Source organism: Lethenteron reissneri, chromosome 13, assembly GCF_015708825.2.
Source record: "Lethenteron reissneri isolate LAM-NWPU_2019-01 chromosome 13, ASM1570882v1, whole genome shotgun sequence".
Lineage (NCBI taxonomy): Eukaryota > Metazoa > Chordata > Hyperoartia > Petromyzontiformes > Petromyzontidae > Lethenteron > Lethenteron reissneri.
Window position 1 is genome coordinate 7,274,798 of NC_083791.1, and position 72,089 is coordinate 7,346,886.

General features: G+C 42.1%; 1 protein-coding gene across 4 annotated transcripts; it reads right to left on the bottom strand.

Moving 5' to 3' along the window:
• Nucleotides 1-13,974: 13,974 nt before the first annotated feature.
• Nucleotides 13,975-57,463, bottom strand: DRD2 (dopamine receptor D2). 4 transcript variants are annotated; one of them, XM_061550968.1, is made up of 8 exons: nucleotides 56,955-57,463; nucleotides 45,351-45,663; nucleotides 39,964-40,073; nucleotides 37,350-37,486; nucleotides 31,813-32,021; nucleotides 22,871-22,957; nucleotides 19,968-20,478; nucleotides 13,975-14,745 (listed from the first exon to the last, which is right to left on the bottom strand). In XM_061550968.1, the coding sequence occupies exons 1-8, from the start codon at nucleotides 56,984-56,986 to the stop codon at nucleotides 14,549-14,551; spliced, it is 1,596 nt and encodes a 531-aa protein (XP_061406952.1). In that variant the 5' UTR covers nucleotides 56,987-57,463; the 3' UTR covers nucleotides 13,975-14,548. The 4 variants fall into 4 exon arrangements, with proteins under 4 accessions (XP_061406952.1, XP_061406953.1, XP_061406954.1 ...); XM_061550969.1 differs by having other exon boundaries at nucleotides 45,351-45,668; XM_061550970.1 differs by lacking the exon at nucleotides 56,955-57,463 and adding an exon at nucleotides 54,836-54,958 and having other exon boundaries at nucleotides 45,351-45,668.
• Nucleotides 57,464-72,089: the final 14,626 nt, after the last annotated feature.

A 72,089-nucleotide genomic window follows, 5' to 3' on the forward strand; every position in this document is an offset into this window, starting at 1 on the left:
TGAGTTCGATCCCGACTCTGACGCCTGTATATGTGGAGTTTGCATATTCTCCCCGTGGTCGCGTGGATTTTTCTCCGGGCGCTTCGGTTTTTCGCTCCACATTTAGTAACATGCGTTGAGAGTCTTTGACTGCTATACGTTTCCACCATGATAGGCCACTTTGTTGAGCTATCATTTGTGGCCAGGTCACTTCTTAAAAAATGCTGTTTAGCCTTACCTGGTAAAATAAAACATATTTTAGTTCAATAAAAAAACACGTGACATTTTATTCCCTCTTTAAATTATGCACATACGAAATGCTGGCTCCTTTAATTCGATGATACGAAATAAGAATTGCATGCATTTGCCTTTTTTTACAATGCACTATTTATGTTTTGTATAATATAAAACGGTTTGGTGTATAGCAACATGAATGAATGAGGAATTGTGGCATGTAAGGATTGTGATGGCATTTCATTGTACAACCTACAACAAACTGACTTTGTTTTGTTCTATGGAAGTCAACCAATATAATGAATTGTTCACGTGAATTATGTATTCTGCAGTAGTGCTCCGTACTTTGCAAGTGGTTTATGTAAATCAGTCAGTAGGTGTTCCAATTACTGCTTTTTATTTTTAAATCCTTTATATTAAGTTCGCTTGCTTGCTTGCTTGCGTGCTTGCTTGCTTGCTTACGACCGTGCAAATCTTTCGGTCGTTTTTTAACCCACTTCCCGTGATCCAATCGAGCTGACATTTTACACACAGACTCGTTGTGCGAGACAATTAATGTTCGTGAAAAAGAATTTCCAAAATTCTACACTGTTTAGGGAAAACAAATTAAATATTTAATTACCAATTGCTTAATACTGGCAGACAATCATCTGACCCATAGGTGGCAGCCATCTCAAGCCAGAGGACGAGAGGACTCTAGCCACCACGCATATAAAGGATTTATAGTGAAAACTTTGTTTTTACGGGTTATACTTATTATTTTCCCCAGCCGTACCCGATTGTGCTGCTATCGGTGTCACGACATCACGAGGCAAAGAAACAAGTGCATTGTAACCACTCTCGTGTTTGATAATGGCCCACGGAAATGGATATTGCGGAATTACTTCTGAGAGTCCTTCAAGGGACATCAGCTCCTACACAGCAGCAGGGAGATGCATTGCCCACCTACCCAGCGACAGACTAATATTCATCTTCTTGGTTCTTTCGGTAAACTCACGTAGAAGGGAAGTAATAAAATAAAAAAAAACATAATAAAATAATTCTCACGACGTTTCGGCCACAACGCAAGCAGCCGTCCTCAGGTGAAGACCAGGTCTGTCGGGGAGACAGCGTCTGAATGAAACACCACCACGCTTGGAACATATATTTAAGCTAGGTTGGAAGGGGGGAAGGGCGCCTTGACAAAAGAATTTGCATATTCAGAAGAATTTAGCATATTTATGGGAAAGGCAGGTATGTGATTAGTACTACTTGTGAAATGCGTAGGAGGTGGGCGGGGGGTTTTCAAAGTCATATTATGCCCGTGCATTATGCAGGATTAGCAGCATCAAAGGGAGGGGATAGAGGTAGCATTAATAAAGACTAATATTCATCACATACTCTTTGGATGGGGGGGGGGGGGGCAGAGTAAGATCTGTGGCCGCCACAGATCTTACTCTGCCCTCCCCCATCTCTAGCCCTGCCCATGTACCCTACCGATAGAGTCAATATAACCTCATGCCACGGCAGCTCTCTCGCCTACTTCAGCAGTTCTTTCTTGCTGTAGTTGTCCCACCTGATGACGATTGCTTGTGTTGCAATCGAAACGTCGTGATCTATTGTATTTCTACCTACGTGACTTTACCGAAAGAACCAAAGAGTATGGATTCCTGCAGTCACGAAAGCTTCAAATCAATATTCATCACCTGACAGTCAAATGGACGTGTTTAATTCTCAGAGAGAGATATTATCGCCAAAAATGAATGACATTTTTACGTTGTGGCTTTTTTTTCGTGCTGTCGTTGGCGACTGGGCTGAGACCAATCGACTCAAGGCGCTTTTTAAATCCTTTATATTAAGTTCACTTGCTTGCTTGCTTGCGCGCTTACGACCGTGAAAATCTTTAGGTCGTTTTTAACCCACTTCCAGTGATCCAATCGAGCTGACATTTTGCACACAGACTCGTTGTGCGTGACAATTTATTTTCGTGAAAATTTTTTTCCATAACTTTACACTTTTTAGGAAAAAAACAATTATATTTAATTACCAATTGCTTAATGGTGGCAGGCAATCATCTGACCCATAGGTGGCAGCCATCTCAAGCCAGAGGACGAGAGGACTCTAGCCGCCACACATATAAAGGATTTATAGTGAAAAACTTTGTTTTTACGGGTTAATTTGTATTCGTCGTCTGTCCAGATTCAAACCCGGGATTGAAGCCGAGCTGCCTCAGTGCTCTAACCTCTGAGCCGTGCAGCTATTTCCGAATGATCGCTGTAATATTTCACCCAGCGCCTTGTGTCATTAAGTAGTGCCATCGTCCGTGCTGTTAGCATTGGCCCTACTGTATAATATGTCCGTAGAGATTCATCATTATGCTTGTTTACCCAGTAAAGCCTCAAGACCCTTTTATTTTATCAAGAAGGCCCTGCTAACTTTTTGTTGTTGTGAGTACACATCGTTAATCTGCATACTCCCAATTGAATCATTAGCGTTACATCTGTCAGCATCGGGATGTTTCACTAATGCCGGTCGCATTGTTTATTTACAAATCATTGAACCTTATGGCGGGACCCCGGGGTCCCGAATAAACGGAAGTCAAAATCGCAATTTATTTATTTATTTTTGGCGACTCCGTTCCACCGCGCACAAAAACGCCGCGACCCACCTGGCGCGGATCGTTCTGTTGACGTGTCGTCCAAGCCACAGCGGCGAGGACGAATCCGCAGAAGAAACAAAACTTTAAAACTTTGATTAGCGCATCGTGCAGAGCTCGTCGAGAGGAATCGATTGCCGTGTCGTTCGCCTTGAACAGACATAAAACGACGTCGCAACGCAGTTTATGCGAGAGCCGGGGGCTTATGGGACCCCGGGGTCCCACCACGAGGTTCGTTTGTAGCCGCCAGGGAGGAAACTCCAGAAGCTGGAAGGGAATTCATGCGGAAGAGGTGGGGGGGGGGGGGGAGATAAACCACGCACACTCTTCACAGAAAAAGGCACCTGAGCGGGGGAATCCACCCCGGACTCTTCTTGCTGCGAGGCGAAAAGTGTCACCACTCCTCCACCCTGCCTCCAAGAGTCGCAATCCAGCTGTGGTGTTGTCCGTCAGGGTCTCGCGATGTCATTACCCATCTTTGAATTCTCTTGCTCTGTCTGTCCACTCTCGCGAGGTCCTCCATCTCCCCCCCCCCCCCCAGGTTAGGTCCGTGCTCAAGGATTTCCTGTTCTCACTTGTCTGTCTCTCCTATTCATTTTTGTTTCATTCCCACTTTGATGGGAGCATCGTCTCAATACCCCTGACCTGCAGCATTCTATCCCACAACCCCAAGCTCTGGAAAGAACCCTCTCAAAACTCCATTCTCAATTTCCCCAACACATACAGCGTCTTAAGCTTTTGGTTACAGTCAGACAATTGATCCATTCAAATTGTTTTTTATTTGTGTTGTATGCTAATTATCCTTGCAGGTGGCTCAACGGTAGAGCGGACGGCTCACAATCGGACGGTCGATAGTTACAATCCTCGTTGGGTGTTCATTCAGCCCCATCACCCTTCCAGGATTAGCCTCGCACCTCTGATTAGCACGTACGGTGCGAAAGAAGTTCAACACGTATACATGCATAGGATCAGTAAAAGTGAGTGTGGCACATCAGGAATGGATCACTCTTAAGTGTGACCTTGTGCAGCAGGGGAAGTAAAGTGTGGTTCTGTGAAAGTCCTGATGTGCTGTGCAATGCATCAACAACACGTGTGTACAGCAGCATGTAATGTCTGAGTCAGACCTGTAGGTGGCTGGCAGGGTTAATGAATAACCGCACGTGTAAACCAGCCCCATGGTTAATGGCGTCTCGGAAGATTTGCTGCGTGTAACACGCGTTGTTGCCTTTTACAGAGTGACGGTGCTGTTCTTCCCAAGATTCATATGAACCACAATAAATAAATGTGCTTGCCCTCGATTTGGAGCACCTGCCCACGTTCCTTCATCTCGAGTGTGCAACATGAGTACCACTTTGTCGGGAAGTCGACAGTAACGAGCAGTTGTTCTGTGGCTAGACTTTCCCCTGCAGGGAATCACTTTGCGAATGCAAATAGCCCGCGCTTGAACGCAATCTCGCATTGTCGCATCCAGCGGTGCAAGAAATAATTTGTGCGTGAGCAGAGAAGCAACTTTTTTCGTGAAAAGGATACTTTACTGACAACACGCGTATCACCGCCACCTGAAATTCGTGCAACGTCACGCCATTGCTCTGCATGTGAACAGCTCACAGATACAAGGAGTTGGGCTGCAAAATTCGCTCCTGTACCGGCCGCTGCTCTTGGCTTTGTCGGCAAGACACGTACCCATAGGGCTTGACACAAACACGCGTTTAAGCTTCCAAGCAAAGCAACGGAATGATTGAGAGCTTGAGGGCAACAGACCTTGCCGTGAAGAGTGCATGTCACCCACTTGTCTGCGTCAGCGCTCAATGAAAAGTGGCGGAAACGGTTGGGTTCCGTTTAAACCTTCCCCCCCCCCCCCCACTCAATTCTGCCACACTTCTGGTTGATTTTTGTTGTGAAGAAGCAAACCGGTAGCATGCATGCCCGGTTGGTACCGTTGCTGCTTCATGTTTCGTTTAATATTCAGCATCTTATGGATTTTGGGTTGGGGTGGGGGGGAGGTTCCTGTACTTTCCTTTTGACTGTTCTCGCCACCTCCGGCAGTGGCACATTGTTAGAGGAATCTGCTGTGGGTGTTCGTGGCTCAGCACACTGAAATTGCACCGCGAGAGCTTCGTCAGATTGCTTCAGTCCTCCAACTAGTCCGTTCTGGTTTCTTAAAATCCCATCTTCTCTCTCTTCTCTCTTTCTCTCTCGAGACTCCACCCGGATTTACAATAAATAGGTCGGGTTTCATGCGGTGGGGCAAAGTGTCTGGGTAATCAATCTTTGGAATTTTCACACTTAAATTCTAACTTAGCAATCTTTGAAATACGTAATCAACCGGGCTATGCGTTAATTGTGTGTTGACCGACTCTCTGTGTTGCATTACATTACATTTCGATATTTTACTACTAGGTTATTTAATTTTAGTGTGTCTTTCTCCTAATTTCCAAGCTTGCGTACCGTACCACGTTGTTGTCCACTCATTGACATGCTAATTTTTTCTCTGCCCCCTCCCTCTCTCCGCCCCCGCCCCCTCTCTATATTTAAGGCCTCGTCACAGAGACGATCCCTCTCTCTTTGTGCCGATACGTGATATCTGTCTGCTTATATGTCTGTCTATAGTTTTCTGGTTAGATTTTTGTTGCTATTTCTTTTATACCTGATGATGATTGCTTGTGTTGCAATCGAAACGTCGTAGTATGCTATTATTTAATTTATTATTTTATCTTTATACGTGACTTTACCGAAAGAACCAAAGAATAATGTCTGGGTAATCCCACCTCTTCCAACATTTCTGACCAGGGTGAAAGAGTAGACCAACATTTGTCGCGAGCAAGAAATTATAGGGGCTGAGCTTTTGCGACGCGACGCATCTTTGCGTGCCTATCAATATACAGAGAAACTGCGTTTATTCGTTGTATGCATTACGAAGGCATTCACAAAAAAAGCTATTTTGACGAATGAACGTATGACTAAAACCTCATGATCATTCATAATCAACGTGTTTGGGTTAGATCGCGTTATTTATAAATGTGTCGTAACCCTCTACCACCCGACACGGCCAATCAGCAAAAAAGTGTCACGTTGACAAAAGACAAATAGTTCACTGCTTTAGCCCACCGGTGTGTTGAAGCGTGAAACCACAACATTTACAATTTTTGAGTACGACGTTTCGCTGGTAATTGCATCCAGCATCTATGAGAACTGGAATATCTGTCTCCCACGTGAGCTCCCGTTGTAGTGAATAGTAAATCAATTGTGTTGCTAACCAACTGCACAGTATTAATTTTTGGCAACTGTCTGCACTTTCAGCCTTCAACGAATGACCTTTCCCCAGGCCTTGTTACTTCATGCAATTTTATCGTAAAGGATTTGTTTTTTTGCCATGATCAGTAGGTGGATTGAGTGAATAATCTTTGAGTCAAAAACTGAAGTCATAAATTGTGTTAAAATCTGTGCAAAAAAGCTTCGCAGCTCATCAGATTCCTCCAGTCTAAATAAAGATAAAGATTCTCGATATTCACGTTGTTACAAGCAACATATGGTGTAGCTGGTAGTTGAGATGACATTTATAATCATTAATAAATTTCATGATTAATGGCATTCATTGTAAATGATTCGTGTTTTTTTCTTTGGCGAGTTGACTGCACGTGAGTAATTAAGATGAAATGCTATTCATAATTTTACAAATCTCTTTTGATAAAAAGTCAAAAGCACTCGACGCACCGAGTGTATTTGCGGCCGTAATTGGAATCAACGTACGTCTACAACAACAAAAGTTATCCATCACGTTTACACTGTGAAGTGAGCTTTAATGCACATGAGAATCTTCAAGATTTGCCAGTTATAAGTCCGCTCAATCTCAATTAGCAACAGTGGTTCTATGCTGCGCTGTGCTAATTAAGAGTTGCAATGTGCCAAATTTGTGAATCCATTGTTTTTATAGTTAGTTGGTGCATAGTTTTTCAAAGTTTTTGGTAAGCAAAGGGTGTCTTGAAATGGAGTGTCATAGAAGCAAGAGAATGGAGACCATACATTGCGAATGGGAAAGTAGATTTGTATGCAGCACAAGTAAACGTTTGTTTTAATACAAATACAATCATAACAATACGTACGCCGAAACAAGTTCTTTACGTAGAAGAAAACAAATCCAAATAGCCGACAATCATTTTTAAATGCAATTTTTTTAGCTGTGTGCAAAGCATTACACAATACAGCCTTATCGCAAGTTGTATTGCAGAAATCACAGCACATAACGAGACGCAAGGTGGATACACGTTTGCACAATGCAATAGGAAAATATTCCCCTCTTAGATTAATTAAGATTGTATCTGAAATAAATTACATCGACAAATCCTGCACTCCATTTGTTTAAATAATATACCGTGAGTGCAAACCAAAAAATATAATAAAGGCGTGTGTTAAATATAACTGTGCTCACAACGTTTTTTTGCAGATGGGGCAGCCGTAAGTTTTTACATTAAACGTTTGTTTTATGATATTTTATAATGATATCAGAATGTGTGATCTACTGTTGTCATGACATCGATACGATTCTGCTTGCCTTGCATGACCTATCCGTCTATATTTTAGTCGGTGGTAAATACTGTCATTCACGTATTAAGTATTAAAAGCGAACCACATCCACATTTTATGAATCATTATAACACAGGCCTGTGAAGCGTGTTATTTTTTTGTATTAAAATTTAAACAATACGATCAAATGTAATGAATAGGTCTCGTTTCAGTAAATTATTTGTGCAAATATATCATTTTCATGAGCATTTGAAAATTCATATTTTCACACAGTTAAAAAAAAAAGATTAAATAATCATAGCAAGCCTTTTTTATATATATAGAACTCCAACAATAACATACTTAATTCCATCCAGATCTGTCCATATTATGCAATGGATATAAAATCCCCGTAGGATTTCGCATTACTCCTAGATGATTACTAAAACGATTTGTCTCAGATTTTCATTAAACACTGTAATAGCTGCGCAAACCTAAAAAGGCAGCGGGTTCATAATCCCATCCTCTTTGCAACATGATCCAGTGCTCCACAGCTGCTGGCTTTATTCTCTCTCTCTCTGTCTCCAAATAAATGGAGACGTATGAACACAATGACCAACTCGCACGATATAAACCATCACTTTTCGTCTCTGAGTGAACGGAGACAAATGGTGAGTGAAAGAGTGGCGGGGGGGGGGGGGGCTGTGTTTTCACGTTTCCGCGATTCACAATCACTGCCTGTTAACATTTTAAAGAATATAACTTTGCGACGATTGTGTTAAATCGCTGTGCATGACAGAGGAAGAGGCTTACTTTATTGTTGAAGATCACGTCATAAATTAGTGGTCAAACTTTTTTTCTGTTTTACATTTCATAAACCATCTGATGTGACATTGCAGTCTGTACACATATTGTTTAATGTTGGTATTGACATGTACAATATCTTGTGGATTGTGGCATAGATAGTAAAGTACTTTCCTGCTTTAATGAACATTTGTCACAAAACATTAACTTTTAAGTGCCTACTATATGACACATTTTGTTCTTTATAGCACATTTCTTGAGGCATCACTCATCTTCTGATGTCATGCGTACAAGCAGCAGAACACACAAATGACTTTAACGTATTATAACAGGCTTGATATGTATACGTTCAATAATATTTTATTATGGCGTTTCATCGCTTAGCCAACAGAATGTGCATATTAAAGTGCTCCTTTTGTATTGGAGAAGTCTGAAAACAAATCCCATATATATTCGTTTTACTGTGTGTGTCTTGGATATCAATGAAATATTTAAAAAAATTAGAACGATGATGATAGGAATCCAATTGTTTACCGAACAAAGCCTCAGTGAATCTCAAGAAACATTTTCAAGAGGGTTCATGCATTTGGGATGTTTGACCAATTCCGTGAATGGGTGTTGGCATGTGGGAGAAAACTCGGGCTAATGGAGTAAACCCACACACGTGTGAGGGTAACACTCAAAATCTTTGCACAGATACATTCAAAAATCCCAACGGTGTACTTGCCATCGCTTAACAGCACAGCATTCGATTCGCAAACCTATGTCTACAAAACACCTGCTATACCCAGGCAACCTATCCAACCAAGTACGAACCAGGATCAGCTCTGCTCAGCTGCAGAGATCCGATGAGACCAACACATATTGAGAGTGATTTGGTCATAGGCAAAACATTTACTGAAACAAAACGATATTTATTTTTAAGGTCTCATGACATTTTGTGAGAAAGTACAAGTATTGAAATTGAGATGCAGCAAAAGTGGACCCTGAGGGTTTGTGTTAACATGATTCCAAAAGAAACAATGTTCCCTTAAAAAAAATCTGATTTACTTTTTTAATATAGATGTGACCCTATGACATTTTTTTTTATAAAGTGCAAACATCAAGACTCTTTATAAACACTCATGGCAATCATGTACAATGATGTACATATAAATGTATACACTAACGTTTCGACAGTTGTTACCAATAAAGTGTTTCGCTAACATGGAGTTTATATGGCAATCTACTATCTGAAATAGACCAAAATAATCAAATCGCTGCTGTATATATTACGCGTTGAGAACAACTGCGTGTAAATCACATCTGTCGCTTCAGTGTATTGGTCTTGTAGACTTAACCAGAAGCGTGTGTTTAAAGCGAGCAGAATCTGGATCGGTTCTGAGCCAGGCATATTTAACAAATGCTACTGTTACTGGCGAGCATGGCTGATGGAGGGCACCTCCTCCGTCTCGACGGATCCATGTTTAGAGACAAACAACACGAAACAACTTTGTTGTGTGCCGTTGTGTATCCCTTCGGAATGCTGCACAGAATCACCACATTATACGTTCTTTTCTTTACACACTATTTTGAGCTGTCATTCATCTTCAGGTGTATATTTTTTATAAATTCTCTGAGAATTTATGATGAAAATTGAAGTTGTACATTTACAATAAACAATACAGTATTTGTTTTTAGTATTCAACAGGGCAATTTAATAGGATGTTATCAAATTTGTTTGTAAGGATATACATACTTTCACACATTAGAATATATATATATCTGTGATATGACTTTTGACAGTTTCAGACTGAATCAAAACAATTATATACTTCCATATGATTTGATTTTGCATACTCGCTGAGTTTTTTTAAATCAATGTATTATTAATAGGACGAGAAGTAAAAACGAAATCATAGTTTGTAACATTAGATCCTCAACACACCGGTGTTGAGGATCTAGGTCACACATTTTATTTATGCGATCTGACCCAAAAAATATATATTTGGAATCGTAATTGAGTTGGAATATGCCTAACACTTAATATGGGTGCCGTGGTGATGTTAACTATCTCGCCTGGTATGTAGGAGGTTGTGGGTTCGATCCCGACTCTGACGGTGCCTCTATATTTGGTCACGTGGATTTTTCTCCGGGTCCTCCAGTTGTCCCTCCACGTTTAGAAACAACGTGCGTTTAGAGTATATCGCTGCTATAAATGTCCGCATGATAAGCCACTTCATTTAGCTATCATTTGTGGCCAGGTCGCTTCTGAAAAAGAGCTATATAGCTTAGTTGGGCCTTACTTGGTAAAACAAATGTTGCTTAAATCATTTATTTTCTCCGTCAAAAAAGATAAAAATGGAAATGTGAAATAATTAATCCTTTCCCCTATTCAAAAACACATCTCTGCTTGTTTAATTTCTACGTAGGCTTTCACGACCAATATAACGTCCTACCCATTTAAATTGTTGTGAGATTATTTCCAACGCAACTGCGGTGCTGTGGCAGTCATACATTCGACTCTTTTGTTCACGTGACACTTATTACTTGGCCGTGTTGGGTGGAGTAGGAGGGGTTTTTTTTACGCCACATTTGTAACACGACCTAACCCAAAAGAAACTTCAAAGACTACAAAATAACCTAGCACGTGTTGTCATTGCCCACACTCATCCCCGTCTCGACTCACTAGCTTGTCTCCGTGCTCTCAACTGGATACCCATCGCCAGTAGGGTCACATACAAGACCGCCTGCCTCTTCCACAATGCCTTCACAGCTGCCTGCCCGCCGTACCTCTCTTCATTATTGACAACTTGCAGCTCAGCACACGGCAGATGCCTGCGCAGCGCGACTCACGACCTCCTCTTGATACCAAGATCCAGGATGGTCGTGTCTATGCGCCGCTTCTCGGTGGCAGCCCCAACAGTCTGGAACGATATCCCTCTGCACATTCGCAGCATCACCTCAATCGCCTCCTTCAAGAGACACTTAAACACCCACCTCTACAACCACGTGCTTTCGAGCGACTCTGAGCTTGGCTCCACGCCTCTGAGTTGCGGCCACTACGTCTGCAAATTTGCGCGCGTTACAAATTTAACTATTATTTTTAAAAGCCCAATAATGGTACTCTCTTGTTCCTCGGACGCCATTTCCGTGTTTGTTGCGTGGGTTTCTCTTGTCCATGTATCGCAGTGGTATAGTCTGAAATGTACGCTGGCGACCTTGACACTTTTTCACCTGCCATTTTCATCAATTTTTTTTGTCTTACGAAATACAAATGTAAGCGATATTTCTGTCAACGTTAAAGAGGGTCACTTGGAAACAACGGTGAAAGTAATGCAAGCTAATTTGAAATGCACGTTACCCTGCAAATATGTTCTGGCCAGATTCATCATGAGCCACCCACGTGCTTTGAAATTGTCCATATCGCGACAGTTTTTTTTCAGTGCCGGCAATACTTTCCTCGAAGGTAACCCGATTACTTATTGTCTCATTGCAATGAATGTTGGTAAAGATTCTGTACTTTAACACTGGCTTGCGACCGAAACGTCGTGATATTTTATTTTTTATTTTATTATTTTTCTTCTACCAACGTGACTTTACCGCAAGAACCAAAGAGTATGGATTCCTGCAGTCACGAAAGCTTCAAATCAAGATTACTACCCACCTATTTCACACATTTCTGGCAACTGCATGTTGATGCTGGCTGTGACTGACAGCAACAAGTCGGGCCCAATTGTGAAATGCGTGCGGTTGTGCTGAAGCGGTAATACATCACCACGTTTGTCCACGTGACAATTCTATTAATTGGCCGTGTCGGGTGGAGGAGGGTTTACGACACGCGATTTTACTTACGCAATGGATCAGCGTTCACGTCGACCCACCTGTCAGTACCCACGGTGGAGAGAGAGTGAGCCACGGTGGCTAGGAGATGTTAACTACCTCGCCTGGGATACAAGAGGTCGTGGGTTCGATCCCGACCCTGACGATGTCTGTATATATATTCTTGGTTCTTTCGGTAAAGTCATCAGGTGTGATGATGATTGCTTGTATTGCAGTCGAAACGTCGTGAGAATTTTTATTGTTTTATATTTATATTATTTTATTATTTCCCTTCTACGTGACTTTACCGAAAGAACCAAGAATATGAATCCCTGCAGTCACGAAAGCTTTAAATCAAAAGATGTCTGTATATTTGGAGTTTGCATGTTCACCCGTGGTTACGTCGATTTTTCTCCGGGTCCTCCGGTTTTTCCAGATTTCGAAACGTACGTTTGAAGTATTTGGCCGCTATAAATTTCCACGTGATAAGCCGCTTCGTCGAGTAATCATTTGTGGCCAGGTCACTTCTAAAAAAAGAGCTGTATAGCTTAGTGGGTGATACTTGGTAAAAAATTAAAATATTCTTGGTTCTTTCGGTAAAGTCACGTAGAAGGGAAACGTCGTGAGAATTTTTATTGTTTTATATTTATATTATTTTATTATTTCCCTTCTACGTGACTTTACCGAAAGAACCAAGAATATGAATCCCTGCAGTCACGAAAGCTTTAAATAAAAAAAAAACTTGTTTAGTTTAGTACCCAGTTCACACCGTGGAAAACAAGTGATCCTCTCAGCGAATCGATTCTTCAAACTTTTATCCGAGGAATCCGCTCCTGACCACCCACCTAAAAATCAATTATGAATCGTACGTAATCCCCTCGGTTCTTTGGAACTGTACTGCGCTGCTAATAAATAAAATGCATTTCTCCAAAGGGAGACGACATGTGGTCTCGAAGGGTTTTCACCCGGTTGAATAAAGCATTTGATCGCGATAGCGTCGTTCATTACAGTCGGCAACACAGGCAAAAGTTGCGATGTTGTGAATTTCTTATACAATGCTCAGCATCAGTTACACCCCACAACGCGGACACGTATAGCAACATCATAAGTGTCTCGAGCAGCGGTCAGAATGGCCCGTGTTTATTTATGATTGAGCGCAGTTCAGAACTATGGTGTTTTTGAAGTGAGAGACTACGGCAAAATACAATTGTGCACATTTTATCGGTAACTATAATCAATTAGAACGCTACGCAGATACAAAGCTTGTTGGTGACACGTGACCATTTCACCAATCTGTTTTCGGTCAGAGACTTTGCGCACGGAAAAATATCTTCCGATCCTATGACTCGCGCTCACACATCTTCTTCATACACGAGCGTCCAGGCAGTGATGCGGTGTTCTGTATGACATTTCTACCTTGAGTATGAAGTCTTACTCGCTTTTAGAGGCTTTGCTGGCCGAAAATATACGAGTATGTGTGTTTCCATCTTACATTTTTTATGACTGGCAAATATCCATCCCTGGGATGTTTGTAGACTATTACAATGAGAAATTGATCAACACCTTATAAACAACCAGAATTCTGCCGTTTCTTGTTGAATAACCAGTAAGATCAGTGGTCTATACATGTACAGCATATGTCACATTTTATATACTTTCTCAATGGCATGAGTATATGGACTCTGTCAGTAGAATGTGTTATACAGTAAGAATTTCCATTCATTGACAGATATAAACATTGTCATGAGTATGGCTCTGTAAGTCTAATGGCATGCTGTTCTTCATTGTAGCAATTCTGCTAAAATCATCTGACAGCTGCTGTCTTCTCTGAGTTCCAATCCCACACAATATGAAATTCAAATTGATTGTCTGAGCATTATCCAAAATAATGAGGGGCGATGAGCTGATTGCTGAAGGCATTTCTTTTAAATCCACACGTTTTGTTTCATTTTCCAGTCGTTTTGACGTCTTATAGGGGGGAAAAAGAGTAGCGACAAAGTTTTTCACCAGATATTGAATGAATTTGACTTTTTTTTAATATCGACACCAAAAATCATTTGTCAAATAAAGTAAAAATACGTCTATAACCATTCTTTTGAAACTCCACGCGGTACACTTTTCTCTGTGCCATGAGCAAAGCTGATGAATGTGTGCACAAATGATCAAAGTGTTTCCTTTATATATTTCCTTTAAACTGTTTCGGAGAGTAGACCAGCGCAAATACTATGGGGTTTGCACATTCAATCCGAAGAAATATTTACAATCCACTCGGTGTGCAAAACGTCAGTATAATCTGATAGCCTGCATTTCTGCTGTTTATTTATTTATTTAATCCAGTCAGTGTCAAGTCAAAACCGGGTGTACAAAAATAATCACGTGACTTCTAGTCTATATCGAGAGAGTGAATTTGAACGCAGCACGGCCGTTACATTTGCCGAATAATATTTTCCTTCATTGTTTTTCTTACACTCTTTTGTAATGTTTCCACTCTAAGCCACTTTCTTGCACGCGTTATTGTCTCTCCATTCGTTAACTTTGCGGGTTGATCGTTGCGCCAGAGGACCAAGGGGACAGCCCTGGCTGGGAATAACATCAGCAGTGCAGGATCTTAATGAAGGCCTTGCGGAACTCTATGTTAAAGGTGGTGTAGATGATGGGGTTGACCGCGCTGTTCACGTATCCCAGCCAGGTGGTCGCGCTGTACAGGGCTGGCGGAATGTAACAAGTCTTGCAGTGGACATTGAGGATGTGGGTGATGAAGAAGGGCATCCAGCAGACGATAAAGACCCCTGAAAGGAAACACGGCAAAGCAACGTTTAGGGCAGAGAACCATTACGGTTCAAGGGGGCACTCTTTCGCAATCTTCCGCGGGAGATGTCTGGGCATATATTAGGGGACGTGCGAACGACTTTTTGAGAATAATGTAATCAAGTCACGTTTTTTTGTTCGTTCAAAAACGGCGGTCACGGTGTGTTCCGCACAGGTGTCACGAAGCAATGGTGAAGTTACCGCAGCGCTTGTGCCAGGCTAAGTGTACTCTGGAGCCAGGTGAAGTGTCGAAGGCCAGCTACTCAGGTGTACGTATGTATGTTGCACTTATTTCTCACCGCACGTGGCCAACCCTGCTAATCGGAGGTGTAGTTTAGATGCGGTTCACTGGTAAGAGTGATGCTTTCATGCTTGGGCACTTTTTTAAGACAAGTTGCATGTTGGCATGTATATTTATATTTAACCCATGACCAAATCACCTGGAATGTGCCTGGTGTCATCATATCTTCAGAATCGTGCATCCAAAAATGGGAGGGGTGGGGCTGGGTGGAGAGGGGAGGGTGGGGAGGGGCTGGGTGGGGAGGGTGGGGAGGGGCTGGGTGGGGAGGGTGGGGCTGGGTGGGGGGTGGGAGGGGTGGAGCTGGGTGGGGAGGGGCTGGTCACCCCGTGGTGCCCTTATAAAACTCAACGTTTAACCTACTCACGCCGGCTTGTGCCCGCCCTCACAGTCGGGCATATTTGCGGAATACACCACGCCGCCGTTGACCCTGGCCATTGACTGAGCAACCCAACGTTCCTACCAGCTCCCTCCGCAGGAATGTGTTTTATCTTACCAGGTAAAGCCCACTGAGCTATTAGGTTATTTTTCAAAAGCGACGTGGCCACAAACGATAGCTCAACAAAGTGACTTATCACGTAGAAATTTAAAGCAGCAAAATAATCTAAATCTAAATGCATGTTTCTTTTGAAGTTAAGTAGAGATGAGCCTGGATAGTGCTTGGATGGGCGGTCACCAAACATAATAATTGTTTTAGGCTTCGGGACTATAACGCGAGCAGTAATAGACCGTGCAGCAAATGCATTGTTATACTGTACTTCTATGCTTCCACATCTATGCTCCCGGCCTTTACTAACCCACACTGACCAGCGTGAAATGCGGTTAACATAACTCCCCATGGGCTGTAAATATAAATTGCAATGTTGAAAGAGTTTTTCTACGTCCTAGATATCTATCAAACCACGAGGCACTTTGGTTAGTTTACACGCATATCCTACAGCCTTGCTATTTTTTTCAGCAAGCTATGACAAGTCCGCTATCCGGCTCCGAAATATTTTCGACCATTTCCAAACACCGGGGTGCAGCGGTTGTGCCACAGATGGTGACGTTGATGAGTGATGTGCGAACTAGTCCCGGGCTCCCACCCTACTTCACCAACCAGTCTTGACCAGTGTGGTGAAAATCAGGTCAACAATCCCTCATGACCGACAAGGCATGGGGAGGGCATCAACATCCAGCAGGTGGGCTGTAGATTAATAACATGCGGTTCACACTTGTATTATCATATTATCATCACGCAGCATCTGAAGCATTGCATAGATTTAATTAAGATAAAATCCCCCCCCCCCCCTAATGTTAATATTAAAATAAATTCTTCAGAAAAGCTTTTGCGGATATATATAAGAGTCCACCAAAACATTTGGCCACAAATGACAGCTCGACGAAGCGACTTATCACGTGGAAATATATAGCGGCTAAATATTCTAAACGCACGTTTCTAAATCTGTAAAAACCGGAGAACCCGGAGAAAAATCGTCGTGAACACGGGGAGAACATGCAAACTCCAAATATACGGACATCGTCAGGGTCGGGATCGAGCCCACGACCTCCTGTATACCAGGCGAGGTAGTTAACATTTACTATATCCAAACATTTACGGTTTGCTGGCTTGCATTTTTGACATGTGTTTGCAGAGGAAATCATATAAACACTCAACTAAGCGGTTAAATGCGTAATGGGGTGGGTTCCACCCGGGTGCAGTATATTCGCGTTGTAACCTGCGTACAAATTCGCCCAAGTTGCTGCCCTGATTTCGTCTTCAAGATTGCAGTGGGTGCCACGGTGGCGAGATGTCAACTACCTCGTCTGGTTTACAGGAGGTTGTGGGTTCGATCTCGACCCTCACGCCTCTATATTTGGAGTTTGCATGTTCTCCCCGTGGTTGTGTGGATTTTTTTCCGGGTCCTCCGGTTTTTCCCTCCACATTTAGAAAAATGCGTTTAGAGTATCTGGATGCTCTCGACTTGCACGTAATAAGCCACCTCGTTTAGCTATCATTTGTGGCCTGGTCACTTCTGAAAAGAGCTACATAGCTCAGTGGGCCTTACCTGGTAAAATAAAAATAGCTTTATTTTTCTTCTTGCAATAACGAATCGCACTGCGGACCAGTCATCCCGCCCAAGAGTGGCAGGTGTTACCTTTTCTTGCGTTAACAGCTCACGTTATGGAACATAATATTGAAATTAATAACCACGACGACTTTAAATTTCGATTTTAAGCTTTCGTGACTGCAGGGATTCATCTTCTCGGTTCTTTCGGTAAAGTCTTCTACGTGACTTTACCGAAAGAACCAAGAACACGACGACTTTGTTGCCTTTCCGCTGTGTTGATCTGCTCCAGCAAAGTGCCCCACTTGTCGCTCGCCGGACAGCGTTCACCCTTCGGCAGAAATTGTTTGGAAAAGGTCCCGTGCCACAAAAGTGGAAGCCACGATTTTTTAATTGATGTCTAAATTAATGGATACGAATGAAGGAAATGTGAATTAAGTGCATACACTAGCCCATGATATGTATACACAATATATATGAGTGGGAGTGGTGGTGCAGTGGTAGGCGAGGCACAATATGAACCCGGCGACCTGAGATTGATTCCTTACGTCAGTGTCGATTGCTATCTGCGCTGATCCTGGTTTCCCTCCTGCACTGTCCATCAACCAACATGGACATTATGTCGTGAGGAGGTTTTCATCCAGCGGTGGATTGACATTTACACCTACACTATACTTTATTGTAAAATATCTGCTTGTGCATTTAACTCATTTCACATAATTGAACGCCTGACAATTGGAAATACCCGTCTAAGGTGAATACGAGGTTTGCTTTATCATATGAAGTATGTTTGCCGAAGGGCATTAACCTTGGTGTACGCAAGGCACCTATGAATATACTCAGTTTAACGAGTAGGATTTCGCGACCAATATTATTCTTAATAAATATTTTTTTTGGGGGTTAGATCACGCAAGTATAAATGTGTCGAAACCCTCCACCAACCGACATGGCCTATCAGTAAGGGGTTTGTCACGTAAACAAAACGCCAAATAGTTACTATTCTGGCAAATCGCCAGATGATGCTGGATGATGTCACGGTACTCAGATTGTAAATGTTGTGGATTCACTCTTCAACACACCGGTGGGCTGAAGTAGTAACTATTTGGCGTTTTGTTAACGTGACAAATCCCTTACTAATTGGCCATGTCGGGTGGTGAAGGGTTTCGACACATTTATACCTATGCGATCTAACCCAAAAAGACCTTAATTATGAATATTAATATGCTTAATTGGGGGTCTCAGGCTTTAGGTGGATGATGGGACACAAAAGTTGCATTTATCCCACAACGTTTAGAGAAACGTCGCGCATTATGTTGCGTACCGTGATGATGGGTACAAACTTAGTAATCATTGGAAAGATGTTATCAACCACGCAAAAAAGACTTAATTACACTTTTTTGGACCATCTTATCTGACAGGCACTATTTGACTTTACTTTACCGAGTGTTAACATCCCCAGTTGTTTTTTAACAGTACCCTCTTCATTGTTCAGCCAGCATTGGTATAAACATGGGCAATTTCGTTCTTTTGTCTATCATGTGTATGAGACCTCCCCTCCCCCTCTCTGTCCATTGTGTTGGCGTGTGCAGCAGCAACCGCGTCCAAGCCGTCGTTCAATTTTTTGGCCCCCCCCCCTCCCCCTCCCGATGAGTTGTACTAACATTCTGATGAGCTCCCCCCCCCCTCTCCTCCCCCCTTCAACTTGCTTATAAGGGATTACATCTTGAATCATTGCCTCACTTGATGCAGCTAATTCGGCTGTGACGGTCCCACCTGATGACGGAGACTTGTGTTGCCTCCGAAACGTCGTGATTTTTTGTTTTATTTTATTTTATTTTCATTAATTTTGATGTTTTACCTACGTGACTTTACCGAAAAAACCTAAGAATAAGAGTGCATGTGACATTTCGCCACGGAACTGTGCAATTTTGAGAAGCCCTGAAGCCATGCACGTACAGGTGGTGCAAACCATATTGAAACCACCCCTCCCCCACAACGCATCTGTACAGATTGTGCAAGTCTGGTTATGCCAAAGGCGATCCAGGACTTCCTTCCCATGCTTATGTAATTAACTTTAATGAAGCTTGTATATGCATATCCAGAAAGAGCCCCTGTAAATGTGAAATGTTCCTGTGCTTTGTTTGTGTTAAAGGAGATCAAATAAGGATGTTTTTTTATTATTATTAAGTTATAGATTTCAACTTGGTCTGCTTATAAGTGCTTTAGGGGCAAAGTCAGTGAGCTTACAATGAGCTGAATTAATTCCTGAAAATACCTAATGAGGATATAAATAAATAAACGCCACGAGAACAGAATGTGCACAGATGTTTTTTGGAAGCAAATAATTGGAGCGGTATGATTAAATTTATGAACAGGTTCAAAACAATTTACCAAAAGCAATTCATCTTATTATACTTCTCAAAATCTCATATCGGTAAAAAAAAAGTAAAACATTTAGTTATTAAATTGCTAGCCCATGCCACTTGCTGGAAGAAGAGCCTCCAAACTGGAGAAGGTATTTGGTCTGCTCTTCCACATGGCCCAGATGCGATGGCATATGTGGGAGCAACCCACGCCTTTTCCTCACCGCTTGTGACCCGCCGATTGACTCACTGTGGTGTACTCGTTCATACTGTTTGGGTGGACAAGGATCGGGGGGGTGGGTGGGTGGGAAGGCGGTTTCATAAACTTGCACCACGGCTTTTGACCGACGTTCTGCGAGATCCATTCGAACCGGCGACCTCTGGAGATGCGAGTCCCATTGTGCCCACCATTACACCAATGCAGCATGCCATACAAATCCCCCCCAAAAAAATCCAAATCACACGAGACAGACGTCCGTGCGGTCGTAACTCACCCAGCACGATGGCCAGCATCTGAGTCGCTTTCTTCTCTCTCTGTTGCGAAAAATTCCGATTGGCCGCCACCACCTTGAGGGAAGTGCGCATCTGACCGTTGGGCAGCTGCTGCGTTTCGAACGCCACCTTGAGGACGTTGCGGCAAGCTTGGCCGCCGTCGGGCCTCTCCCCGTCGGGCCGATCGCCGCCGTGGGGGCGGCCGCCGTTGAGCTGGTCGCCCTTCGGCTGGGCGCCGTTGACTCGCTCGCCGTCGGCCTCCAGCGAGGCTCCGTCCGCGGGGGCGACGTCGGTTTCCTCGGCCAGCGTGTCGTGGCGGTACGAGGGCGGAGCGGGGGCCACAAGGCGCTGCTGCTGGTGGTGGCCGAGCGAGTGTTGCTGGCTCGCCGGTTGCTGCTGCTGCTGGTGCAGCTGTTTGATGCTCTTGCCCACAAGGGATTTTTTTGCTTTTCGAGAGAGTGGTGGGGACATGTATGACTCGAGCTCCATCTCTTCAGGTTGAGCAAGTTCTTCCTGCAAGGGAGGGCAATGCACAGCGCCTCTTTATATATTTATAAAACAATTACATTGGAAATACAAATAAAATAGTAGATTAAGCCGTTATGAAATTGTATTTCATAGGTTCGGGCAGTGCAGTCTATCTAAATCAGTGTCATTACAATCACGTGTTAAATGCCTCTGGATTCACTTTAATAGATTCCATCTTGCAGTCCTTACAGTGTCCCTTCAACAATTATAGACAATTATTTCCACGGGCACATTCGTAGGTATTTAAAAGATACTCAAGAATAACAATTCCCAATTGGATTTTGAAAAATCACCAGCTTTTAATGTAGGCTGCAGTTATGTAGTCAAATACTTATAAATACCTTCTTTGGATGAAACAATTAGATTGGTAAATCCGTAATTTTTTAAAAAGACTTTAGTTAATCCTGCATAATTTAAGTTTTAATCCATGTAAAAAAATATTCATCACAATGGGGTCAGGTTATGGATGTTGCTTCTCATAACTGCTGGCCCATTCAGAGGAATTATCCTTCATAATAGAGCCGGGAGGTTATGCTCTTTTTTGAGAAATAAAGACTTTCCCACGAATGTAATTGGATTTTTTAAATAACTAATCTCAATTTATTTACCAATTGCACAGTAGAAATGAGTTAACGTGGTGTGCATTTTACTCTACATGTGATTATTTTAAAGGGGCCAAGGAAATGAGCGCGATCATAAAGACTCGCAATTATATTTATAAATCGCTTTTATGAAATGTCCCAATATGCCTAAAATTAAATCGATAAAATTCCAAACTATGTTAAGGACAATGCATCACAGTAGTCACGTGCGAATTGATTGTTGAAATAGTAAACTCGACGTAAGAGTAAACTATTAAAACAATTGTAATTTAGAATTGTCAAGAATGCATTACATTAATATTTGATGTAACAATATAAGATTAAACGATTTCAATTGCAATGGTGTGCTATTTTACAACTTATTATTTCACCATTGGTACCTCATTTGCCAGTAAAAAATATGATAATTGTTTTTTTACCCTTTTATCTGCCAACAAAACTGACACCTTTTTTACGAGGAGTCATGTTTGCATAGACCACAATACCTGCAGTCATAATGCAAACAAAAAACAGTGCGCCTTTTGGCGTCATCTGGTCCAACCCATGTGAGACTAGGCTCTAAGGAAAGCTGTCTCAGGTGTGGACCAATCAACTTCAAGGACAGTGCATACATTATCAGAGTTATGTTTTTTGTTTGCATTATGACTGCAGGTATTGTGGTCTATGCAAACATGACTCCTCGTAAAAAAGGTGTCAGTTTTGTTGGCAGATAAAAGGGTAAAAAAACAATTATCAACTTATTATTTGCCAGGAAATGAGGTCATTTATTAAATCCTTTATATTAAGTTCACTTGCTTGCGTGCTTGCTTGCTTGCTTACGACCGTGCAAATCTTTCGGTCGTTTTTTAACCCACTTCCCGTGATCCAATCGAGCTGACATTTTGCACACAGACTCGTTGTGCGTGACAATTAATTTTCGTGAAAAAGAAATTCCCAAATTTTACAGTTTATGGAAAAATAATTAAATATTTAATTACCAATCGCTTAATGGTGGCAGACAATCATCTGATCCCATAGGTGGTAGCCATCTCAAGCCAGAGGACGAGAGGACTCTAGCCGCCCCGATGCCACGCATATAAAGGATTTATAGTGAAAAACTTAGTTTTTACGGGTTAATTTTACACATTCTCGATCCCCCTGCCACATCAGCCTGCTGAAGATGAGGAAACCTTAATTCAGCAGTGGATTGATGATGGGCTGTAAACAATTGTATCTATTTATTGTGTCACTAAATGTAATATCCGACAGTCATTTATGAAACTAAGACCTACAGGTAATAATTTGAATGTACTGAAAGTACATATCCAGTATAGCACGTATAAACTAAACTAAAACTCAACTTTTTTTTTTATTTTACCAGGTAAGGCCCCACTGAGGTATATATCTTTTTTTCAGAAGTGACCTCGCCACCACGAATCACAGCTCAACGAAGTGGCTCATTTTTCGATTTAAAGCTTTCGTGACTGCAAGGATTCATCTTCTTGGTTCTTTCGGTAAAGTCACGTAGAAGGGAAATAATAAAATAATAAAAATAAAACATAATAAAATACAATTCTCACGACGTTTCGGCCACAACGCAAGCAGCCGTCCTCAGGTGAAGAACAGGTCTGTCGGAAAGACAGCGTCTTATTTTATTATTTCCCTTTTACGTGACTTTACCGAAAGAACCAAGAAGAAGTGGCTCATCATGTGGACATTGATAGGAGCCAAATGCTCGAGAATCTAAACGCATGATTCTAAATGTGATGTACGAAGAAGGAGCAAGCAAAACTTACGACATTTTTCTTTGAGGAGGCAAAGTTGCCGTTGTTAGCACAGACGATTGTGCAAAGCTTGACATCTTCAGGATGAGTGCATTTTACCTGGATTAAAAAAAACAACAACCCACAAATGAGTTATCACACAGACTTTCATGAGACATTCACGGGTGTAAAAAATAGTAGACATTTTAAATTGTTAAGTATCCCTCATTACACATTACATTTCTCGAGTGAAACTCTTTATAATACTGCAGTGATGCATCATGGGCGATGCAAGGGTCTATCTGAAAAGTATAATTATATACAGCATTTCAGTAATGAATGTGTCACTGCATCAATGTTCTAATTCAAAGCTATATATAAGTGAGATAAACAGCTCCCATTTTTATACTGTACAGTCTGTTGGGGCAAAAGCTGTTAGCAGGCACTAATTAAGACCAGCATGTTACAGGAGTGGGTGATGTGCTTAGCGCTATGCCAACCACTTTTCGTCTCCTCAGTACTGATCCTGGCATGCCACATCAGGTTTATTTCTTTAGGATATGTCCACCTTAGGGAGACCTTATACAGATTTAGATACAAATGGGCCATAGTGCACAAGGCAGTAATTTAAAACAAGTCCCTGAAGTCATTGTATAGTACAAAACAAAATATGTTGTAAAATATACATTTGACTAATGGATTAATATTGTATTTTATTTATGGATAGCATTAGCTTAGATAACGGCAAATGTGCACTTTGGTTCACTACAGCTACAGTACAATCGACTGATGACCACTGCCAAAGCATGTCACATTTAAATATAGTATCAATGTTAACGCAGTATATTAACTGGCAATCTGTATAAGAACATCTCCAAATATGTAATTGGGGTTTTTAAATACACTTTGTTACTGAAGTCTCGTTCACTGATCAGAGAATGATAATTTGATTCTTAATCTGTAGTTTCCAGAATATAAGTCAAAGCAATTTGGACGAAAATGTTGACTCGTGAACTGCTGCTTGAATTTTTTTACATTGCAGACTTTTTGATATAATTTAAGCTGTTTCATGAATGTCTGGAATTTTATTTTGCAAGACTTATAAATAATTGTAACAAAGTTTGTCCCAGCACAAATAAATGAAGCTGTACCTTTACTGTAAAGTGTGTTGCATTTACTTTCATATGTATTGCTCTACTCTTACAAAATGTTGGCTTAAAGATGCCATTTGACAAGTGAAAGCCTTCCAAAAACGAATAAATCATATGTTTATAATTCAGTCTGCCATACTAAGTCCACCTTATTAATTTTGTCATAATTTTACATGTTCTAGGCGCGTGTTTTATCCCCCTTCCGCCAAAGTATGCATGTATGTTGGACTTCTTTCGCACCGTACGTTGCCAACTATGCTAATCGGCGATGCAGGGAAAGGGCAACAAACTAAACACAAAACGCAGGTCTGAATAAATTAGTTTTTTGTTTAGTCTACTTGACCATGCAGTCCTTATGCATCTTAACATCCTTATATGAGCCCAAGTAAATTATATACGTGCACAAGGAGATATTTAACAGAATAGTAACATTAGAGAACTTGCAAGAAAAATCTGAAAAAGTTGACAATGTCAACATCCAACGTTTGAAGAATATCATTGTTACTGTTAGTTTCAAATGGTGAAATCCTGTGATGGATCAGACGGCTTGCCACAATACAGGTGTTCCTCCCTACGTACGGGTATAGTTTTGTCCAATTCCGCATATATGCAGCGAGCCTGTTTGTACCCAAAATGTGCCAAATGTGGTTTGTATTCACACATGATACGGAGCTTTACAGCCGGATATGAGGCAACATCGTGCTTACTGTGTGCGCTACTCGGCAGGGCAGCTGTCTCATGCAATTTTGGTTTGCCTGCTCTTTGTTTAGGAACGCACGTTCCCACGTGAAGCAAAGGAAACGTGCCTTTCAATAGTTTCACGAAGGATTGTGTGATTTGACCAAGAATCATGTATGCCGACTGCCTTAGTAAAATTAGTTTACAAACCAGACAAAAAAAAACCGTTCTAAACTGCGAAGAGTTTTAAAGTGAATGTATATCTTCTAAAATAAATTGAATATTCTAGATTTGAAGTTTTCGTGACTGCAAGGATCCATACTTTTAGTTTTTTTCGGTAAAGTCATGTAGGTAAAATTTTTATTAAAATGAAAACAACTAAATTAAATCACGACGTTTCGGAAGCAACACAAGCTTCCGTCTTCAGGTGGAACTGCCACCGCAAAATTACTGTAGTGAAAGTAAGACAGAGGCTTGTGTTGCTTCCGAAACGTCGTGATTTAATTTAGTTGTTTTCATTTTAATTTCTTTTATTTTTTGCCTACGTGACTTTACCGAAAAAAACTAAAAGTAGAAATTGAATACATTTCTGCATGCATGAGGTGTGATAATGTGAAGAAGATGCGTAATAAATACACGCGTGGCAGTAGAGTTTAGACTCACCCTTAAGAAGCAATGTTTAACATTGACAAGGTGAAGAAACTTTCAAGGGAGAAAACTTTAAATTATCGGAATAACATGTTTTCTCGAGATACTGATTGATTTCCCAAAGCCAAGGACAAGCTATTGGTTGCCGTGATTGTGTGTGTGCCAGTCCTCCTTGTTGGGGCTATTAAAGTTCTCAATGCTGAAGTGAGGCTCATATCAAGAAAGGATATCTTCCCTGTAGAAATGGCATAAAAAAAAGTACATTTACAGAATACATAGGATCCTGCAGAATGCAAGGTTGTTGTACCTTCTGGGAGAACAGATGTTTTTTTTATCATCAAAGTGTGTCTTTGAAAAGGGAATCTTGCTTTATTATGGCTTTATGGTGTGCATGCACAAATGAAGCTATAATCTGTGTTGGGTGCGATTTCACATCTCGTCTGGTTTGGGGAGTATAATTATGGCCGTTTTTTGAGGACATCAGCAACTAATGACCAACAATCAACAACAAAAACAAGCTCTCTAATTCGTATCTCGTTGGTAATTATATCAGCCGAAGCTGTGAGTGAAAATGCCGCCCAAGTGGGTGTTGGTTAAGGTGATCGGATAGAATGGCTAAAGCGATCTCTGGTTGAGCCGAGGAAAGGTGTTAAACATTGGCTCGCAGTAGGCCCAGCCTCTACAGCTGTGGAGCCAGGGTTGGGTGGCCATGTGGCGCGATGTTAACTACCTCACCTGATATACAGGAGGTTGTGGGTTCCATCCTGACCCTGACGCGTATATATTTGGAGTTTGCATGTCTCTCTCTCTCCCTGTGGTCACGTGGCATTTTCCTCCGGGTCCTCTGGTTTTTTACCTCCACATTGAGAATCAATGTGCGTTTACAATATTTGGCTGATATAAATGTCCACACGATAAGCCACTTTGTTGCTTTGTTACGCTATCATTTGCGATGGCCAGGTCGCTTCTGAAAAAGAGCTACGTAGCTCAGTGGGGCCTTACCTAGGGGGAAAAATAAACCTGACACAGAAAGGAAGTTAGATGACCCGAGAGGTAGGCCGGAGATGAATGGCAAGACGAAAACCAAGATGGGACATTTTGAATGTCTGGACACTCTACTAACCAGGGAAGGGAGGGGATGCTTCCTGGTATGCTGAAATGGCACAACGTCACAATTTCTAGGGCAAGTTAAACTGGGTGGATTGACTCAGGTACGGCCCAGCTTGAGGATTATACACAGCCTGTGGTATAAGTATCGGCAGCGTCAGGAAAGAGTAAAGATTTCCACTCATAACAGGACAGCGAAGTCCACGACCAAATAAACATCAGAGGTGGGTGTTTGCAATTCTTGTGAACTTTACAGAAGATCAGTTACTCAGAACAAGACACTGAGACGCTTTGGGAAGGCTTTGATAATTGTAGTTGAGAGAGCATAAACAACAGCCGAATTTCTAGATGGTAATAGGTTAGGAATAAGGATGAGTAGATAAGAACTTAAATTGAAGAAGCCATGCATAGGGCTTGAGAAGGGAAGCAGCAATTGCTTCATGAGAACAAACGAGAGAGCTGGGGAGGATGCAGGCTAAGCTGAAGGAAAGCAGGAATTACATGAGAGAGAGAAAACTATCGCAGGATTAAATTATTTTTTTACTATTGTGTTTTTTTTAACCATGTAAGAACCACTGAGCTATATATGTAGCTCTTTTTTTTCAGAAGCGATCTGGCCACATTTAATAGCTCCAACGCAGTGGCTAATCCTGGAGACATTTACAGCAGCCAAATACTCTAAAAGGCATGTCTTGAGTGTTGGCACCGCAAGTGGAGGAGGTTGAAGATGCTTCGAGTAAGAAGGGCAGCAAGCAAAAGTTGCTTTCATGTGGTCAAACAATTGTGTTGTGAGAAAATGTCCAAATAATACAGGGTTAGAGCCAGGTATGGTAGGGATGGCAGTAAGGCTTAAAACGGAGTGGACAGTGCTCGACAGCTAGATCTATGGCGAAACATTATTTTTCACCAGATTTTAAACGAGGAGTCCATCGACTCGTTAGGCCCATAGAGGGACATCGGGCAGCAGCAGCAGCAGAAGGAAGTTTCTCCGCAGAATTGAGAGGTTATGGAAGAAATGAAGAAAAGAGGTAACCCCCCCCTGTCAGAGGTCAAAACAGCAGTGAAGCAGAACAAATCGGGTAAGGCATCAACAAACATGTGGCGTTACCGTTGAGATGCTGAAAGAAGGAAAGGTGTTCGTCAAGGTTGTATTTTGTCTCTCATGTTTTTTTAATGTTGTGCTTGACTGTGCATTCACTAAAACCACACAGGAAAAAACCACAGGAATCAATAGAGGTGGGATAAATGTGTGGGACTTGGGAGTATGCCGATGATGCAGATTTGATGGCTCGGACTATCAACAGCCATGAACCTCATTGGACCTCCTTTGCCAGTACCAAAATACAATAACAGTGTTTTTCCCCTTTTTTCTGGCAACAAAACTGAAACCTTGTTACAAGGATTCATGTCTGCATTAACCACAATACTTGCAGTCAAATGCAAACAAAAACACACTATGATAATATATGCATTGTCCTTGAAACTGATTGGTCCACACCAAGGGATGGCTTTCTTTTGAGCCTCGACCCAATCGGTGCTCGACCAGAGGACGTCAAAAGGCGTACTCTGGTCGTCTGGTCGAGCACCAATCGGATCGAGGCTCAAACTAAAGCCGTCCCTTGGGGAAAAACCCCATTATTAGCCATGAACCTGTTAATGGTCTTAGGCACTGAGTCTGCATACTCGGGTCTTAAGATAAGCCTCCCTAACAGAAAGTTAAAGGTGGTGGTGGTGGTGTAGTCAGCCACAAGGCTTCTGTAGTTGGATCGCAAGAAATGTCCTTTATGCAGGTAGCTGTGAGGAGGTCAAGAGGTGTAGTAGCAGGCAAGGTTATTGACGTGCTATGGAAGTCACTTGGAAAGCGAGCAGATATACGTCTGAGTGTAAAGGAAAGGTTACTGGAGACAAGAATGCAAACTCAATTAATGTTATGGGTCAGATGCCTGGACTCTTAACGGAGCAGTTCCAAAAGAAGCTTTGGACAACTTCTTGGTTCTTTCGGTAAAGTCACGTGGAGAACAGGTCTGTCGAGGAGACAGACTCTGTCTCCTCGACAGACCTGTTCTCCATCTGAAGACGACTGCTTGCGTTGTGGCCGAAACGTCGTGAGAATTATTTTATTATGTTTTATTTTTATTATTGTATTATTTTCTTTCTACGTGACTTTACCGAAAGAACCAAGAAGATGAATCCCTGCAGTCACGAAAGCTTTGAATCGAAATGCTTTGGACATTTGAGCGCAGCCTGTCTGAGATGGTCGCTTGTAATTTCATGGCAAGATAGGGTACGTAATGTAGGGCTCTGGAAGAGGACATGGCAGGTAAAGTTGCGGGTATGATTAGGCAAATTATGGCTGCATGAAGGATGTGCCAGCGAGGTGTGGTAAAATAAACAACATTGATTTTTTGTTTTGTTCTCGATCACAGTGACATAGAGGCACATGTTGTTTCTTATTTCTCGGTATTATGGATCCACACAGATTTGTGAAACTTTCAAACCCGCTGCGCTGCAAGCTGGCTAGGAAATGGCAGTGCAGCAAGTGGATATGGATAAATATTCTGATTCTAGATTCTGGAATTCATCCGTGGATACCTTTGAGTGCTAACCCTTTGGCATGTGTGTGGGCTTTCTCTGGTTTCCTGCCACAGCCAAGAGCATCGGGATGCGGTACTCTACTGAAAAAAATCATCCCTGACACTCATTGAGGCTTTTGTGAATAACCACTAGGCAATTCATGAGAGATTTCGCGATATGATGTTTTTCGGGTTAGATCGCGTAAAAATGTCAATGCGTCGTGCATCCACCCTCCGTCTGACGCAGAGCCAATCATTGGCATGTTTTGCTAATGTCCTGACAAACCTTACCAATCAGCTGTGTCGGGTGGAGGTGGGTGTGCGACACATTTACATTTTTACACGATCTAACTGAACAAAACTTTATCGTGAAAAACATTGGCCGTGAAAGCCTGCGTGTTAAATCATCGGCGTTTGTACGTGAAATATGTAATCTCTCATGAGATGTTTATCTAAAATATACGATATAAATTTGTTGTCTCCGTTTATCTAACATCTCATACGCAACCAAATGAATACAAAAATAGAATGAATCAAAAGGACAGGCAATATAAATATTTCAATGCTGGGTCATCTAATTAGTTGTAAGCATATTGCACCTCTTGGTTAGGGGCTAGGTTGAGCTGTTTGGGGAACAGGGCATCTGTGTTTCGTAGCAAAGCAGGTACCAGCACACTGCTCGCTGTGCCTGCTGTCACATTCGACATCAATTTGTCGTATATGCCAACGGTTTGCAGTGGCTGACCTATACTCATGGGTCTATTTTGCCTCACCGGTTTACCCTACAGTATGATGCGGTTGCGCTGGGCTTCCTATTTAAAAACATTCAAAGTGATTGTTTCCCCCTTCCACACAATTTTGCAGATTGGATCTAAACAAATACGTGAAATAAACAACAAGAAACTTCCGTTTAGGCTATAGAAACACGATGGCAGTCGTAACAAAATATACTGATGCGTGTTCCATTCGTTCATAAACAGCATGGGGAATTTAAAATTAAAAAAATGTAACAGCAGACCAACGAAATAGCTGTATCGTTGCTGGGGAAAGAGGGAAAAGAATGATCAAAATAACATACAGGACAAATATGCCACGTGACTCCTGTCCTGTGGCTCACTGGAAATGTCAACCCTTGACGACAAGACAACCAGTGGCGCATTATTCTCATCGCCGAAAAACCGGTCGCAGAAACGCCGTCTGGGCCAATCTCATACCCGCCGCCTGTAGACATTCGCCAATTACGGCTGCATAACAGTCACGGCTTTCCAGAGCTCGTTCTGATATATTATTAATATTTTTTTTATTTTGCTTGTTCCGAGGAGTAGCTACAACTGGCCTGTAAAGCCAACTGGGGGGGGGGGGGTGTAACGGGGCATCGATTCGTCGATTCGATTCTACGGTATCTTTGTGTTTTTTTATTCGTGCAAAAACGTATTTTTTGTATAATGATATGCTGAGGGTAAATGAGGGTAAATGAGGGTAAATGGAGCAAACACACCCGTATGGACGAGATGGAATAAATGAGAATACAAATGAGATGGTAAAAATGGGAATGCACAAATGATCACTCTGGGGTGGAGGAGGGGTGATTCATTTCACTTCAACTAATCCGCTTTTAGCAGCAAAGGTATGTCACAAAACATGGGTATAAGACAGAGGAAGGCATCATTGTAACTTGAATTAAATCATCACCTGAATTTGTCTGACATGGTGGATATTTTTTTGGATAACATTATCTGTGGATGGGCTCACAAATGGATTATCAAATCGCTCTGCACGGGGATCTCATCAGTGACTCAAACATATATCTTATTGCCATTTATAAAGCATTCCACACATCACCAGGACATGTGTAATAACTAATGGCCATGGCTAGAACACTTAATTACAGTGGCATTTTGTTCTTCGTCATTCCAAAAAACTATTTTGATAAAGAGTGTCACGTTCAATTCATAAGCTGCCCTTAAAATTGAGAAATGCCTTAGTGATGCATTATAGAATATTTACCGAGGTTGAATCTGAGTTGATTGATAACATTTGCTAACGTTATTTATCAACATATATTATCAAGACATCAGATTTGTGTTTGCAGGTGGAGTGATTATTTAGTGGTTATCACACCCGTGATGAATCCTGCTACCTGCGTTTGATTCTTGGCCACAGCTAACATCAGTGGCGAGTAATATCTGGACTAGTCTGGGCCCCTGTTCCACAACATTCATCATGAAGTATCATCAAAAAATCTCCATATCTAACACGGCTTGGGGAAGCCTTCACCCAACATTACATTGAAGAAAGGGCTGCAAATCTTTATACGTGTATTTGAGGGGATATATTCGTGTCATTTTACCATCTTCTTACTGCACAACTTGTGAATGTGGATATTGAGGTTCGAATATACAAAGGTAGAACAATTTAAAGTACATGTACAAGACTATTTGTCATAACAGAACTGTGTAATAATTGATGTTGCGTTGGGTGGTGGAGGGTGTACGACACACATTTTACTTGTGTTTTAGTTGAATAACCGTATACGATAAGAATAGCGCAAATACTAAATGTACGAACAATCTGATTTGAAGGGGCATACATATGCAGAGGCCACAGCATGTTACGTCAGAATCAAAACCATACCAAGGATTGGTCCAGGCGTGGCTTTGGCCGAAGCTTCTAAATGTCACGGGAACGCAGTGTGCACGGATGCTGAGAGGGCAGGGTCCATCAGTGGGCCATACAGGACTTAAATAAAACATATCTTAGAGTTTTTAAGATCGCGTGCCGTCAGGGGGACCCTTCCCCTGTGCCGAAAGGGCCTCACCTGGCCCTGGCGGCGCACGTGGTGTTCGCCAGTGGGCTTGATGCAGCCGCCGCGCTTGGCGTTGACCCTTTTGCGCCGCTTGCGCAGGACCACGTAGATCTGCACGTAGACGAGCAGCGTGACGATGAAGGGCACGTAGAAGGACACGATGGACGAGTAGAGCACGAAGGCGGGGTTGGCAATCACGCAGGCGTCGTCATCGCGCGTGGCTGAGGAGGGGGGGGGAAAGAGGGCTGAGTTCCCCCACGGCGAGACCCGGCAACAGAACAAAGATCGGGGACATGGGCGGCACGTACGAGCGCTACTTGCGGAATTCCCGTAAAGCGACCGACCGTGCGACGTGCTCGCGTAACAGACATTGTGTTGCGTCGAGGGTTAAACCGTTGCACGCCCGTCACCCCCCGCCACCCATCTCTCTCTCTCTTCCAGCGCTGACGTCCATGAGGAATGACCAGACGAGCGTCAATCACCACTGATTGTTAGGTTCGTCCGGCCCATTTACATGCATTATTAGTCTTAGGTACGACACAAAGGCTTTTCTAACTCACTCGTAACTACATAATTTTTGGGATGTGAAAGCAGGCTGTCTTGCATCGCATAATGAGGTCAAATGAGATGCAGAGTTTATGCACGAAGAAAGGGGGAGCAGGAGGGGGAGATATTTAAGGGAATAAAGGGCTGACCTCCAAATCATCGGCTTGGACCAATACCGTATAATGACAATTTAGAAACAGACCACGCCACTCCATAGGCAGTCTCCACTGCACTGAGGACTGAAGAAGTTGGCCATTTGTAGAATGCAAATTTCGAATTAGGATGTAAAAATGGGAATTATCATGTCTTCTTCCTCTTCATGACGGCTGAGCAGAATGATCTGAGAGACTGCAAAGGTAAAAAAACAAGTAAAACTAGAAGGGAAATCGTGAGAAAGAGGTTTAAAAAATAGAATAACTGCAGTCAAAATGACAGAAGGAAAAAAAGCGCCACGGAGATTTTGACAGATTCTGTGCCGGTGGGGAAATATTGTCCATGTTTTATTGGAATGCTTTAAAACATCATTCTTTTGAATGGTTCATTTTAAGATTTCCCTAGTGCTCCCTTGAGTGATTTTGAGCCAACCCTCCATCAAAAAAGGGAGAAAACTTGTCAAAGAAATGTAATCAACATCAGGCAAGCTCAGGACTACACGCTTGGTTTGAGTGTCCAAAGCCTTACCAATAATTCCTCCACGGTTTTACCTGTCTAGAGTTGGGCATCATAGTAATTGTGTTTTATACGTTTAAAACACAGGACTATGTGTGCGCTGTAGGACTCGAAACCGACGAGTTTGCTCACAAAATGTGTTTACTCAATTTGTTTCAAACAAAAAACACCCAATTTGCAAGATGTGAAAAAAACGGTAGTGTGTCTAGATTTGAAGCTTTCGTGACTGCAAGGATTCATACTCTTAGTTCTTTCGGTAAAGTCACGTAGGTAAAAAATGAAATTAAAATTAATGATTTATATTTTTATTATTATTGTTATTTTATTTTTTATTAATTTTAAATTCATTTTTTACCTACGTGACTTTACCGAAATAACTAAGAGTATAGGTAGTGTGTCTCTCTTTTCTAATTGTCTACCTTTTGTGTTCAATCGCTCTTTAAGGTGTACTCTCATCCTGCGGACTCCTTTGCAACGGTGGTGTCCACAGTCACACCGTTAAATGAAATAGGCTCCAGCATCGCATTGAGGACAAGAACAATATGTCATCCATCTTCTGGGTTCTTTCGGTAAAGTCACGTAGAAGGGAAATAATAAAATAAAATTATAAAAATTATATTATGTTATTTTATTATATAAGTTTATTATGTTTAATTTGTATTATTTTATTATTTCCCTTCTACGTGACTTTACCGAAAGAACCAAGAAGATGAATCCCTGCAGTCACGAAAGCTTCAAATCGAAATTGTCATCCACTTCTTTAGCCGTGGCCACTTCAGCCAGACACAGTACGCATTTGCTTAAGTGTGCTCTCTCCTCTTTGGTAGACCAGCTCCAATCTACGTTGGCAAAACGGCGAAATAGTTGTACTTCTGTTTCACTCACCGTGCTCTGCAATGAATTAAATAACTGGATACTGTTGCCCCAAAACATCCCGCTGTTCTCTGTACTAAAACAAAAACGTATTTACGTGAAATGCGTGTTGGCAATGTGGTGCAGCGTTGGCACCGTGGTTATTACACTGTGCTATGAAAGCCGGCCACCCGAGTTTGATTCCTGACCCCTGCTATCAGGGACGAGGGGTTTCTAAACCGGTCCTGCGCTTACCCCCCCCCCACCCACCCCCGCCAAACCACACTAACTAGTGTGGGGTAGTACGGTCAAATATCCTCATGACCCACATTGCATGGGGAGGCCTTCATCCAGCAGAGGATTGCTAAAGGCCTATGGAGTTTGAATATTGTTAAAGCCAAAAAACTAAGGAAATAAACAGCACTGTTGCAATGCAGGGTGTTGATTTACATCAATCATTTACTCTTTTTGTCTTATTTTTAACCTCTCTTTTGCATTTTTTGAGTTTGTTTCCACTGTCATTTGTACAGTGTATGTCATTCGCGAAATGTAACAATGTAAAATAATGATTTTCATATTGTCTACGTAAACGTTAAGAATAAAATCTCTCACTCATCGTTCGACGCATTTTTTATGAGCATAGTGATTTATTCCAATTATGCATAACAGATATTAATTGATAGTTTGGTGTTTATTATTATTATGCAACATTTGTAAACAGTATTACATTTCAACTGTGGAATTCTTTGCCCGATTGCCTCAGGAGATTTTGCGCACAGTGGATAATTATTTTAAATCAAGGTATGAGACCTATTTCTATAACTTGGCCTTGTGATTTAATTCTACAATCTTTTGATTATTTTACTGTAATATAATTGTTTCCTTTTCTTTATGTATATATTGTTTTACGAGTTAATTTGTTTTGTCCCACGCTCGCTGTTGTTTTTAGAACATTTTGACATCGTTAATGTTTTATCTTAACTTTTTATGAAGTGGCCGTGAACCTTGTGGGGTATGCAAGGCAATCGACAAATAAAGATCATTCTGATTGTTCTCTTAATGCGAAAAGTACAACCGACAAGATTTGACATGTTCAAGGGAAATAAGCCATCCTTAGTGGTATACTTATAGTGGCCACTAAAACTGTGATCTATATCACAATCGCCATGACCAATATTCAACCAAATGTAACCAGCATAGCTAGAGTGAATTCCTTAAAAAACATTTTTAATTAATTTTCTGTCGGCCACACACCGAATAGTGGTACAGTGGGAAAAATAAGACTTGTTGACTTTGATAATCAAAGTGCGCTATCGATCATCATCCCTTACGGAATATTATATACACTTCATACATGGTAGCGGGACTACATTATATCCAGTGAACCCTCTTTCAGGCTCCAGGATTATGAAAAAGATAAGGAACATCTGCATTTTTTTTATCAAACAAGCTACTTAAAAATGTATTTATTCATGAATGGGGGAGATGCATAATTGGAATGGCACTTGACCCATTCCCTTTTTGAGATCTTGGTGGCAATTTCTATTTTTTTTTAAGAATGGAGATTGAACAACTGACTAAGTCACGGAGATGGGGGCTAATGCCTCTATCACATTGTGTGGGGTGAGTATGTGAAAACATCGGCATTTATATGGTGAACCCGATGAAGTGTCAAAGGTCGATTCTATCCCAACTGTCACATATTGTCTCGTCTGTCTTGACTGCCATGACCGCCATGAGAGATGGGATAACGTCTTTGCAATAAGGCTTAGCATGGGCGCAAAAAAAAAACCCCAATCTATTTAAGCTCCGCACACTTACTGTGGAAAATATAAAATAACCAAAGTGTCTAATGCATCATTAGACCTCTGATGCCAGTACCAAAATATAATAATGTGTTTTTTCCCCTTTTTTCTGACAAACAAAACTGAAACCTTTTTACAAGGAATCATGTCTGCATTAACCACAATACTTGTGGTCAAACTGCAAACTAAAAACACACTCTGATAATATATGCATTGTCCTTGAAACTGATTGGTCCACACCAGAGATAGCTTTCTTTTGAGTCTCGTCTCAATCGGTGCTAGACCAGAGGACGTCAAAAGGTGTACAGCTCAAAGACAATGCCCTATAAAAGTAATGAGGGCTCGGGGTAAGCATCTACATAATTAGACCTCCTTTGCCAGAAAAAGGAGGAAAACCCTATTATATTTTGGTACTGGCAAAGGAGGTCTAACGATGTAGATGCTTACCCCGAAAAAAGGGGAAAACCCCTATTATTAATACGTCTAATGCATGTTTATCATTATTGGAAATTATAATTTGGGTCTCTAAGGATTTTTTTAGATATATATTATCCACTCCAGCTAAGAAACTGGGAAATATAATGTGTGTTTTTTCTGAAATGGTTTGTGAACTTTGTGTATCAGATGTGCTCATTACAGCCAGCAGAGTTCTTCATGTTGTATATTTTAAAATTGTATATGCGATAAACCAATTTAAACACAATTTTGTAACCACACTCATAAAGTATAAGGCTGTTCTTGGCTTGACGTAAAGAATATCAGTTAAAATATGTTATAAGTGATATTGCAGGTTGGTTTTAATGGGTACAAAGCATGACTTCTGCTAAGGGTCATGTAGCTTCATGTCACACAAATCGCAGCATTATGAAGGCTGCACATATAGGTCCATCTCTTGAAATGCAATGGTGAGACCCATAAATATAAATTAAAATCGCATCCATGCAGCTAAATGAGCCAACTTGAAATGCCTCTGAGCCTCAGTGCACGGGAGTTATGTTTTTACCTTATCTCTCCGACACACTGCGACATGTATAGACTTCACTTGCGGTGTAATGCACGTGGCAGTCACGAGAGCATAATGTTGAAACCATTTAAGATTATTTTTTTAAACAACACAGTTTATTTCTCCACTGTGTTATCGCCCAGTGACATTTTTCAATTAAATGCCTTTTTTTGCAAAAATGCTGACATTTAAGACTTAGGCATGAAACATATGAGGAATCACACTTCCTCTGTAATTTAAAACATGTCTCAAAAAAATATTTTTTTTTTCATTCTAGGATTTTTTGTTTGTTTAAATGGTTCTCATTTTTAACGAGCACATCCATTGATGTGTTTTAGTATAATAAGAAACAGGATACTGTTTTATATTCCATACCTGTCTGAATTAGAATTGTATAGGTTGAGTGGCTCACAGGAAAGAGCATGCATACTAATTATTATTATGCAGTATTGAAGCTCCTTTTTGTAGAAACCCGGTTAATGCGATGGATAAAACAGTCGTGTGTACAGATCTGCTTTATTTACCTTACAAGGAACAGTGTACAAGCCAGAACAACAGACTTCAATCGAATGCTACCCAAATTAATCTACAATATATTATCCGTGATAAAACACACACACACGCGCGCACGCGCACACAAAATTAAAGTGCCACGTGCAAAAGGCTTCTCTTACCAGTGTTGTTCAAGCCAAAGAGAAGAGGGCACGACACAGCAAAGGACAGGACCCAAACCACAGAGATCATCACACCCACTCTCCGTCGAGACCGGTAGCGGGTGTTGTAGAGCACGGGCATCGCGACAGCTGTGTATCTGTAACGCGCGTCGCAAGACAACGGGCAAACGTGGGAGAACGAAAAGCGATGTCGATGCTTTATTTGTTCCGCGGAAAAATCCCCGTTCAGCCAGTTAACCCAGCTCGCTTTGCGAGGTGAGAGCCGTGCCGCGCAAGCGCTGAATGAGAACAGCAATCACACCTGAAGTGATCCGTTCAGGAGGAACAGGCAACGTCGGGAAACGGGAAGGCAACGGAGGTAAGGATTAGAATAATGTGCTAAAATGTAAACAGGAGTATTGCACCAAAAATAAGGACGAGGTAAGTGATGGTTGGAGAGGAGACGAATGTACTGTGAAACGCACTGCTGGAAATAAGTGAAGCACACAGCTTCTTGCCAAATAACTTTTTGTTTCAGGATGCACTTTCTTCTTCTTGGTTCTTTCGGTAAAGTCACGTAGAATGGAAATAATACAAATAAAACATAATAAAATAATTCTCACGACGTTTCGGCCACAACGCAAGCAGCCGTCCTCAGGTGAAGAACAGGTCTGTCGAGAAGACAGAGCATTCAGACTCAGAGCATTCAGACTGTCTTCTCGACAGACCTGTTCTTCACCTGAGGACGGCTGCTTGCGTTGTGGCCGAAACGTCGTGAGAATTATTTTATTATGTTTTATTTTTATTCTTTTATTATTTCCATTCTACGTGACTTTACCGAATGAACCAAGAAGATGAATCCCTGCTGTCACGAAAGCTTTAAATCGAAATTTAAGATGCACTTCCTGTACAGGCCTATTACTTCAGACAAGGCATGTAAATGGTGACACTTTGCTATGTAATAAAAAAAAACTGGTTTAGTTTTATGTCGCATTACGGTTCATACAAATTGCATCTCACAATCGCTGAAGGTCCGCGAACAAAGCTGGAAGCCAGTGAGGGCGTGAACCGACATCAACAACTGGTCAAGCTCTGCAGTCCTATATATATCAAGATGGTTTTTCTTTTTTCAATAAATGTATATGCGCTTGGGAGGAAACTGGAGCACCCGGAGTAAACCCACGCAATATTAGTAGGCACCTTTGCTGTACACTACCACCTTCTCCTGGCATGCCAAGCTACGGGAGCCCGCTTAACGGCATGTGCACGCAATGAGAAATCCCATTAAACTTGATTCGTGCAATCGGAATGCTTATTAGTGGCATGGATAAATATATATATTAAAACAAGACTCACCGCACCCCAGTGGGCCATCATCCGACTTCACACATCACTTGACCTCACCCGCTTAACACGAACTACTATTTTTGACTCTCTACAGTAGGTATACATCTCTTTATTTCCTGAGGAAGGGCTAATCAGCTGAGACATCAGGATGTCTATTTCCTCGGTAATAGTTCTGAACAGCTGCTGGTGTTTTCTGCCCTACCGGATAACAATGTATTGCTGTTGAGAAACGTAGTCAGGAAGTCGTTGTGAACAATTACATTAAAACGCATCTTCCAGAATTGCAATATATTTTCCTGAGATTTTTGTTACTTTGAGCATGCGTTGGCTACGTATTGTGCGAAAGAGGTTCAGCATACATACGTACAAAATACAGGGACAAAGAAACATGCGACTTATAATCAGGAAGATACGGCAATAACAGCCAAGTTGGCTTTTGTGGAAGATTGACGAGGAAGATTGACTCTGTGGCCAGACAACGCAGGAGTACAGCCAACCGTGATAATCGCAGGTGTGGGGAAGGACAATAATTTAAACACAAAATGCAGGTTATAAAGAAATGGGGTTGCAATTTAGATATTAAAAGTGCATGGCTCTAGTGGCTTCCTAATATCGGAAGGAAGACGCGTTCCATACGGCCGCAGAAGCGCATCTGAAAGCGCTATGTAGTCACCGTCTTTGTTCAATGGTTAGCTCAAAGCCACTAGCGAGGATGACCGGAGTTCACGTGATGGTTTATGCTCCTTGACGAGATCAGCAAAGTATTGTGGTTCAATCGTGGCAAGCACTTTGTGTGTGACGAGCGCGACCTTATGATGTATTCGTTCAGTATCCAGAAGCCAATGCAGTTTAGCGAGTACCGGATGGATTTGGTCGGATATTGCATCGCTTGTCACGACGCGTGGCCAGATAATTGTGTACACGCTGTAGCTTGGTGATTTTTTTTTTGGCAGACATCCCGTCCGAGTCGTGAGTTGCAATAATCGAACCTTGTTGATACCGACAGCTACACGGCCCACCCGTGTTGGCCATGTCGTGGCTAAAATCGCGGCCCGACGTGCCGGAGGTTCCTCAAATGAAAATTTGCGGGACTTGACCGCATTTTTTGCACGCGGTGAAAATATTCGCCACGGCATGAGATAAAATGCAGGTAAAAAAAGTTGACAAAATCACGTTATTTCCAACGAATAAATTCTGCACAGACGACTTCGTGTAGACATACGGGAAGGGGGCGCGGGAGGGGGGGGGAGAAAAAAACCAGCGCGCTCGTTGTTTTGGCAGACGGTACCTGTCGATGCTAATGGCGCAAAGGTTGAGAATGCTGGCCGTGCACATCATGACGTCGAGCGTGACGAAGATGTCACAGTGGACCCTGCTGAACCTCCACTCGCCCACCACCTGCAGACAAACGCACGACGCGGCTACTTGCAGGGCACCACAGCGGCTGCAGCAGCACGCCCTTAGCAGCAGCGGGTGTTGACTCTGAGTCACTCTGCAGCTGTGCTGACCAAAAGCGGCATTGCAAAAAGAAAATGCATGATCGGTTCCCCCACCACCACCCCCGTCTCCCCTGTCGCGCATAATGCTCCCTTTCATCTTTTCCATCGCACCATGTGGCGAAGAGGCAATTGTCTACGCCACCGTGTGTGAAAATTCACATTTGCAACTAGTACAGATGTTTTTTTCTCTCTTTCTAAATTTATCACGTTGAATCAATGTCATGCATTTGTTCTAAACGTGGAGAGTCATCGAAAGGTATTTTATTCCGCGGTGCAAAACATGCTCTGCTTGGAAAAACATTGTTATGCCATGCCTTGCTAAGTTCAAGATTATTTGTAAGATCGACCGCAGGATTATAATGAGAGTCTTGTTGTCCATTTATATCAATTTTTTCAAACAAATGACTGCCTTGTGTGGTATATGCGTATTGTGTGTGAGCAATAAACGGGGCAGGAGTAGCACTGGATTGTCAGCGAGAATGTGAATGGGATGTTTATACAGTGTTCCCTCGTTATTCGCGAGGAATACGCTCCGGAGATGCTCATGAATAGCAAATTTTGCGGATAATGATGTTGGCCTACGAAAATATATCTTTACTAAGATTTTGCCCGTCCAAGGACGGGTGTATTGCAGTAAATCTGAAACTTGCAAGCAAAGAGCAGACCGCGACATGATATTCATTGCATCCATTCTTGTTGAATTTGTAAGGCCGCGGTGACACAGACCTATTTCATTTGAAGGTTATAATCCCTTGTTCATCATGACGTCCTTTTTACTTCGATGTCTCAATAGCGTTACGGAGATCGCGTGACGTGAGGGTTCTGCCTTTGTAGTGAGGGTTGTAAGTTGACACTGAGGAGGGGGGAGGAGGCGCCTCGCCCCCCCCCCCCAAGTGGAGTGACGTCACCCGATAATTAATATTAATGAGGGGGGTCAATGTGGAAGACGTCACCTGTTCATGATTATTAATGAGGGGGGCTGGCCGACGTAGATTGACGTCACGCGCGGGACACGCAGACATTCTTGGCTCATTATAGAAGTAATTAATGAATTACATTAAATACATAAATACGCTGTTAAATACCTGAAAATTATCTCATAACTTTCTCTCTCGACGCGGTCGTGTCGAGTTCCAGATGCAATTAGCGAACAATCAAAATTGCGGATAAGCAAGTTCGTGAAGAACGTGTGAACACTAGAAACAATACTCTGCCTCTTCATTGCTAGGTTTTGTGTGGTTTTGGTTTAATGTCAGCCACATGGCCATAGTCTGAGAACACCTCAAAGACGATTGATGTGATAATTGTTTTTTTTACCCTTCTATCTGGCAACAAAACTGACACCTTTTTTACAAGGAGTCATGTTTGCATAGACCACAATACCTGCAGTCATAATGCAAACAAAAAACATAACTCTGATAATGGATGCACTGTCCTTGACGTTGATTGGTCCACACCCGAGACAGCTTTCCTTAGAGCCTAGTCTCACATGGGTTGGACCAGATGACGCCAAAAGGCGCACAACTCAAAGACAATGCACCATCAGAGTATGAGAGCTCGGGGTTAGCATTTACACCATTGGAACCTCATTTGCCAGTAAAAAATATGATAATTGTTTTTTTACCCTTCTATCTGGCAACAAAACTGACACCTTTTTTTCAAGGACAGTGCATACATTATCAGAGTTATGTTTTTTGTTTGCATTATGACTGCAGGTATTCTGGTCTATGCAAACATGACTCCTTGTAAAAAAGTTGTCAGTTTTGTTGCCAGATAGAAGGGTAAAAAACCAAATCATATTTTTTACTGGCAAATGAGGTTCCAATGGTGACAATTGATGTGTTCATTATTCTTAATAATAAGTTACTGATATTGCAGCCTTCACCAAATTTACAGATGTACTTGAAATTGGTTATTGACTGCATTTCCCTTCCCTGGAAATGGTACAAGGCCAAACAACCGAACAATTAAATGTAAATTAGTCAGCTTTATTGAAGATGAAGCAATCGATCATTAGATTCAGTCACTCGCTCAAAGCCGGCCAGTCGCCTGTTCATCACTCTTGTATCGCTGCTACTTTGGTGACTGCTCCAGTGCAACTCACTCATTGATTCCTCTCCCCATCCGAGGACTGGATCTACCAGTGTCACTGCCCCATCTCCTTCATACTGTGTTCAATCATCACGCTGCAGGTCACGCAACACTCTTTTCTCTCTACTTTTTCACTCACACTGCGCCACTTTGAATTTAACCTCCCATCGTCTCTTTTCCCAACTTCTTGTAACTTCGCTCAATCCAAGAAATGTATTAACTCTTTGATGTCAACATTTACAGGGCAACTTTATTTGTGCTGTCTAGATTTGAAGCTTTCGTGACTGCAAGGATTCATATTCTTAGGTTTTTTCGGTAAAGTCACGTAGGTAAAAACATAAAAAAGTAAAATAAAATAAAAATCACGACGTTTCGGAGGCAACACAAGCTTCCGTCTTCAGTGGTACCGTCACAGCCACGACAGCTGTATCAAGTAAATGAGAGATTGCAGGAGCTACCACTCCATTATATAAACGGAGTGGTAGCTCCTGTGACGGTACCACCTGAAGACGGAAGCTTGTGTTGCCTCCGAAACGTCGTGATTTTTATTTGATTTGACTTTTTAATGTTTTTACCTACGTGACTTTACCTAAAAAACCTAAGAATATTGTGCTGTCTGTTCTACGGCCATCTTGGGCCGAAGGGCCTGTGCTCAACAACTGTGGTGTAAAAACAAAAAAAACATCCTCCACTGACCTGGAAGACTCGATCAGTGGCAACAAATGTCCAGCAGAGCAATGCGTATCCTGTTCGACAGGCGGTATTGTAAAAAAATAACTAAGATTGCTCTATCTGCAGTGAATGCGCTGTTTATATCCCCCCCCCCCCCCAGCACAATTTCAGTAATCTCCTTCATCATTTCAAATTTTTACCAAATTCTATAACTACTTACCACATTACAGTAATTGGTTTGTAAACTGCATGTGTAAAAAAAACATTGCAATCATCCCATTGAAAAAAAAAAAATCGAAAAATCGTATTTAATGTTCCTATAACCTGCTGTGTTTTAATCTTTCTTTGTAGTTTTTTTTTACAGCTTAACATTGATCAATATATTGCCCGTGTTGATGTTGGCCAGTTATTGCAGTTGCACTGCAGTCTGCACTCACCAGTGTACATATTCTACAACCTGCGTATATACATATGCGTATTCATGTTTCATGCATTCATTACGCCCTCTGAATGCTGAGGACGTTTGGCTTAACTACCTTGCACGGCAAACACATGTGAACATTAATTAACTACTTGCTTCAGTGGCCTGTTCCAGCTTGTTTAGTGGAGTTAATTGCTGCTACATGTTTAACTTCTAAAGCAAAACATCTTACAACGGGTAAGGTGAATTTATTCAGTGGCTCGGGAAATACACTGCAATAGTCCATGGATTTGTTCTTTTTCTAGAGAAGCTTGGCCCTCATTTTATTGGCAGCTGTGTCGCGTAAAATGTACACGTGTGCTTCCTCATATGCTCGGATGTATTTTTGCATTTGTGTTACATTATATTATTAACATCTCACAAATTTGGATCATACTTATTACCACAGGGATATATATATATATACTTGGGAATACATCAAATCTTGCTACGATATATGCTTTTATTAAAAAAAATACCACAAAGTGTACAGTCAGCTAAATTACTGTACCATGAATTTAAACAACTTTTTGGGGAGAATTAAAAAAAAACTGTGTCCACATGTTCATTGTGGGGAGCGGTGGTGGAGCGGTGGTGAAGCGGTTAATGCCAAACCCGGCGACCCGGGTTAAATTCCCGCTCACGGCCAACACCAGTGACAGTTATCTGAACCGGTCCTGGGCCTCCCCTAGGTCGACTCAGCCTCAATTGAGTACCTGGTGCGATATATAAACATCAGCACTGGGGATACAAAGACGGCCGAGCTTGGTGTTGGCCACCCACCCCCTCGTGTGCCGTGCTGACCTTAATAGGTGCACTCGCTAACAGCACTTGCCCCAACAGTCTGTTCAGACTATATCCGGGGGCTGTTTGTTTTTGTTCATTGCCATCAAAACACCGCTGCCAAGCCGAAACGATGTTAACTATCTCGCCTGGTATACAGGAGGTCGTAGGTTCGATCCCAAACCTGACACCTATATATTTGGTGTGTCCCGTTCTCCCCATGGTCACACGGTTCCTCTGTTTTTTACCTCCACCACATTTAGAAGCATCACACGTTTAGTGTTTTTTTTTGCCGCTGTAAATTGTCCACGTGATGATGAGCCACTTCGTTGAGCTATCATTTGTGGCAGCCAGGTCGCTTCTGAAAAAGAGCTCTATATATATAGCTCAGTGGGGCCTGACCTGGCAAACAAACCAAAGAGTTTAAAAAATATGATAATTGTTTTTTTACCCTTCTATCTGGCAACAAAACTGCCAAAAGGCGCACAACTCAAATTCCAATGGTGTAAATGCTTACCCCGAGCTCTCATACTCTGATGGTGCATTGACACCTTTTGGCGTCATCTGGTCCAACCCATGTGAGACTAGGCTCTAAGGAAAGCTGTCTCGGGTGTGGACCAATCAACTTCAAGGACAGTGCATATATTATCAGAGTTATGTTTTTTGTTTGCATTATGGCTGCAGGTATTGTGGTCTATGCAAACATGACTCCTTGTAAAAAAGGTGTCAGTTTTGTTGCCAGATAGAAGGGTAAAAAAAACAATTATCATATTTTTTAATGGAAAATGAGGTTCCAATGGTGTAAATGCTTACCCCGAGCTCTCATACTCTGATGGTGCATTGTCTGAGTTGTGCGCCTTTTGACATCATCTGGTCCAACCCATGTGAGACTAGGCTCAAAGGAAAGCTGTCTCGGGTGTGGACCAATCAACTTCAAGGACAGTGCATATATTATCAGAGTTATGTTTTTTGTTTGCATTCTGACTGCAAGTATTATGGTTTATGTAAACATGACTCCTTGTAAAAAAAAAGGTGTCAGTTTTGTTGCCAGATAGAAGGGTAAAAAAACCAATTATCATATTTTTAACTGGCAAATGAGGTTCCAATGGTGTAAAAGTTTTAAAAAATAGTTACATACGCCGCTCCCACATTTCAGCCGTTGTCCGTTACCTCCAGGTAGACCACCCAGGGCATGACCAGCGTCGCCACGAGCAGATCGGCGACGGCCAAGCTGACGATGAGATAGTTGGTGGTGGTTTGGAGCGACTTTTCACGCGAGACGGCGATGCAGACGAGGACGTTGCCGAAGACGATGAGGCATATGAGCAGCGTGAGGAGCATCGCGTAGAAGTTGTAGCGGTGCGAAGGCTGAGGCGCCGTGCCGTTGAGCCAACCCGAGGAATTGCCCGTTCCCAGGGTGTCGTTGAGGACGGAGAGAGCTTGAGATACGACCATGGCGCTTGGCTTGGTCAAACACCCTAGCCTACGCTGAACAGACATCGGTCGGACATGTAACCCCCCCTCCTCCTCCCTCCCCCTTCCCCAATGCACGTGTTTTCTAGTCACGTTTGAACCGAAGCAGTGTACACACAATGCTTTCGTGTAGTGTGTGTGTGTTGAGATTTCTTTCGCGCCGTACGTAGCCAACCGCGATTATCGGAGGTGTGGGAGCTCTCGCTGCTGAAAAGTGAAAACATTATATTTTTCGGCATTGCTTTGCACGTTCAATTCGTTTTTATATACATGCGTAAAATTGGTCCAATGCACGTGATAAATGTTGACGATTTCATGAGTTGTGTTTTGTTGTTGATTAAATGTGAATTGAATTTGGGAAATAATGGTTCAAAGTACTGGAAATATTCTATGAATGGAGTCATTTGTACCGTCATGTAAATATGGGGTAAAAAAACCCATCGACAATGTTAATATAAATAGGGTTAAACAATCCATATTTGTTGATATCAAATGCTTTAAAATTTTATATAATTAACTCGTTACACCTTGTTCACCATTATCAGTATCTACGTGACTTTACCGAAATAACCCAAGAGTATGGATTCCTGCAGTCACGAAAGCTTCAAATCAAGGTTGATATGTAAGCAAAGTCTACAATTACTGTACATATTTGCTTGGGGTATGTCATGCTAACGTGGGGCATTGAATTTGAATATTCATTTGGAAAGAAATTGCTTCACCTAAAAAATGTTACACATTCATGATTGGAGCCAATGACTTATAGGTGTTGTGGGAAAAAGTCAATTATCAGAAACAGCTACCAGTCAAAATACTATTAAATGTAATACAATTTAGTACATCCCTCTGTGTACATTCTGCTTACACACTTAGCATGCTACAGTGGGACATTTTTAATCATTTTGTTTGCTTTGTCTGGAAAACGCTACGTTACTGTTCGAAGGGCATGCAATAACCACACTCAGGTGATGCACTGCCATGCCCCAGATTGCAACGTTACAGTAGCGAAAATAATCCGTGATGGGGGTGTTTTTTTTCTTCCCCCGCAATAAATGACCGAGGAAGCGTTGTGGACACACTGAGAAGTTTGAATTGGCAAACGAAGCACAGTGCTAACGAATGTCTTGAATCAGGTTAGCTACGTAACCTTGGCTTTTATGCTAACCCTTTGTGCACCTCCCCTCGGCAATTACCGTGCAGGGCTCGCATCTCGTCACCGACTGTTGTCACGGATCATTACGATGTTGAAACGGTACGCTTTTATTTTTTTTTTAATATAATTAGTCTTTTGTGTTTAAAAATAAGAGTGTCTGACCGCGCATAGCTCTTTGGATTCTTTTAAAAATGACTTGCAATGGGTCACAGAAATCAGTTGAGAATGTAGACGAGGAAGTGATGTGAATGAGAAAAGGGACTCGGGGGGATTTGTGCCGGGTCATGGTAAGAGTTGGTCAAAATTGCTGTGTCTTGCGCTGAACATTTACGTCATCGGTGAAGCACCCAGGGAATTTATTTTTTTACTAATGGACCGCAACTGGGTAATATAGTTCACAAGAATTGGTGTTATGTGCTCTCTGTTGTGAAGATGCCTGATTATTATAGAGGTAGGTAGTGGTCCGAGCATGATGTTAACCTACGTCAATGTTTAATATGTTTATATATTAAATTATTGACCATTTGCACAGATTTACTCAATAAAATCAGGCAATGCGGACACAGGCGCTTATATTATTAGCAGAGGTGTGACACTCTATCAATTAATCGACTAATATCCATTTATCATGTGTGCAAGAATTCACGTTTTGAGATTCGCATGCAGTTTACTTTTGGTATAACTGTGTGAGGATTATCCGGGTGTCAGATTAACCGTGCTTGTGAAAGAAACTAATCAGATATTGGTTTTACAATGCGCTGGTTTAATTATTGGCTACTGCTCACTCTCCGAGCGTCAATGACTCGGTGCCCACGTGACAGCAAACGCCCGCAATTGATAACAATAATTATAATTAAGTACATTTGCTATTTGCATCACTCACCTCCGATTAGCACGGTTGGCTGCGTACGGCGTGAAAGTAACATCACAATCCATTGATTCACCAAGAGGAATTAATCATTGCACCTCTTATGTGTACGTCTATTTGCACATAAATGTTTATATTGTACCTGAAACACATTGGTAGGTCTGTAAAGTATTGAGGGGTATAAGGTAGCTGCTCTACGGTTTTGCTGAGAAGGAATGAGATGGTATGTAAGGAACGTGACTGATATGAGGGGCTGTGCCTGGACTGTCAATCAAAGCACCATTACATAATGCCGCCTCCAATTACTGCCATTTGTCTCACTAGATCAGCTTCAACTCTGTCTCCCACCCTCTCGTCCTCCCACCTTATTAATCCCCCTGGGATCTTGGGGGAACCATATGCTTGCAAGCAAACGAACCTGACCTCCAAAAACAAGCAGCTGTTCCCATGGGCATGGCCTAATCTAGCCCTCCTGTTGGATAACGGGCTTGAGTCTGGCGGAAATCCTACACTGGTCCGAAAGCTTAATTCATAGGAGCGATCCTCAGCCACCCTTGACACCCTTCCTTATTTTGTATTTTATTCCCTTGGAATTCTTTCTCTTTCTCCTCTTAGACTCTTAAAGATGCGGTTCCTTTTTTGACATTCTAGATTTGAAGCTTTCGTGACTGCAAGGATTCATATTATTAGGTTTTTTCGGTAAAGTCACGTAGGTAAAACATTTTTTATATTTTACAAATTTTTACCTACGTGACTTTACCGAAAAAACCTAAGAATATGAATCCTTTCTGACACTCATCGCGAGAGGTCACCCCCACCCCCTTGCTTGCCTTCTGGTAATTGGCATGAATTGACAAAACGTGTCTCGTGCCATTAAATGTTATACGGCACACAGTGGTCACTGCAACTGCTCTGTACACTCTGGCGAACCGAGTTCGATGTCCTGGCCATGGTAAACGTCAGCAGCGAGTGATAACTGGGAAATGTTTCTGAGCCACCCTCAACGTTTCCACACCGGCACTGGCGAGCCCGTAGTGGTTTTCATCCAGCAGTGGATTGACAAATGTATTAAAAAATTATTCTTATTTTTGGGGTTTACGAATGCAGTTCTGTAGGTTGCCAGCACGCATCATAGTAGCCTCCATGAATGATATTATTAATGCAGCATTCTGCATAGCAAAAATGCTTCCAGTAGATCTAAGGTTAGTTTTTTTCCCAAAAACTAAGCGTGTGTAATAATGCGCAAGTTGTTATTTTAACATTAGTATAGATTGGAGATAACTTCATAAGGACGTTTTTCTGCATTCAGTGCTTTGTATCACCAAGACTTGGAATGCGTCCAGCAAGGCCGTAATTATAATATAAATTGGGGGGGGGGAGGGGGACACCCCCCCCCCCCCCCCAATATTCAAATATGCTCAAAATGTCACCCCCCCAATGTATTGATATAAAAAATATATTTTTTTAAGAATAATTGCTATGCTACGACAAGCAACCACGCACCGCCGTCCAAAATAAGCATTAGCAAATGTAATCATAATCATAACCAAACTTAACAAGTTGCCATTATTACTACTACCGGTTCTAGTATTACGGTGTAACTGCAGTTCTGCGATGTGGTTTGTCCTAGTGGTGTTGCCGTACCCCAGCAGAAGCCGTTGTTCGACTGCTGTGGGTAGGCACAATCAATGCCAAACACTGTCCTGTCTCTCCATTTCATTACTTTCAAATTTATTTAAAAAATGGAAAACTAGAATGTAATATGAGTGTTACGTAGGCTATATCATTGTCGAGTGGAAACAAAGTTTTTGGTGATTTGCGATTGCTAATCAATCAACCATCCATCACGAACGTGAGCTATCATAGCTAAGTAAGTTACTTAGAAAGTTACCTCGCCACACATTCACCCGGCGACCAACAATGGCGCTCACGGACGTATTCAACTCACGTTAATGTCTTTATTACGTTATATTTGTCAGAAAGCCCACGTGGAGTCTGAGTAAAGTGTCCATCATTTATGTTGCGATGCGTGTGTAATATTTGTAGACAGTAGTAGCTTTAATTTATTGCATATTCGTATAGTATCGTGTAGTGTATAGCTGGCCTTGCTTATGATAAATAGCATTATTAGTGTTTCTTTGATTATAGTGCAAGTAGTTTTATTACAGTCAGCTTTCATTCACAGTGAGTGTCATCATGAGCAGTGACATTCGTCAGTTTTTTGGGCAGCCTCAGAAAAGAAGAAAAGTAAGCTGAGAGCAGTGAGAAAATGAGTATACAGATGAGTCAATGTTTCTCGATATAATAATAATTGCCATTCAGATCAGAAATGGTTAATAATCCATTCCTGAACATCATGGCAAGAAACACCGCTTCTTTACTGATAATATTTCTTTCATATTCACTCTGGTGCATTCAGAGTAAAGAGAGAGAGGATGCCGACAGGGCAGTGAGAGCAGGTGACATGGAGGTGAGTGAGAAAAGGAGCAAATATTGATGGTTAAAGACCGAATAATGACATCACAACAGTCTAATCCTCATGTTAATTTAAGCTGAGACATTCCTCTATATATGGCTTCTCGTGTGTATTTCAGATAATACAATCAAGCAGGGAGAGTGAGTTTGAGACAATGACAGACAGAGAGAGAGCGAGCGAGCGAGTGAGCGAGAGAGCGAGCGAGCGAGCGACGGCAACATAAAGCCCCGTTTAAAAAAAAAAAAATTTTTACGAAATGATGAACGAAACAAAGTGCCGAATACACCGAGCATCTTCTTGTTTCCACTGATCGTAAAAAAATAAGAGAGAGCAGACAGGCAAGCGAAGGTGAAGGTGCAGAAGAGGGAGGGGAGGAGCTTGGACCTTGTCCAAATCAGCCAAATGTTGATGTCATACCGAGTCAAACCCTATCAAATAGGACACTCTACTTTCAGGAGAAATGGTTTAAAGATTATACTTGGCTCCATTACAGCCCCTCCTTAAAGGGGGTCTTCTGTTTCTATTGTGCTAAATACTTTGCAACACAAAAGTCTAAGTTTGCGTCAAAAGCAGATTAAGCTTTTGTCAAGACTGGCTTTCAAAATTGTAAGAAGGCACTGAAGAAATTTAGTGCGCATGAAGACAGACAGTGTCACAAATACGCTGTGATTATTCGGATTCAAGAGCCGAAACCTGTTAATGTGCAACTTTCACGTGAGCTTGAAAGACAGCAGCAACAAGCGAGGAGAAATCTTACGAAGATTGTTGGGGGTGTGAAGTACTTGGCACGGCAAGGTCTGACTTTTCGAGGCGATGATAAGGAGAGTGGGAATTTCAGCCAGCTTCTAAAGTACAAGGCCGAGGGCGATGCAGAGCTGACCACCTGGCTGAAAGGTAACTTTGATTTCACCAGTCCCCAAATACAAAACGAAATTTGAAGCTGGTGGGCAATACAATCGTCAAATAAATTGTGTCAGAAATAACATCAATGCCAGTGGTCCAGTTCGCACTTATCATTGATGGCACTCAGGATATAGCAGAAGTTGAGCAGGAGTCAATATGTTTGCGCTTTGTAGATGCAGATCTACAACCAAAGTAATAATTCCTGGAACTCTACAAAGTGTCATCAATGACAGGGCAAAATATAGCCAAGATGGCATGTGAAGTGATGATGCGTCTAGGCCTTCCTCTGTCCCAACTTCGAGGACAAACCTATGACGGGGCCGCAAATATGGCTGGACAATTGCAGGCGGTGCAAGCCATTATAAGGAAATAACAATCGCTGGCTATATATTGTCACTGTGGTCCACACTGCGTGAACTTAGTTACGCAGGCTGCCTGTGTAGCCTCTCCACTAGTAAGATAATCAATGGGTCTGGTGCATGAATTGGGGGGCTTCTTTAATCAATCTGGCAAGTTCAATGTGATTTTCCAGGAAATCGCTCAATCAGAGCATGGTTTCACCTCGTTAAAAACCTCTCTGTCCTATCAAGTGGACTGTTCAACACCCCCGCCATCCGCTCAGTTCTCAGCCAGTATGAGTCAGTGCCGACAGCCCTTGAAGAAATGGCATCATGGTCTTCATGGAGCATTTCTAAAAGGGAACACTGCTCAGCCTTGTAATGGCTGAAGACCTGATGGGGGATTTGGAGTGCCTGAACACCTTCCTGCAGCTTAGGAAACAGACTGTTTCAGGCATGTTGGAGGCTGTGGACCATGTCAAAACAAGCATGCAGGACAAGCGAACGGTGGAGCACTTTGATGTCATGTTCGCAAAAGCAACTCCTGTGGCAACAAAGTTGGACCTACAACCTATTCAGATGCCTCATACCCGCAAACCTACAAAGTGTTACACCGGTCAGGCTGCAGCCCATATCCATCCGGATGCCCATTCTTTGTACAGAGCCCAATTCTATAATGCCTTGGACACACTGAATACTCAATTCATAGAGAGGTTTGATCAAGCTAGATTCCACAAGCTGCAGCCGCTTGAAAATGTGCTGCTACGCGGAGACATGGACAAGGTGGGTAGACTAGTATCCTGAATTGAATTCAAGATTACTGCAGGTGCACCCGGCCATATTTGGGGCTAATTACACATTTTAAACGAGCTCAGATGTTGCTAGCGTTATTATGGAAATGGTGCCAGAAGTGAGAGGTCTCTTCAGTCAGGTGGAATCTTTAGTAAGGCTTCTGCTGGCTGTTCCTGCCTCCTCTGTAGAGGCTGAGAGGAGTTTTAGTGCCCTGAGGAGGCTTAAGACGTGGCTTAGATCTTCGATGAGTCAGACAAGGCTGAATAATGTGGCCATGTGTCACGTGCACCAGGAGAAACTGGACAGACTTGACCTTGAAGGAATATGCCAGTCTTTTATCGGCGTCAATGATAAGCGCAAAAAAGGGCCTTTGGATCCTTTGCTTGAAGAATGGCAAGTCAAAACACTCGTCATTGCCTTGAGAGGAGATGATAGGAGAGGAGAGCAGAGGAAAGGAAAGGAGCGGAAATTACTGCAGAGCAGGGGAGAGGAAAAGAGATGGCTGGAGAAGAGAGGAGAATATCGGACCAGAGGAGAGGAGTGAGTGAATGAATGGGGAGAGGAGTGAGTGAGTGAGTGAATGAATGGGGAGAGGTGAAGAGAGGAGAGCAGAGCAAACGCCCATGCTGCCCACCCAAGTTTACTTGTAAATATGTAAATAAAAACAACAATTTGCTAAACCTTTGCCACAATATCTGGACTTGTCTTCATATAACAATTCATAAATTAATGTTTATATGATTGTGGTTATGGTTGTATTTTAGTTTCAGTTGTATTAGGTATAGCCCTGTGAGCCATGCGGCTCTTGACTCGGGTGCAACCGCAAAAAACAAAAACATAGAACATCTTAAAGTGACTACGCGAATCAATCCCTAATCTCTGCCATTACATACAATGAAACAAGAAAAGGTAAAAAAAAAACAGAGCAAAAAATACAATACACGATTAGACATTATTGTAAAAAAAAATGTCCATCCCATGTATAAGTGCATTTTTTTTATTTTAGGTAGGAAATTAGTTTAAAAATTTAGATTTTTTTTTTCTGGGGGGGGGGGGGGGGGGGACCCCCAGACTCCCTGGAAGATTTAGTCTCCCCCAATGTTGACTCCAAGGCTACGGCCTTGGCGTACAGTAATACTGTATTTCCTTTTTTTGTTTGGCCCTTACCAGGTATGCGTCTCTCCGAATAAACACTTCATTTCCCTTTGTGGGGAGGTGTATGAAGCTTTTACGTTTTGGACAGTCTTCTGACCCTCAACGACAACCTTCTTCCCTGCATTACTCTATTTTTCCCATTACCATAAGCCGTCATACAGCCTTACTTGAAGCAACCGCATTGATAACTTTTTACGCATCCAAATCTTCCCCATTCATTCACTCACATGGCGCGCACGGACCTCCCTGTAAGCTGACATGCATTGGACAGCGAGGAGAATGTTACAAAGCAAGGCCTCTGATCACCCATTCTGTTACAAGATGGGTGTTACACGTAGTAGGATTAAGGTCATTAATGCCTCCCACGTCTAAGCCTACAGGCTAATTCAGTACAACAATAAATACATTTTCCTCGTGTTGTCTGCTGTCGATTACAGGCCGCAAAAGGCTTGGGAACGCATTCACGCGGCGGTCACCCAAACGTTGAAAACGTTGGGAAATTGTTCATCCTGTCGATCTGATAGCGGAGCAAAAAGACGCAGTAGTAAATCAACCAGCGAATTGACTCACAGTGGGGTAAAGAGTGAGTGCCACAGTCTCCTGTAGAAAGGAATTGCACGTCATGGGAGAAATCTCTGGATTTAACAAAAAAAAGTCTGTTTCCACAGTTATTTAATGCTAAGCTCCAGTTGCATTGAGTGTCGGAATTTGGAGTAAACTCGCTCAAGTACGGTACCGCAACTGAGATTGACGATTAAAAGTAAAGTTAGGTAGCAAAGAGATGGGTCTCGAGTGGGCCAATTTGTCATGGAACAGAAAACCAAGCTGATTGTTAGGCGTTGTTGAAAAAGTTAATGAATCGGAACTTGGATTTCGTAGCGGCACGTATGCAGCTTGTACACTTGAAGCAGCAAGTGGATTTGACCTTTGATCATGGACCACTTCGCTTGATAATGCATTCCCTCAGTACAGCCATTTTGGGATTATTCAGTGTGACAAGTAATTCATTTTAAGACGAGATGTTTGTAATTTGCATGTATTTCAGACAGGGAAAAACATGGTAAAAACGGGTTATTTGACTGGTTTAATTGCGTATTTGACGATGCAATCTGCTCCGTCTGCAACAGAACGGGTGCCACGTTTTTCGTTGCAACGCGCCAACAAGGGGCGGTGGGGATTGTGCTCATCAAGTAATCTTTGTTCGCATCCCAAAAGAAAATTAACCTTTCGCAAACAGCGGCTCGGGCTTGCGCTGGCAATTGTGCCTCCGGCATTCGGCGACAAGTGCCGTTTTGGCAAGCTGGCTCGGGCAAGGAGGGGGGGGGAGGTGGCAAGTAAAAAGCGGATGGCACACGCGCGGTCGTGAGCCTCTGCGCAGATACGCGCACCACGCACGATTTCTTGCAGACGGTGCTGACGGCACAAGCTCGGTGGTAGTATCGCACACGTCTCTGTGGGGTCTAAAAAAAGACCAGCGGCTGTCGGGGTAGTGTTTACCGTGTAGGCTGGCTGGGATTGCTCCGTGCGCCGAATGAACACGCATGCAGGCCGGTCATCCAAGCGAGGCAACCAAACGCACCTTGACCGTTGTTGATTATAATCGAGATCTCTGCTGTATTTTTTTTTCCGTTCATTTCGCTCAACGGTGTTCTGTGTATTTACGTAACGCCGACGACAAACGAAAATAACGTTGCTCCGTTCTCATAATTACGTTTATTATCACGATATCACGCGCTGGTATCCACCGCGGCTCGGCATATTTAATTCAAGCCTCTGACATGTGGCACGCGAGCCACTCTTGAGGCCATCTGTAACGCGTTGTACAGTCGGCAAATAATTGTGTACGAAGCAAGGAAATGGGATTAAAGTACATTCACACCGACAGCATCGGGTGCCGAAATGATACGCTCCCTGCAGGGAAACCGGGTATAGCTTGACGAGACATTAAAACACGGGCAAAGTGAAAGACAATCACAAGCATTCTGCGCCTCCGTCCACGTCATTTGTGCCATCTCTTTCCATCGCTCGTTCCCTAGGCAAAACGCTTTGGTCACCACGGCAACGCTAATGGTATGCTATCTCGTTATTTTGCTTAATTAAATACTTTTTAATTAAGCAGTGCGGATAATTGGATCTGAATAGTCACTGTTTGGCGCTCGTGGATAAGATGCCCCCACTTTTGGGAAGAAAAAAAAAGAGGAAAGGCTGCTAAGGCAGGCGCATTCAATTACCTCGCTGTATAAGGGAATTGTTCTACTTATTACCGGTTCATCAGCAGCACAAAGGCTTTCCTCGTAGCTGGCCGCATTCGTTTTAGTCGCCCATCATAATCCCACCGCCGCCGTTTAAATGTGCCAATGTGCAGCCCCTGCTTTAAAGCGAGCACCCCTTTTGTGTCGTCCCGTTCGTTCACTCTCCGATGCACCCCCTCGTCGTCTCGCCCACGTTACTTTTGAGCATCGCGACGCAACAAGCATAACCCGTAAAAAACAAAGTTTTTCACTGTAAATCCTTTATATGCGTGGCGGCTAGAGTCCTCTCGTCCTCTGGCTTGAGATGGCTGCCACCTATGGGTCAGATGATTGTCTGCCAGTATTAAGCAATTGGTAATTAAATATTTAATTTGTTTTCCCTAAACAGTGTAAAATTGTGGAATTTTTTTTTCACGAACATTAATTGTCTCGCACAACGAGTCTGTGTGCAAAATGTCAGCTCGATTGGATCACGGGGAGTGGGTTAAAAAACGACCGAAAGATTTGCACGGTCGTAAGCAAGCAAGCAAGCACGCAAGCACGCAAGCGAACTTAATATAAAGGATTTAAAAAAGGACGAGCGTCGCTTTGAGTCATCCGTTGTTCTTCGCGCTGCCATTCATCAACAGCGATTGCGAAGTGACCAACTTGGCTTTGTGAGTGTTCAACGCCACGCGCAGTTTCTCCGGGCAGTGGAAAACAAAAAAGGCACATCGAACGGAGAAGAATCTCCCTTGGATGCTGCTGAATTTGCCGATTTCTGTGTCAAAGCAGCACACGCAGTGAGTTCCGGTGTAATTAATGCATTTTAAACTGATAAATAATGTAGTGCTCGGTTATAAAGAACGTACTGTAATATTCATATTTTTGATGGTAATTCGAAATTAATCGCGATTCACGTTTCACTGATGCGCAACGGTGACACCGACACACCTTTGTAAAAACGTGCGTGTTGGATGTGGTGAAAATATCTAAAAATGCAGTCCATTACACACACAACAAGGCTGTAAAATCATAGCATTGAAACTCCTGTGTTTCCCATTCCACAATATTTGCTTGGGTTGGGTTGCGTCCCCCCCCCCTCCTTGTCCAGAACTAAACTGCCAGAGGACAACAATGATTGTATTGCGACAAAAAAAACACACACAGGCTTTTGAATGTGAATGTAAATAAATAAATAAACTTCTTCATCATAGAAACGCCGTATTAAATACATTCGACTTGCACATAAATACAACAATAGAAAACAATTGCGCGCGAGTGAATTAGTACTAGCCGGAGGAAAACAATCGAGAGAACCAAAAAAATATACACAAAGCCAGAAAGCAAACAACGCAAAACGCAGACAACAAACAAAACCTTACCGGCAAAATACTCTCTCAGACGAAGAACGCATCGCGGTTGGGCAAAATGTGCGGTAAATTCCCCGTTCTCTGCAGCTCCGCAAGCATCTATCGGCTCTGTGCTCATAATTACGAGCGGCTTAAAGGGGAGAGGAAGCGCTACCCGGGAGAGAGAGAGAGGGGAGAGAGCGGTCGAGGGAGAGAGAGAGGAAGGGGAGAGAGGGAGGGGAGAGGGAGAGAGCGAGTGTTGTCTTGAGCGTGGGCTGCCCTCTCTCCTCCCCTTGTCTCTCAGCGACACGGGCTGCCTGCTGCTCCACCGCTAACAAGGCGCTTTGACGCCCTAACCCTATAAGCCTCGCCGTCGCATACCCACCATTGATAATTGGCAATAGGGAAATACCGTGGGTTTTTTTTTAAATCCTATTCTGCACGATGAGTAGAGCCGAGGTCGCTATTTGTAGCATTTATTACGCGGTGTTTTCGGTTATTTTCCTCCCCCCTTCTTTTTTATTTTGCTGTGCGTCCGCGTCGCCAATGTGTGCCCTCCGCGCCGAGCGACGCATTATCGGACAAGCTGTGCGTGTGGTGTGCCCGTCACATTTGTTTGTTTGGTGGGGACGAGGGGGTGTGAGAGAAGGGGGTGGTCACATTTTTTGTTGTGTTTTTATTTATTTATCTTAACCGCCACCATGCAGTTGACAAGCGTCGTGAATTTTTTTTGGCATTGCTGTGCGCGGCGACTTGGAAGCATTTCTCCCGATCCAGAGTCAAATAATATCACGCGTCCTCTTCGATGCAGTTTTTTTGCAGAATGAAGAGCCTCGAACTTAAGTCGCTCTTCATGCCTCAGTTTTATCCCATTATTCCCTTGAACGCTTTGCTGTTGTATACTGTACTGTGGTACAAACCTATTATTGTTATGAATAAAAACAATTATTACTTTTATTACAGTGAGACGATTCAATGAAAACATATTTTCCGTAAGGTATTAAGATGACTAAGCAACAATTATAATATTTATTCATGGACCTTAGAAAGGTTATCCCTTTATTCCATGACCAACCATTTGCTATAGGAAATTCCGATAATAATTATGATACGTTTATATGATTATAATAATAATAATTCAACTACGCATTTTTTGGTAACCGAAGGCATTTACATCATGCAAGCTTAAAAGAAGCAATTCATTTCATTTTTACTTGTGCAGATATGACTGAGCAAGGAAATGTTTGCCTCTTCACAAAGAAACATGCTTTAATCGTCTATTTTGCGCACAGAAAATGTAGTGGTTCTGGCATCTGAATATACAGAAGATTATAAATATATGATTTATTTGACAACTTTAAATAACAACCTATTGTTTGTTTGTATGGTACCATTAAATGTAAAAAAATTATATTTTTATATATATAGATTTTTTGCGCTCATGAATAAATGCATTACTTGCTTAGCTCTCAATATTTTATTCACACCTAATGACTTGGCACTTAATAAACTGACAGATTCAACGAAGAATCAACCACCATTCAACGCAGTGATTTTAGGACAAAAAGTTAAATAAAACCACGCGGTAGAGTCTATTATAATTTTTTGTTACCAAAATGTGCAGCGTTGACAGGTCCTACATGTTCCTGAATAGATTATCGAAACCAGCTCCTATTAGATCGATAAGCTATAAGTAAGCCCGATTGTCTGTTAATTGGTGGTGAGCCAGGCAGTCATTCTTATTTTCCCAGACTATTGCTCTTGCAGTAACAGTGTTTTGTGCTTAAGTCTTTGCGAGGTACCATGGTGGAATGCTAACATCTGTTGGTAATATGAAGTTGTGCGAATAATTATAAGTGCATAAAATGTTCACCAATTGTATCAGTCGGAGAAAGCGAATCTTATTAATCCAAAAGCATTCCGCATTTGATCTGATACTGTGAGAATGCATTGTAGGTTTGCTTGAATATGTATAATTGCATATGAATACGTGTAAACTATCGCGTAAGTATTTTCGGGTCATTGTTTCTATATCTAACTCTCAGCATTAAATGTAAAAAAATTGATTTTTTCACAGCAGAAATATTGCTGCACCATTTACAGTGTCAGTGCCCATACTTGAGTGACGGGAGCAGAGAGTGTATGAGTTTTCCTCCGTGTGGTGACTCAGACGTGTGCACTCAGAGGAAAGCGTTCCAACATCACATTCTCCACATGAAAAAGAAATTCGACACTTAGGTCTGCACGTGAACTTGATACTCTCATCTCCGAGTGTTCCCAAATAAAGTACTAAACCAAAATCATCGACTCATTGAATGTAATGATTACAATGAGTGTGGACCATTGCGTGGTGATTGATTTACTTGTTTACCCGTTTGACATCGATGATTTCCATTGAGACAGTTAAAATTGCTGCACAAAATAATCTATCCAGACTGAGTGAACAACCATGAATGTTTCATTTGCCTTCAAGCGTAGATTTCAGATCTGCTGGCTTCAATATCATGATACGAACATTTAAATAACCAGCTCAATATTTTGTTTTAAGCGTGTGATGCATAGGCTTTGATATCCGTTTTAGAAAAAAAACAATCGAGCAATCAACTTAAGGTCTGCATACATCGCATCATGCAAATCACCACACATTCTGCATTATAACATTGCCACGTCATATCACAGATGATCTACTGCTTCTACATTTAATCATTTGCATGGTAATTCCCTTTGTAGATGTATCGTTTTTCATATTTTAAGCTGGGAATAAAATCTTGTTTTGTTATCCACCTGAAAAATGGGGTTATAAGATAGATGAATGCCCCCTGAATTTCATAGTGAATGAAAAACATGACCAATGTGTCCCCTTTTGGAAATGTCTCTTACTTTTTGTACACGAGGGTTTTAGCTAATCGATTCCCAACTTGGAAGTAGAATTTATTATGGCTTAGTATGTTTGACTGTCAGCTCAGCAAATGGAGAAACTACCGAAGGAATTAAATATTCCCTGAAACATTATCTTTCGTAAAAAAAAATGGGGGTGTCCATTGTCATAAAACAAATTGTTAACCTCTGCAACGTAAAACAGCAAATTGTAGACCCAGAGAAGCATTCATAACTATAATATCTTTCATGGAGACCTTGAGCGAACTGGACTGTCACACTTCAAACACCCAGGGGGGAAAGGCAAACAAAACTTAATTGACCAACCATAATATGCTGGACTCAGCTTTAGCTACTGCAAAAGGTGTATGTGAATTGCAATACAAATTATGAGTATACAAAGATGTGCGCTAAAATATTTTAACTCCAGATTAATATTTTTTGCAATTCGTTTTCTTTTTTTATCCATCAGAGTATACTTTGAACTGAATTAACCTGTATAGGGCCAGCTTTAGCCAGTGGGATGCAACATATTGTGTGTCCCACTCCCTTCTCAGCTCTTGTCACTGTAACGCTGTGTGAAATGGCTCTGATAGGTCAGCACATAGTAAACTGCTACATCTGCAAATCGCAGTCCTGTAATTATATCTGTTCTCCAACTGACAACGTGAACTAATGAGCATCTACAAACCCACAATCAGGTGCTTTATAAACAACAAAAAATAGGTCATTGGAAGGATAAACAAATAAAAATTCACGGACTCTACATAAATATATGTCATGTTTGCACATCCTGGGAACATACCACAGTCGCTGTTATCTATATCTCATGATATATCAATCCCAATGATTCTAAATAAGTTAACATTTCAAATATGACAAAATGAGTAATATCACAACCTCGTATAATTAACTAAAAAGCATACCACTCGTAATGTAAATATATTTTCCATATCTGCATGGTTGATAGCACCATTCTGTTTGTTTGTTTGCTTTGTTATTTTTAAATATGAGATAGCGGGAAAGATTGGACAATTCCATTTCGCGGCACCCCAACACATTGGACATTGGTGTTGACAGCATGATACTTAGTGTTGTCATGAACATTGTTATGACCGAGGACAAAGGGAGAGAGTTGCACGGGTAGCGTTTTCCAGGTGCAGACAGGATGTACACTTAAAGACCCATGCTGGCTTAGGAAAAGATCTATAATCAAGAGGGACAGGAGAGAGGCAGAGGTTTGAGAGGTTATTTTTTTTAGATTAAACCAATTGCACTGGCAGTAAAGGATTGATGCTTTTATTGCAACTATAACATATGGAATCATCCTTTTCTTTAAGGTTTTTTATTACATCAGTGGATCAATTCATGTTGTCTGCAAATCAATTACCGGTTTCGCAAATTGTGGCTTCACATTGCATATATGTAAATGATTAGATACAAGTTATGACCCGTGTAGCACGTTTAATATCATCTTTCATTTAACTTAAATTTCCCTGTTTAAAATTAAACTGTTGATTAGCGCTACAATTTTTCTGTCCGCGTTTTCAGGTGTGTGAGGGTGGGTTGGAGTGGGTGGGTGGGTTGGGTTCGGGTGGGTGGGCTGGTTTGGGGTGGGTGGGCTGGGTGGGTGGGTGGGCTGGGTGGGTTGGGTGGGTTTGGCAGGCTGGGTGGGTGGATTGGGCTGGGTGGATTGGGCTGGGTGGGTTGGGTTGGGTGGGTGGGGTGGGGTGGGTTGGGGTGGGTGGGCTGGGTTGGGGTGGGTGGGGTTGGGTGGGTTGGAGTGGGTGGGTGGGTTGGGTTGGGGTGGGTGGGCTGGGTTGGGGTGGGTGGGCTGGGTTGGGGTGGGTGGGTTGGTTGGGTGGGCTGGGTGTGTTGGGTGGGCTGGGTGGGCTGGGTAGGCTGGGTGGGTTGGGCTGGGTTGGGTGGGTTGGGCTGGGTTGGGTGGGTTGGGTGGGTTGGGCTGGGTTGGGTGGGTTGGGCTGGGTTTGGGTTTGGTGGGTGGATTGGGCTGGGTGGGTTGGGCTGGGTGGGTTGGTGGGTTGGGTGGCTTGGGTGGGGTGGGGTGGGTTGGGTGGGTGGGTGGGTGGTTTGGCGACTGCAGAAATTTCATTGGACTAAGGTTTTAATGTTAATCATGTAAACCATTTCATACCCAGCAAACCGAGCATCAAGCCTAATTCGTTTTTTTATATCTGCAACTCAAACACCACCGTGTAACTTGGCCAGTCTGTAACAAATAATATCAAGGCTACGTACAAGATACTCGGGGGGAAAAAACACGATTTAAAAAAAATAAAGCTAATTTTATTTTACCAGGTAAGGCCCACTGAGCTATATTTTAGAAGCGACCTGGCCACAAATGATAGCTCAACGAAGTGGCTTATTATGTGGACATTTATAGTAGCCAAATACTCAAAACGCATGTTACTAAATGTGGGGGGGGGGGGGGGAGAAACCGGAGGACCCGGAGAAAAATCCACGCAACCATGAGGAAAACACACAAACTCCAAATATACAGGCGTCAGGGTCGTGATCGAACCCACGACCTCCTGTATATGAGGCGAGGCAGTTAACATCTCGCCACCGTGGCACCCCAAATATATATAATAGTTCTACTAATCACCCCAAGGCCTGAATAAAATATTTCCAGAGTTCACTCTGAGGTAAAGCAATAGCCATCAGCATAACCTTACCAGTATGATTCAATGTCATAGGTTTTTTTTTAAAGAGTATTCACTACTTGGTAATAAAGTGAACCACAATACTTACCAATCCCCATGTTGCTTTTGTATTTCAGAGGACAATTATTGTACTTAAAACTGTCAACAGTTTTCTAAACAGTATCTGTAACCCAGCTTTTGAAGTAGCTATGTAATTTATTTGGATTTCGATTTTTTTGTATTTGTTACATAAATGCAACACTTACCAATTTATATCACAGTACTTTCCTTTTTCTTGCAAAAAATACCTCACTGTGCATCGATACACATTGTTAGGATGGTCTTAATATGCCATTCCTTCCGTTCTTCATATCACATTTAACGTGTCAGAGGAAAAATAATTCGGAGAGAATAGAATCGAAATGACACACTTTAGTTTAACAACCCACCGTTTGCACTGCTTCGCAAAGCCTCCTAGGAAAGTACACAAATTTCACACTCCTCACAATTTATTGAATTCGGGTCATGATTCAGTTCAAGAGTACTTTTTATATAGTGGTTCATGTCGGGCCTCTTGGCTGCAGTGTTTATGTAAACCAATTACCAACAATATATAGAAGCAAAAAATAATCGATTCTAGTGCCCAACATGCAATGCAATGTATCATGATAATGGTATTACATTTTCTTTTAAATTTTTATATTTATTTGTTTCGGAATATCATTCGAATTGTACTGATAATGTCAAGTCAAGAGATGAGGTATCGGTGTGGAGCTCTTACATAGCAGTGCATCACCACCCCATGTTATAAAATAGCCTGTGGAAGGTGATATCATCGAACAAATTTTGAGATCCCTTTAAGTAGCCTAGTTCATTTTTACCCTGCTGTAGAGATGTCCATTATATGATGGTGACATTTTAATATAAAAATGTCAGAGCTTGAATTTAGCCAAATTAAGTGAAAACCTACATTTATGAGTTATTGATTCACCGGGCTGAGACCAATCAATTCACTGCATGTGAGAATGTGTTACTGACCAGACTCGAATCCAGCATCTTGACCGCTGTGCCTCAAACGTGCTGAGCCTTGATCCACCTGGTTACCTCAAGAAACGAACCTAACTGATGAATTGATGCATCGTTTCATGTGTGAAGGCTCCATCTGTGTCCCTGGGGGTGGGTGTGACACACTCATAATCTCAGCATAATCTACCCAATCTACCCCTCACCCCTTTTCACTAGTGTACAGATCAATGGTTTACGAATGAATAGCATCTCATCCGGCAGCTCACAATCATAATTTTAAAAACACATCGTGGGTGCAATTGCTTTAAAGAAAAAAGTATATTTGACAAAAAAAACTGTGATCCTGGAAAAGTTGAAGTCGTTATGAAAAGTTACATAAAATGTGGACGTACCACTGTATGAGCTGTCTCCCCAGTGCTGATGTATTACTAACAGTGCCTGGTGTGACATTGATACATGGGAGCATTAATTCCATGTGTTCCTAATGTTAAATAAATAAATAATAAGAACCGAAAACATCAATGTGATTTTTCAAACGGTGGAACACAAAAGCTATATAAGGATCCCAATCTGGTTTCGTAGAAAGGAATATAAAATGAGGTTTGCACGTTTTTTCCATAATTTATTTTACAACATCCAGTGGCTTTAGCGTTCTTTTTTTTTAGTTGACAATTTCTCAAATTTGTAAGTGTGGTTTCAAGGTTTTTGCATACCAACTTTAATTGGCAGCTATTTCAATCAACTAACGACCCACGCTCACACATTTAACACATTTCATTCAGGCGATCTGTGCGGTAATTTGTCTCTATTTATTTCAAAGTATATTTTTCATGTATGGTATTAATGTCCAAGTGATGTGGAACAAAAACGTGGACAAAAACGCATTTCTGCAGGCATAGTTAGAAGTGAAAATTACAGCGCAGTCCCATGGCGAGCAGTTATAATGATTCTTGTTGATTGCTAATGGTGCTTGCGAATCCCCCGTGAAAATATTTTAATTACATCGGGAGGAAAAGCCAAGCCAGGAAAGAAAAAAAAACATTTGAAGAAAAGCCTCGGTGAGTGCACGTCTTTCATTTGCTCGAGGTATTAATGATGGTCAGAGGGCAACGGAAAAGAGTGGGCATTTCAGCGCATGCATGAAGGTGCATTTAAACGCAGAAATGTCCAGATTTTATCAATGTAATTTAAAAAAAATTATGACGTACGTTTAATATTCAATAAAGCAAAATGTACTAACAAGCAATCCCATGCAACATTGTATAGTTATATTTAGTTTTTCACGTTGCTGTATTTTGCTCGCAAAGGTCTATCCAGTGTCATAGACACAGCCATCCGTAACTTCACGAGGATTCTAATTATATCGCAATGACTCATTCGTTACAACTCTTTGCCCTTGTTATCGTACAAAATCCACTCGGTCCAAAAAACATGAAATTGCCAACGCGCGCACCACGACATACCACACGCGCTTCTTATATCTCGGGGGTCAAAAGGTCAAGGTTCAAAGGCCACCACTACACTGCACTAATGCTTTCACCCTTTGGCCAGATCCTGAAATCGTTGCAAGGTAGTGGTCGCATTGTTTTTAGCGGTTGTACACAGCCGACGCATTTGATTGCAAAAAAACACGTGTTCAAAAAAGTTTCTTCTTGCGCGGTTGGAAGTGGTATTTTTAAGCCGTTTGTGCTGATAAGATAAGGAGAGAAAACACTTTTCTGTTAGGCATTGTGAACTGTGATTGTGCATAAGTTTATCTGTGTGTACGAGCATTCAATAAATTGGAGGCCAGCAGGCGCGTGCCACAGGAGCTGATTAAAGCATTGCATTGCACTGACCTCTTGGTCCCACACTCTTTTTCTATGCAATAATCTGTTTTCAAAGTGACCTGCCTTCACCGTTATAACAACACAACGGTAAACACACAGCAGTCGATCTCGCAAAAAAGATATACCTTTATCATTGCAGCATAGCGCTTCCAGTTTTTTTTTATAATCAGCTATCTTCAATCCGTTTGATTCAAATGACTGATAGCAATCCACTGTTGGATGATGGTCTCCCCATGCCGTGTTGGTCGTAGGGATCATGTGACCATACTTCACCATTCTGATTGGTGAAAGGCAGGGACCAGGGTCAAATCAGATACCGCCACTGATGTTAGCCGTGGCCGGATATTGAATTCAGGTCATCGGGTTCATAGGTTCATAGGTTGATTCCAATCTACAAGGAATTGAGGAATAGTTTGCAATTGTTCAAGTAGGGCAGTTTAACCGTTATATTTAGTTAGCATTGATGGTATTCACTGATGTGTCTCATGAGATCTTTACTGGCCACAGAATCTTAAATCAGACCCCCACACTGACATGTCATTCAAGACACAGCTGCAGGCCAACACGTAGCCTGTCTTGCACCTTTGACAAAATGCAGATGTGATTCCTTAGAGCCCCATCTCCCTTGCTTGAAATTGGGCATTGCATTTTCACCTCTGTAGACCCAGACCCTCAAAGGAGTCAAGCCCTAGGATAGCAGTTATGATGGACCCTGTCTCTCAGCATCCGTACACTGCATTCTGACAACGATTAGAAACTAGGCACAAGCCATGCTTGGGAAGATCCTGGATGATCTAGAATTTATTTGGATTCTGACATAACATGCTGTAAGTCCCTCCCTTTGTACACCCCTTAAAATCGGACCATTCGTACATTCAATATTTGCGCTATTCTCATCGTACAAGGTTATTCAACTAAAATGAAACTATTTTTATTTCACCAGGTAAGGCTCGCTGAAATTTTATAGCTCTTTTTTCAGAAACGACCTGGCAAAAAATTATTACGTGGAATTTTATATCAGCCAAATACTCGAAGAGCATGCTTCTAAATGTGGAGAGAAAAACCGGAGGAACCGGAGATAAATCCACGTGAGAGCAACCGATCTCCCAATATAGAGCGGGCGTCAGGGTCTGGATCGAACCCACGACCTCCTGTATACCAGGTGAGGGAATTACCATCTTGCCACCACAACAGGTGGCAAACGCGACACCACTCGGTTATGTCATCACTCTCTTCCCTCTGCCCCCCTTTCTTCGCTGCAGGAGAGGGGGGGAAGCAATCGTATATATGTAATTGTAACTAGGTTTCACGGATGCTTTGGTTAGATTACACTTGCTCAAGCTATGATATATTGCCTGTGACATCTGTGTCCGTTCCTCAGGGTAGCCCAGCTGAAAGCCCTATGTGCCTTCACAAAAGTGATTCACGTGGCCCGGAAGAACAAGCATCACGTGGCCCATATATCGTTCGCTGGCTGCCATGGGAAACCATTTATTGGTCCCCTCATCCCATTCACCAACTGGGCAAGTGGGCTATTAAGTGGCAGTGGTGACAGCTTTAGATTGTACATCCCATCATCAGCCATGGTCAATCCACTGCTGGATGAAGGCTTCCACAAGTAACAGACATGTGTGGTCCCACAATGCATCAACATTTTCTATCTTTCTTTTACCAGGTAAGGCCCACTGAGCTATATATTCCTTTTTCAGAAGCGACCTGGCCACAAATGATAGCTCAATGAAGTGACTTATGTGGAAATGTATAGTAGCCAATTACTCTAGACCAGTGGTTCTTAACCTTGACTGCAGCTTGCACACCGTTGGTTCTCAATCGTAAATAAAATGTATAATGTTAATAAATACATAGAGTTTAATGAAGCAAAGTAGTTGTACTTACGTACCAGTGCTTAATTTGTATTTTTTTTATTTCAGTGGTCAACTAAAAAAAACTTTTTTTTTCTGGCCTGGACTTTTGCAGCTGTTTTAGACTAATTTCAGGGTGCTGATTCTAAATCTGTTTATCAGATTTGCTCTATCACATCTCATTTTATGCTATCGGCATACCCCATTTTCATTGATTTTGCCCGAAATTAACTGTCACTTATGATTGCAAGTTGTTGCGAGTCAGTGACTGCTTTAGTGTTAAAATATGGTGCTGTATGTTTAGGATAGTGTGTTTATAATATCATTTTATGTAGATATCCACATTTATTTTATATTTTTCTTCTGCAGTTTTTATTGAAAATGCAATATTTGATATCTCAAAAACCTGATGTGATAGACAAAAACTGATGCCAGATTTTGAATCAGCACCCCAAAATTACATTAAACCCGTTGGAATACCTTATGCCAGAAAAAGTGTGTTGACCAGTGTGATTTACCTTCTCAACAAATCTGGCCATGTCTCGCACCCCCAGAAAGGGCATCTCGCACTCAAGAAATGCAGCGTTCACCCCAGGTTAAGAACCACTGCTGTAGACGCATGTTTTTAAATGAGGAGAAAACCGGAGGACTTGGGTAAAAAATTATCCACACAACCACGGGGAGAAATGCATATTACTAATATAATGAGCCAAGAATGTGTGTGTGTATCCCGCGCGTGACGTCACTCCACATGAGGCCCACCCCCCTCATTAATATTCACGAGTGGGTGGATTTTTACACTAACGCAGAGGAAGGCCGAGCTTAATTAAATAATTTATTAAGCAAAGTCGCTTCAAATGTGACGTTTCTTTACAGAAAGTGACGGTAAAATATAAATATACGCAGCACAGTGCTACATCCGTGCGTGACGTCACTACAAAAGAGCCCCCCCCCTTCATTAATAATCATGGGGGGGTGACGTCACTCCACATGCCGCACCCCTCCCCTCATTAATAATCATGGGCGGGTGACGTCACTCCACATGCCGCACCCCTCCCCTCATTAATATTCATGGGCGGGTGACGTCACTCCACATGCCGCACCCCTCCCCTCATTAATATTCATGAGCGGGTGACGTCACTCCACATGCCGCACCCCTCCCCTCATTAATATTCATGAGCGGGTGACGTCACTCCACATGCCGCACCCCTCCCCTCGTTAATATTCATGAGCGGGTGACGTCACTCCACATGCCGCACCCCTCCCCTCATTAATATTCATGGCGGGTGACGTCACTCCACATGCCGCACCCCTCCCCTCATTAATATTCATGGGCGGGTGACGTCACTCCACATGCCCCTCCCCTCATTAATATTCATGAGCGGGTGACGTCACTCCACATGCCGCACCCCTCCCCTCATTAATATTCATGGCGGGTGACGTCACTCCACATGCTGCACCCCTCCCCTCATTAATATTCATGGGGGGTGACGTCACTCCACATGCCGCACCCCTCCCCTCATTAATAATCATTAGCGGGTGACGTCACTCCACATGCCGCACCCCTCCCCTCATTAATAATCATGGGCGGGTGACGTCACTCCACATGCCGCACCCCTCCCCTCATTAATATTCATGGGGGGGTGACGTCACTTCACATGCCGCACCCCTCCCCTCGTTAATATTCATTAGCGGGTGACGTCACTACACATGCCGCACCCCTCCCCTCATTAATGATCATGAGCGGGTGACGTCACTCCACATGCCGCACCCCTCCCCTCATTAATATTCATGAGCGGGTGACGTCACTCCACATGCCGCACCCCTCCCCTCATTAATATTCATGAGCGGGTGACGTCACTACACATGCCGCACCCCTCCCCTCATTAATATTCATGAGCGGGTGACGTCACTCCACATGCCGCACCCCTCCCCTCATTAATAATCATGAGCGGGTGACGTCACTCCACATGCCGCACCCCTCCCCTCATTAATAATCATGAGCGGGTGACGTCACTCCACATGCCGCACCCCTCCACAATGACCATTAGCGGGTGACGTCACTCCACATGCCGCACCCCTCCACAATAACCATGAGGGGGTGACGTCACTCCACATGCCGCACCCCTCCACAATAACCATGAGCGGGTGACGTCACTCCACATGCCGCACCCCCCCCTCATTAATGATCATGAGCGGATGACGTCACTACACATGGGGCAACCCCCCCTCCCCCTCGTTAATAATCATGAGCTGAACAATTTTTCTATTGAATATTTCACATTTACTGCCATCTACAACCGTTCTTGGACGGGCAAACAAGCGAGTTACAAATATAGAGGCATCGCCAGGGTCGGGATCAAACCCATAACCTCCTTGACACCAGGAAAGGTAGTTAACATCTCGTATCAAGCCAAGCTCACATCGTTTTCTCAACAGGCAAATTGTGTCTTTAATCTGCGTGTGTTCTCTAATCCGTTTTGCTCATCTTTGCGTCTCTCAGTGTAATCCCAAGCAGGGCATCTCTCCAAGCTGTGTTTTTAAGCTCTAGTTTCGTGCTGCTTCGTCATTATCAGGTTCAACTTACCAAAGGACTATTCTTAGGTTTTTTCGGTAAAGTCACGTAGGTAAAAACATTAAAAAGTAAAATAAAATAAAAATCACGACGTTTCGAAGGCAACACAAGCTTCCGTCTTCAGGTGGTACCGTCACAGCCACGACAGCTGTATCAAGTAAATGAGAGATTGCAGGAGCTACCACTCCGTTTATATAATGGTTGGAGAAGGTGGTGAGTATGCGGCCCTTGCCCCACCAAGGGCCGCATACTCACCACCTGTTTTTACTTACGTGACTTTACCGAAAAAACCTAAGAATATGAATCCTTGCAGTCACGAAAGCTTCAAATCTAGAATTACCAAAGGACTATTCAAAAGGACTCCAACTGCCCCGTATTTGTACTTATTTATCTTTGTTTTCTCTCACTAACTGCCCTAAGTATACATTCTAAAGTGTGTGTTCCAGTTGGGTTCCCCCTGACAGATATTTACGATTTTTTTTTGCGAGCAAAAAATCACAGTAAGGATCGCTGAACCATACAATATTAATAATAATAAAGGAGTGGCACTAATTTTCATTGTATATTCCCCACTCAATTCCGGAAGGAACATAACCTGCTTCACCCTCTGGGAACTGGGTGATTCATCGTTGATGTGGTGTATCTGCAAATACCCATTCAGTTGACCACACATTAAGACTCTCAATCAACTTCTTGGTTCTTTCGGTAAAGTCACGTAGAAGGGAAATAATAAAATAATAAAAATAAAAGATAATAAAATAATTGCTTTATTTTTATTATTTTATTATGTCACGTAGAAGGTAAATAATAAAATAATAAAAATAAAACTATCATAGTTTTATTTTTATTATTTTATTATTTCCCTTCTACGTGACTTTACCGAAAGAACCAAGAAGATGAATCCCTGCAGTCACGAAAGCTTTAAATCCAAATTTAACTCTCAATCAAATTCTAAGCTGTGTGTGGATCAGGCAACAGAAACACTGGCATTCTTATATTCGAAAAAAAAACATCACGTTAATCACACAAAAATGCCTTTTTTGGTAGAGTCTATTGCACTAGAATTCATTATTGAGTGTAGATAGAGGGTTGTAATTTAATTCATGCTTGAAGGCATTATAACACAATCAAAACGCTTCACTTTTTTGCAGAATAGTAAATTATCCAGACCTCATTTAATGTCTCGATGAGTACATTTCGGGTGTTTGCACATCTCCGTTTTTCCCCCCTGCATTAAAAACATTTAGAAAGTTGAAATCTGCAAAGATGAAAGGTTAACCATTTGGGGGGAGGATGATCAGAATGTATAGAATAGGGTGGCCAAAAAAACAAAGCTGTTTTAAATTTCTCCCCCAGGAATAGACTTTTGTTCTCAGTTGGTGTTATTGTATATGTATATATATCGATATCCATATCCCAGTATCCTTCATCCACAAATTATCTCCATACCCAGTATACGATTTATGTCAAATGTATCAAGCACTTGACCACTCGTTATGACATGTGAAACATTGGAATCACAAGTACGTTATCATCATCATCATTATCAGCGGTCATAATACTGGTAGGAACGAAGTGAACCAGCCTACAATAGATTATATCGTCCGTCCGTCCGTCCGATGTCCGATTAGGTGTAGCAACATCTCCCCCTACTGCAAACACTTGGCAGGACCCTACAAAAACCTTTAGACTCAGTGAGGCTTTCCTGGCTTAACAAGTGTAACATTCCCTTATAATTCCCTGAGATAGTTTTTAATTAAAACATTTAAATTAAAAATTAACTCACAGCGGCCTAAAGCCTACAGCTAGGCCTAAAGCCTAGAACTAGGCGTCAAACTCTCCCTTCGTATCGTACCCCCGCCATTTCATTTTATTATAGCCATTCATTTGTTCGTCCCTACCAGCCCACCCCGCAGGGACCTGTTAAATCAACTGCTGGATGAAGGCTCCTCCCAAGACCTCTCTCATGGTCTCACAAAGCAACAATCCACTTAGCACCTGCAAACGAGTTGTTTTGCGTTGCTTGTTATAATCAAATCTGAGATGTCTTCTTCTTGGTTCTTTCGGTAAAGTCACGTAGAAGGGAAGTAATAAAATAATACAAATAAAACATAATAAAATAAAATAATTCTCACGACGTTTCGGCTACAACGCAAGCAGCCGTCTTCACATACATACTACGAATTCGAATCTGGGAAATACTAATTAGTTTGAAACAATAGATATCATTGTCATGTATATGAATACATTAACCCCCCACTGAGATGGTTAATGTTTTCTGTTCATATACATCTGAATTTGTTTCGCAAATACAATTTCCAGAAAATAATAATACA

Excerpts from the sequence above, each read along its gene's own strand:
- DRD2 (XM_061550967.1), bottom strand. The coding sequence starts at position 54,894 with ATGACCGGCCTGCATGCGTGTTCATTCGGCGCACGGAGCAATCCCAGC. Across the intron at positions 37,487-39,963 it reads TGCGCCATTAGCATCGACAG|ATACACAGCTGTCGCGATGC; the intron begins GTACCGTCTGCC and ends CGCGCGTTACAG. Across the intron at positions 22,958-31,812 it reads ACGTGCGCCGCCAGGGCCAG|GTAAAATGCACTCATCCTGA; the intron begins GTGAGGCCCTTT and ends TTTTTAATCCAG.